We start from the raw sequence: 72,089 nt of genomic DNA, 5'->3' as shown, positions 1-72,089 counted from the left end.
AACTCCACCCAAAGCGAGAAGCATTCTTGAGCTGGCAAAATGTATGCTCCATTTTTCTAGGCAGTTTAACTTCAAATGTGTGCAAGGTGAACACAGAGGCAACACCAATTCCACTGCCATCCCCTTGGGGAGACGTAAGTGCAGCCCCACTGCCTTGGGGACCGCTCTTCAACACATTACGGTGCACTCTAAGGTGGGAGGGAGAACAAACTGGCATGTGACTCTGCTACAGAGACGCAAAGTTAATTATTGTGATGTCCCAGCCACCTACTTTGAAGATGTGGCTCTATAAAATAAGAGGTTGCCCTTCACAAAAATAAATAGACAGACAGACAGACAGGAAATAAGCCTAACAGCATTTCCTGAAAGAATCCTTCCTAACTCTGGGATTCTGCTCTTGCTCAAACTCAAGGCAGGAACCCGGTGCTCCCAAACTGAGCTCCACCCTGGAAACCCAGCTCTGTGAACAAAAGCCTCAAACTGCTCTCGTGGGCAAGAGTCCCACAGCCCCTGTTCAAACCCTTCAAGAAACACTGATTGAGGGGGAATTGCATCTCCACAGTCATGACTGATCTCTGTGGATTCATTTACACATCAGGACAGCAGACCCCTCAACCTGCCTCGCCCCATATTCATCTCAGAGCCATAAGAGATGGGGCCAGCCAGGCTGAGCGGTGCTTCTCAATTTACTGGACCTTAAGAAGGGCCCTAGATCCTGGACACCTGACTTCCAGGCCCTGTACACCTCTAGTCCCAGCTGCTCTGCTTGGCTCTGGCTAAACCAAAGAGTGCATTTGTCCACTTGAGACTCAGTTAGAGATCCGATTTCTCAAGTGCTGGGTATTTCAAAGAAAGAAAAGGAAATACAACTACTTTCACCTGGAAGAGGCCCAACTTTGAAAGGGGTCAGAACTGAGTTCAAATTCTGGCTCTACCACATCCTGGGAAAACTGACATATAGCAGAGACCCAACAAATACTCGTTCCCATCAGGGAGAGAAGGCTCTGCCTTCCCATTCCCTCCAGTGCCACCTCAGGTGATCGAAAACAGTGCATATGTATTATATATAAGGCATTCACAAATTACATATTATTAGATACATCTTTTTTATAAACACACATATATATTCATGGTCTCACTTATACGCCCGTTACAGGTTATATATTCTTAATGTAGTTTCAGTTAAGATAAAAGGAAGATGAATTTACTGTCTCAAACTCATGCCCACTTGAGCAACAGCAAAGAGGAGTTCCTGCAACCTCCCCCCATGAAGGTAACGTATGACAAGGCTTACGTTATGACAAGGCAACCTCCCCCCATGAAGGTAACGTATGACAAGATTCCTGTCTCTGTGTCCTCCTTGAGGACACAGAGACAGGAATCTTCTCCTCTAAGTAATGCCTGGGCAGCCCTTGCCCTCTGAGACTCTGCTTGTGTGTCTCTGAGCTGACCTGACTCACCTTTCGAGACTCATTTGGTATTTGGATATTGAATACTCTCAACCAGGGTACAGCTCAAACCTGTGGACTTGGGAGCCACTCCCTAAGTGCAAAATTGACATCATAGGTCCTCTTGGAGATTTAAAAAGATCAGGAGTAGCTGACAGACGGCTGGGTGGATGTATGAGTGGATGGATAGATGGATGAGAGGCTTAGCCAAGTTCCTGGCACATAGCAAATACTCAATAATGTTAGCTACTATTTTTGTTGTCGTTAAGGCAGTAAAGACTTAACATTTCCATTCAGTTCTTGAAGGACTTACCCTTGTAGTTTAATGCTATCTGCAGTATCTGGGACTCCCATCACCTATTGGATAAGATTTGAATCGTACTGCAGGCCTCCTATAGCCCTCAAACCACTGAACGTCATGACTCATGTGACAGAAGGCCCACTCCTTTGTGAAACAGCTCTTATTGCTCCAATGAACACCCAAAGCCCCAATTTTTCCTTCTGTTTGTTTTGAGTCTGCGCTCTGCAATAATGCTAGTCCCACTTCCCATTGACAACTGTTTGACTATTTTAAGCAATTAGCACACTGCTGAAAGTTGAGTGTGGTGCATGGAAGGTCTACTCACCACTGAGATGAAGAGGCATTGGCCAGTTGAACCCTTCCCCTTGTCCCACCACAAAACTGTGCTCATGCCATGGGTTTGAGCTACCATCAACACAGACAGCCCTCTCTCCATGTTCTCCCAAATTTCTGCTTTCTGGCTCTGAATCATTCCTCTCTTAGGGTCTCCAATTTCATTTTCCTGCTGTGACCTAAATCAGCACATGGTTTCCTTTTCACTGTCAGTATTTACAAGCCAGCAAGACAACAGAGTGTGAATGTGTACATGAAAACAAAGAGAGGACGACAAAGAAGGGTTGAGAGGCAGGGCTGGTCAGAGACAGTGCTCACCCTCTGATCTCAGCACCAAGCAAGGGGTTCAGATCCATCCTCGAGCAAACCAGAAAGTCACTACCAATCACGAAAGCCAAACATTGAGGACAGATGGCCCAAACCATGGATGTTAAAGATCTGAAAGACTGAGGAACCTGTGTTTTCAGCTCAGAGTGGTACAGCTCAGAGAGATATAAATCAGAAATGTACTTTTTCCCTCTTCACTTCCTTGGATGTATACGGTCTGTTGATTCTCTAACGAACTCTATTCCCTGAGTAAGCTTTTGGGTAGATTCCCAAACATCGTGGCCACTTTCAATTATTAAAAGTTCAGCTTACCTTGGAACTCCAAATTCATATCCACTTTGAAACCCTCCCCCTTCCTCCTCCCCAGACAGGCTTGTCGCTCAGGGAACTTGGAATAGGGCTGTTTCCATGTTCATTCCTCTGTTCCTAGTACTCTGGAGGGAGGGAAACCCAAACCCAAAGTATCTCCTCCCTGTAGACCTTCCATGCACCAGACTCGACTTTCAGCAGTGTGCTAATTGCTAATATAGCCAAATGGTTGTCGGTGGGAAGCAGGACTGGCAGTGTCCCAGGATACAGACTCAAACTAGCAGGAAAACGGTCATTTTCCCAATTGTAGAGAAGCAACAGCCACTTGAAGATTGCCTGGGAATTCTACCAGCTGCCCACTGCCATCGTCAAAAGGGCCATCTCCACACAGAGAAGCCACAGTTTCCAGGGGCAGTGGACAACTGCACCCGAATCCTGCCCATCCCTGAGGGCCCTGCAGCAGGAAGCTTTGTTCCCATTCAGCCACACTAATGATCCACGACCCACTGAGCCCATCCAAGAGAAGCCAGGGAACCACAGGGCCCCCTTTCTGAGCCCCCCAGGGCTCACAAGTGCCTGGGATGGACAGTTTTCTAAACTTTTTCCCCAAGTACATCCTGGCTTCAGAAATCTCTAGAAGAGAAGCAGCAGCCTCCACTCCCTATGTTCTTATGTACTACCACATTCCAGGGAATACATGGCACTACCTCCCAAAATGCCCTCACCACGCTCCTCTCTGGTAAAATGACACAGCCCCAGGCTGGGCCAGAATGGTCCCAACTCAGCCACCATCCAATGGTTATGACATGCCTATTTCTGCTTTGATAAAGCATTCCCAGTCTTCAAAAGTTATGCTCCTGAAGGTACTCCTTACTGGGCTTTCGGGAGAGCAGAAGGAAAAATTCACAAAGCCACTGTACCCTAAGCCAGCAACTCCTGACTGATCATTAGACCCCTAGCCCCAGGCTTCTGATTTGCACTGGTTGGAGAGTCAGTTCTACAGACCCCAGAAAGCTGGGGTGGCCTCAGAGTCCAGAAAAGTGTCCAGCTCCAATTACGGACAGCTCTCTGAAATGGATGGGATCCCCAACACCTATGTTTCCAGCTCTCAGGCAGTAGGAAAACCCTCCCTCACAATATCCTGTACAGGAGTGTGTCCAGCACTTGTCTTCAATTTGCATACAAATTACCTGGGGCTCATGTCAACATGCAGATGTTCATTCAGCAGGTCTAGGGTGCTGCCTGACATTTGGCATTTCTAACAAGCTCCCGGAGGGTGAGGCTGCTGCGGCAGGTCTGCGAACCATACTCTTGCACATGGATTTTTTCATTCTCTTCTCTCACTGTTTTGGAGACCCAGTAAATCTCTTAATTCTCGAACTCACTAATTCCTAACCTTTATTGAGTGACTCACATTGGACAAACACTGTGCTCCGTATATCACATGCATTATAGCATTTAATTCTCTCAACAACTTTTTGAAAGAGCTAGAAATCATTGTGTCTGTTTCAAGATGGGGAAACTGATTCTGAGGGGGCTGGGAAGCCAAACCTAGGCTTCCCGAGGAGCAGCTGACCGAGCTGGGCTTTGAGTCCAGGACATGAGCTCCGAAACACTGCGGTCAGAGGAAGGCAGCCCCCAAATGAAGATTATAGCGGAAAAACCGAGATGGGTGACTGGAGAGAGGGTGCAAGAAGACATCATCAAGTGGTGTTTACATCAGACTCAGATGTCCCTGAGCCGGTCATCCCTCTGGAAAACTGCAATATTGAGCTCCCGAAATAGTCCAAGACATGTTTAAGCAAATGTTTACATTGCAAACTCCATTACTTTCCTCTTTTTTCATTTATAGCCGCCAAGTTCAAGCAACCTCATCCATGTCAGGAGGGACCCCATGAATAATAGATATGTCATTTTTAACTGTCAACAACATACCTTGTAAATGGTGTATGCAGGCTTTTAAATAACCCAGCAAACCATTCTTCTGACATCATTTTTATACCAGACTTTATAACGAAACTCGAACCAATCTGAAGAAAAACACATGGGTTAAACTACAGAACCGTGCTCCCTCACCCGTTCTTGTCTGCATTCAATATTTCACCGGGTCCCACTTCCCCTCCTCCATCCTGATAACAACTGCCTGCTCTGGAGACAAGACAATTAAAATATTTCAGCATTCTTCTGCAGTTAAATAGGCTCATCTTTCCCTGTGACAGTTAGTTTATAGAGTCGGGAAGGGATTGCTGTCCTTCATTCCCGCTTGTAAGTGACATAAGAAGATTAAGAAAAACAAACTGTTTCTTTGCAACAAGACCCTGGCTGGCTGTAGGTTTTGACTGCCTGAGTTTGGACAAGGTGACGTGAATTTCCCATTCGCCTGGGATGAAAGGACATTTATCCTAAGAAAAAATCTTGTCACAGATATACTTGCCACCACACAAAGTAAATCTTTAGGACTGTTTGTCAGGTGATACAAGAATGTCGTATCACTGGAAAAACAAACAAATCTGCGAATACCCTGCAATCCATCAACAAGGAACTCAGCAAAGGCCAGGAACACCATGGTTGCTTAACCAAATAGAAATTTAATTAATAAGTAATGAAATAGAGAACAGGGGGACAGTGACCAGAGGGGAGAGGGGAGGGAATTTCCAGGGGAAAAGGGGAAGGATTTACAGGAACTAGTATAAAGGACAGATGGACTACAACTAAGGGGGGTGGAAATGAGATGGAGGTGGGGAGCACTGGGGTGGGGGGGTGGGCTGGGATGGGAGTAAAAGACAGAAAACTGTACTTGAACAATAATTAAATAAAAAAATAAGTAATTAACATGGAAAGGGAGTATTCTTGGTGGTCTTCCTTTGAAATGTTTTTATTTTGGAAACTTTCAAACAGATATGAAAGTAAAGAAGATGGTATAATGACCTCCATATACTCACCAGCTCCAGAAGATTCTTGACTCGGAAAAATTTTGTTTTGTTTGTACACCACTCACTTCCTCCCCACTTTTGGATTTTTGTGATGTAGATCCTGGACATCATATTACTCTAAGTGTTGATCTCAACTGTCTTCTACATATTTATTGTTCGAATGTACCCTCTCACCTCCACTGACACTACATCTTTACCCAGAGCCTAGTCACCTTGCGTGGCAGGTTCACTAGTAGCACCCAAGTATGTCCTAGTCCTCGTGCCCAGGGCCTGGGAACGTGACCTTACTTGGGAAAGATTCCTGGCAGATGTGATTAAGGTGAGGGTCTCAAGATCACCTGGGATTTAGGATGACCCTTAAATCCAATGCCAGGTGTCCTTATAAGAGAAAGGCAGAGAGAGATCATAGACACACAGGGGACAGTCCATGTGAAGACACATGCAGAGACTGGCATGGTGCTGCCCCAAGCCAAAGAACGCCTGATGCCACCAGAGGGAAGATGTGCCTGTGGACACCTTGATTCTGGGGGTCTGGCCTCCTTCTGGAGAACTACCCAAGGATACATTCCTGTTGTTTTAAGGTACCAAGCTTGTAGTCTTCTGGTTACATCAGCCACAGGAAATAAATACACCTGTCCTGGACAAACACCGTCTCGGTGTCTTCTACCAATTAGAGTCCCCACTGTTTACCCCCCTGAAGACGAATAACATGAATATCCCTGTGAGGCCCCCACGCTGGACCTCTTCCACAGCCCCCGGTGGCAGTCAGAATGTCACTCACACTTGCTCACATGGCTGGGTCCGTGCCTGCCTTGGCAGCCACGTTTCCCCACTCTTCCCACCCCTCCCACACGCAGCCTTCACACTCCAACTGCACCAGCCAGTTTTCTACACCAGCTCGTGCTTCGCCTGCCTCTGACCCTTTGCACGCACCGTTTCTTTCACCTGGAGCAGCGCTGTCCAATAGAAATACAACTAAAACACGTTTGAAAAATAACCAAGAAAAGTCCGTCTTAATAACATATGTTAGTTAACCCAACATATACAAAATATTATCATTTCAACATCTGATCAATATAAAAATGTTGGTAGGGAGTTACTACACATTCTTTTTATTTTTGTTTTTGGAACTAAGTCTTCAAAGTCTAATGTGTATTTTATACTTAAAACACATCTCAATTCCGACTTAGCCACATGCGGGGTGCTCAGCAGCCACACGTGGCTGGTACTACTCTATTGGACAGTACAAAACACCTTTAACCCTTTTTTCTTATTTTCATGAAATATTATCCATTCCTAAAAATCCAACTGAAATATTCTCTTCTATGAAAAACCTTGTTCTATTTTTATATCCCCCACCAATAGGACCAATTACTCCCTTCTCCACCAAGGTATGAACCTTGGATATTTTCCAGTTTATCCATTATTCACATTGTATTATATTTAATTATTGTATGTGTATCTCAGCAATATTTAATTGTTTCATGTGTATCTTTAATTGTTGTATGAACTCCCCAGCAGGGCTCACTAAGAGAGCCCCTGGTCCTCTAAGGGTCCCAATCCTCGCTCTCTTCCCTCCTACCCGGCTCTTTTACATATCACTGGTGAGACTTCAGTTTTACTGCAGAGAGCCCACTGGCTTCACCAGGGAAATAGAAAAGATGCTCTGGTCCAGGAAGAGGAAATGATGGACCCTCAGTGGTAGGAAGGGGAGGTATGGAGGATGAATGAATAGAGCCAGTCTTGCATTCCCAGGAAGAGTAGCTAATGTTAGGAAGTAGCATTAGTGAACCAGTCAAGACAACTTTCCAACTCTGCTAAGAAACCAAAGGGTGGGACCACCATATGGGTGCACCAGAGTTTGTTAGAATATAAGGACCCCTGCACAAATCAAAGAGACATCAGGGGAAGGAGAGGTCATATAGCCAACTTTCTGCTCTTTTATATTGGGCCAAATGACCTTGGATGGGCTTTGATCCCATGTGTTGATGAGCTGATGAATAGACCTTAAAGTGCAGTCAACTCTAAATGAACTCTACTGATCATCCAATCCTGAAGTACATCGGTAGGACCCTGTTGCAAATTGGAAACCAGGTCATGGGACTGAGGCAGTGATCTGTATACACTCTTCTTCCCCATTGAGGAGTTTATAAAAGTGGGATTTATGCTTCCTCATGGCTTGGTGCTTACTTTTTTCTCTCCTGAAACACCCTAACTCTGCACATTGGAATCCTGCCCACCCAACATCTGTCCCCTGAAACCTATTGTTTTTGTATTTCTCTTTCAAATCCCCTCTCCTCCAAGCCACCACAGTGCCTTACTTCTTCTCTCTTACAGGACACATGTTTTCCCTATTCTATCAAAATTATTTGTGCTTTCATTTATTTTACTGAAGAGAACTCTGATCTATCCATGTCTGTATCCAATCCAACATTTGACCCTGAACAGTTACTCCATAAACACTTGTGGAACACATAAACAGAAAACACAATGTATATCTCTTTAAGACACTCATTATTTTTTAAGACTTCTCCCCTATCAACAGGATAATTAACTTTAGGTCTAATCAGTCAGTAGAAGTGTTAAGGGCTCTAGAGGTGCCCTTTCTAAGTGAGCACAGCTGCTCCCAAAGTGTCATTCCAGCTCATTCCTAGACACAGAAAATAAGGATAGCTAACATGGATTGAGTGTTTATTGGGTTCCAGGCATTGTTCCAAGTCTTTTACATGCATTCACTCATGCAACTCTTGCAACCACCTTGAAGTAGATACAATTATTTATAATCTCCTGTGTACAGAGGAGCAAACCAAGGTACAGAAAAATTAAGTTTCCTAAAAATGGCATATAGCTAAGAAGCATTAAGACAAAAAGACTCAGCCAGATAGCCTGGCTCCAAAACCCAAAAGGTTACACTCGCTCCCCACAAAAAAAAAAGGAGCTGCAATATTTTGAAGACAGAGGACTTGCCATCCCTATTAGCTGCCACCCTTGGGCATTGCCTAATCCCTTTGAGTCGCAGATTTTTCTCATCTCTAAACTGAGACACCAGCAGTCCTATCCTACAGGTCACTGTGAGCGCCTAGAGCATAGCCGCACTCAAAAACGGTAGCTATTTGTATCCATCACAAATCTTTCTGTTGAGAAACTAAATTAAATCAGCAAAAGGAAAAAGAAGAACATTGTTCTACTATAGAACATTAGTTTCTACGGTAGAAAAGTCTAGGACAGAGGGGTCTTGAGACACATCTGACTTGGGGGCTCAGATGATTTCATTAGGACTGAACTGTGTCCTTCTCTCCAGTCCTCAGCTCCTCTATCCTCAGAGTCTGTTCATCCTCTAGCTAACTTGTTCCGTGCAGTGATTCCTAGAAATTCCAGGCTTCCACCCACAGCTTGGTGACTGCAGGGAGAAAGACCATCTCTTTTCCAGTAACTGTGGCAAAAGACACAAACCTAAGTCTCACTGGATTGTCTTGGACCACCAGCCTTTCCCCGAACCAACCACTGTGGTGAAGAGAATGGGCATGTGGACTGGCTGATCCCTGGAACCGGGAGCTGGCAGGGTCAGGGGATAAGGGCTCCAGTCAAGTGACAGTGGAGGTGGGGTGGCTTGCTAAAGGAAACACGAGGCGTTGTTACCATGAGAAGGAAGAATGGATTCTGAGCAGGCAAAAACAACATGTCCATTCACTGCAAACATTTTCAATGTTCTCATGTTCTAACCAGCTGGGGTGCCTGGCCTGCGGCCCCAGGACAATGGGCTCCACCAGCCTGCATCCACTGCCCGCCTGTCTCACGGGCTTCTCCAAGTCCTAAGAGTGCCAGGGCCCCACACCTCCTCCCAGCTACTGCAAAGCTCAAATTAGTCACTCTGGGGGCCCCTTCCGAGGCATATCAGAGACCAGCTGTGCAAGGACCTGTCACCTTCTTGTCAGTGGAAGTTTTCTGTCCAAAGGACTTTTGTCATCGCTCCTTTCTCAAGTAGCTGGATGTCACTTGAAGAGACAGCTGAAGTCACTGACAATGGCTGGTCTCAAATCAGCGCTCACTGGCCTTGTCAGTGAAAGCCTCACCCCGCAGCGAAAACTGTCACTGATCATGTTTAGATATGTACGCGGAGGTATTAGATTAGAAGAGAGAATGCACAAGATAGGAGTTTAAAAGAGGCCAAGTTGCAAGGGAAATCTTAATAGGATGAAGTGAAAGCTTACAGTTGGAGTTCGTGGGGGCATCTTTTTCCAAAACCCAATTTATACGTCCCATCAAAACCAGCAAGTGAACACACATACACACACTCTCCAACAGCCTATCTATGTACACAACCGACCTGACACACAGGGCATACAAACCAACATGCTTTATAAACACACCTGAACCTTGACAGGACATCAGTGGGTAGTTGCTTTATCCAGACTGTGAATGGCTAGTTTTCACCTTCTTATGGAAACACTGCTAAATGTCAGAGAAAAAAATTCACTCAAAAAACTCAATTATCTTTTTGGAGGAAAAAAAAAGGAGAAAGAATCCACCCATTTACCCAATAGCATGTTTTCCTTTCTCTGCATATGCTCTCTTGGGCGGGGGCGGGGAGCGCGGGTGAGAGGGTCTCTCAATCTCAGCATCACTGATGCTCTGGTCTGGATAATTCTTTGTTCAGGAGGGAGCAGGGGTGTCTTGTGCTCTGTAGGTTGTTTCACAGCACTCCTGCTCTCTTCCCACTGAGTGCCAGGAGCATTCCCCCACTCATTGCCAAATGTCCCCTTGGGACAACATTGCCCCTGGTTGAGAACCACTAATTTAAGCTAAAAAATGCTATCCTCGATGTTTCTATGGTAGTATAATTGGCTAATTATTAATTAATATGTATTGGCTGGGGAATAAGTGTTGTGCTTCAATTTTGGGTAGCTGTAATTTAGATTTCTATTGCCACATTTGTGCTTAAAACATTGCACCCATCGTTTTAGGTGGCTGACAGTCACCTCTGCAACTGTTCTGCCTAAATCCTGGGCAAGATCAGCATGGGCAGAAAAGGACTTAGGCTCTCAAAACAAACACATCAGGTTTGAATCCAAAGGTGCTACAAAGTGGCTGCATGATTTAAGGCTACTTTCTTATTTGTTCTATATTGTTTCCCACAATGAAGTTGCATTTTATAAAAGGTGATTATATTCCAAAAGGTACTAACCCATGATGGATGCTCAAAAAATACAGGTTTCCCTTAAGAATGTGCTTTGCTCTAATGGGGGGGGGGGGGGTTTACCCTATGTGGAAATACAAGTCCAGGCTTTCTCGGTGAGGGTGATTAATCAAGTGCAATGATACCAGTGTTCTGCTTGTACAGCCTTTTGTTTTTCATGGAGTTTTAAATTGCCTTTCTGTTCTCCAACTATTTGTCTTTATCAAATGCCCAAGTATTTCTAGCATCTCAAGAAAGAATCAACAATTTGCTCCCCAAAATATCTCTTTTCTGGAGCCTTCCATCTAACCTAAATAGATGGTGTTGAAGAAACAAACACAGCCCAGCTACATCCCAAGGCTTCCCTTCATTACTCTTCTAAGTTGGAGTCACTGTTTCCTGGGTTCTTTAGATTACTTCCTACTCTGCTGGTGTGTAAACTGTGTGAGACACGAAAACACTAATTCATATGCAAATGTGAAAATTGTGAAGATAAATCAAGCTATACGAAATATAAGCACAAAGTCCTGAAACTGTATTTTTAACAAATGGATCCAAAACTCATACATCCAAGGAGTGTGAACACAAAATCATCACCACAGGAGGCTACATGTGCTCTGTAAGGGGCTACCATGCCCCAAACCACATTCGTCCTCTCCTAGGAATATTCTATTAGAGTCTACATGGCATGCTTTAGAAACTTTCACAAAGGGAGGAAGATCTGATCCAAGGAACAATCGAAAGTTCTAAAGCCAAGAGAGAGAAGGAATGAAGGTGTCAACCCAGGACTTCTTCTGCAATGAGGAACTAGTGAGTTACCTCCCAACTTCCCACCACAGGCACTTCTAACCTGGGGAACACACGCCTTCAAGCTTTAGCCAAATTAGAGTTGAGATGGATCCTAGAAAAGGGATACATTTTCTTTAAAAAATTGTGGCTTCTTTTCTTTAATCACTTGCATGCTACTTCATAAAATATCATTTTAATAGGAACATTTTTTCCTGATTTTTAAATCATATTTGAGGTCAAGAAAGATGCAGAGCATATGATATCACAGAACCTTTTGTGTAACTCTCGGCAGGGGCCGTCACCCAGATTGAAAAGCACAGAGCTAGTAAGTCAAGGAAAAGCAAAAGACTTAGTGGCTGCACACAGAGTCCAGCAGATACCGGAGCACAGTAATTTGGAAAGGAGCTGGTCGTTCTCTAGCTGCACTCACTCCTTTGGGATGTCATGCATGCTGATGGCTTTAAATGTAATCTATATCCTGGCTACTCACAGTGTTATAGCTCCAGCTCAGGCCTCTCTCCTGTGACCTGCCCTACCCTGACTGTTCAATATCTCCCTGCCTAGAATCCTAATTAGACATCTCACATACAATGTGTGCAAAAGCAATCCCCAGCCTTCAACCCCCAAAGCTTGCTCCTCCCATAACCTTCCCCATCTCAGCTGATGGCAGTCCATCCTACCAACTGCTCAGACCAGAAACCTTGGTGTTCACCATTTTTTCTCTTTGTCTAAGACCTCAAATCCAGTCTAGCACTCAATCCAGTTTGCTATACCTTCAAAATATGTCTGGAATCTGATGACTTCTCCCCGCCTCCACTGCTGACCCCTGAACCAAGCTGCCATCCTCCTTCACCAGCACTGCATGGTTGCATAACTCCCACCTTTGCCCCTCCACAGAAACTTCTCATTACAGAAACCTGGTGGCCCTTTCAAAACCTGAGGTAGAGCATGTCCCTTCTCTATTCGAGACACTGTGCTTGCGCCCCACTCCTCCATCCCACTCAGGGTAAATTCCACACTTCTTGGAATGACCGTACATAGCCTGGGCTTTTTCTTAACTCCTCTGTCCTTCTTTCCTACTCTTTCCCCAGCATCACACCACTCTAGCCTATGCCTTCCTTGTTGTTCTCTGAACACACCAGGTACACACTCACCTTAGGGCCCTTTGAGGGCTGTTTTCTTTGCCTAGAATGTTCTTCTTCTAGATCTTGCATATCTATCCCCCTCACTTGCTTTAAGTAATCTCACCTTTGTATTAAGGGCACGCCTGACCAGGCCATTTAAAATTACAACCACCCTCCCATCTCTGAGCAACTTTACTGTGCTCTACTCTGCTTTTCTACTCTACTGTGCTCTACTCTACTTTTCTCTTCCCACAGCACGTATGACTAGTTCATGTATTTCTTTTGTTACTGATGACCATACGTGGTCTTTGCCTATGGTCATATCTCAGACACTTAGGACAGTGCCTGACATACAGTAGGTGTTCAATGAATATGTGTCAAGTAAATGCAATGAATAACTCTACTTTTGAGACTCTCTCCAGAGGTGCTCCCACATATTAAACATGAGATGGGTTTATTGAGGATTTGGGATTAGCATCAAGGCAATGAGACTGTCAAAAGTGATGCTGAAGTGACTACACACAAGGTCATGGTTGAGCAATTACATCATCAGCATTTGTACAGCCCATTGCAGTTTGCAAAGGACATCGATAGCCCAGGAGAACAGGGTAGAGATGAGCAAATGCAGTTCACTGGGATGACAAAAGCACACTCAGAGGGGAATGAAGGAACAGGGTGGGGTAGGGATGGGGGTTACGGTCAGAAAGGGCCATTTACAACCAATTAAAAAACACTAACAAGTGAAAATAGTAGAACTGATCAATAAAAGTGATTAATACATAGATCAAGGGAAGTTCTAAAAGTATTTTGAGCTCCCAGTAAAAGGGCATATAATTAGAATTGAGTATTTTCAGAACATAAAACACAAATAGATAACATCATATAGAAACACATTCACCTTGAACACTGATCAAAACATGCTGATTAAAACAAAAGTAAAAACTACTTTTACATGCCCTAGAGGAAAAACTTAGAAAATAACAATGTGCAGTGGTTCAGGGAAGGTAGTAGGACAAGCGCCCTCATTCTCAAGGTAGAACATAAACTGAACAATCTTTTCAAAAATAAATTCATAACATAAATCAAGACTGTTAAAACCTTCATACACTTTGGACAGGAATTCTACTTTTAAGAATCTGTGCCAAGAAAAGATCAGAAATATGGACAAAGATTTATGTATAAAGATTCAGTATAATGAAAAACTTAAATATATATATTTTTATGATTATATAAATTATAACATTTCTTTAGAGCAGAATGTTATACAACCACCAGTAATTGCATTTATATAAAATGTTAATGACATGAGAAATGCTCATGATATAAGGCCAAATGAACTGGAACAGCGACACCACCATCTATGACATATGGAATCAACTAGTATTATCAGAATTCACTTCACATCAATTCAAGAGTGGATTTTTTTCATTTAATCTCTCTTTGATTAGGGTTATCAAAAATAGTTTGTTAGATTTTTTTTCAGAAAAGCAAAAACATAGCCATCTTTCTTTCATGCAGAGAGAAAAGAATAATATATTAAAATTATATAATTTCAGAATGGTTATGTACATAGACCCTGAAGATTATTTTCTTATCCCTAATAGTTCATTATACACATAGTCCGTGTGGAAATAATTTCCAGTTTTAATGCATCTTTCACTGATCCGATCTCAGTTCCCTAATTTTGCAAATGAAGCATAGTCTTTCCAGATTAAAGGCCGGCAAACCTTTCCTGCGGAGGATTAGAGAGTAAATATTGTAGGCCTGCGGACAGACGGTCTCTGTTACAACTCTTCAATGCCATAGTCAGAGCACGGCAACACCGCACAGCCACGGCCATGTTCTAATAAAACTTTATTTATAAATGCAGGCAAAGACCAGATTAGGCCCATGGGCCACAGTTTGCTAATCCCTGGACCAGATGATTGATAGTCTTCCATTATCTGACAGGTCCAACCCCGGTGCAGAGGTTGAATGTGGGCATGCGACTGAGAGAAAAAAGATGCAATGTAGCACTAGGAAAACCCCATGGGCTTCTGAGTTGGAAAAACATGACTGGACACCTAACTCACTTCCTAGCTGTGACTCTTGTTACAGTGTACTTTCATCACTATGGGTATTGCTGCCCTCTTTTGCAAAGTGAGAGGGTAGCACTCGGTTCACAGGGTCATACTTTGACTTAAGTGAGATGCTAGAAGTCAAAGCCCAAAACTTGGATCTGGTAGGTGAGGAGCTCTCTGTGACTCGCAGACAGTCTTACTCCCAGAGCTCTAGAAGAATGGGCATCACGGTGGCCCAGGTACTGACTGATTTGGGGCATGTGGTGTAGACAGGAAGGAGTGTTGGGGCTGCAGCAGAGAACAGCCAGGATAACCTAGGTTATGCTGCAGTACAAACCACCCCAGAGTCTGGGTGGCTTCAAACAACCAGGTTTATCTCTTGTTCATGCTTTTTGTCCAGGGCTGGGCAGCGAGGAGCTCTGCCCTACACTGTCGTCCCTGCAGGGCACAGATGAATGGAGCGGCCACCATCTGGAGTTTCCCGGCGTAGTGACAGAGGAGAAGAGAGGCTGGCCGAGTCAGGCCCTGGCTCTCAAGGCTTCCGGTGAAGTGATGTGTATCACTTCCATTCCCATCTCATCGGCCAGAGCAAGCAGTAGAACAACTAACTCGGGGGGGGGGGGGGGATGGATATGCTAGCCACCTGGCTCCTGGAATGGGCGGTAGATCTGGAAATATTTGATTAACTACACCAATAATTTCCACAGCACAGAATAGCAATAATAGTTTACATTCACAAGCATTTGACATAACCTGATACAGTGCTAACTGCTTTACATAAAACTTGGGGAAACTGAGTCAGGTGGATAAAAAGAGAACCAGAAGTAAATGGAACAAGATACATGGCCCCAGGTTCCCTATAGTAAAATAAAACCGGGGGATTGCTTCAGATAAGACTTGCTTTTCCTACCTGCTTTCACTAACTCTCTCGCCCTGTCACCCTCCCTTTTGGTAGATGGGCCTTATTACTCTTAAGAATCTTTCATCTAAAATCATGTCAGGCTTGGTAAACCCCCAACATGGAGACTGTCAGGAACTGAATTCATGCATTGCAGCCCTAACCACCATGTAATTCTGTGAGAGATGAGGCCTTTAAGGAGGTGACTGAGGTCAAATGAGGTCCTAAGAGGGGGGCCCTGATCCCGTAGAACTGGTGCCCTTCTAAGAGTAAAAAGAGATGCCAGAGGTCACCCTACCCATGAGGACAGTAAAAGACGGTAGTCTGTAAGCCAGGAAGAGAGCGCTCTCCAGAAACAACCCTGCCAGAACTTTGATCTTGCACTTCCAGCCTCCAGAACTGTCGGAGGAAATTTTCTTTTGTGTAAGACACCCAGTCTACGGCATTTCATTACAGCAGCCCAAACTGATTAATACAAAGATCTGAAGCAGACAGGCCTTCGCTCTGGACCTGATATTCTAGGACAAACTCATCTTGTTCAATATTCCATTATGACATTCAAACACAGGTGGTGGAAACCTGAAGCTAAGGTCGGGTTGCTGAGAGGGAAAGAAAGCTTTGATCAGAAAGACCTACATTCAAAGCCCAAATCCGCTCGCCCTTTGCCCTAAACAAGTTGTATAAGCCCTCTGAGCCTCACTAAAGGGGGAATCATCTCTCTCATGGGACATTGCTCTCTTTCACATGCAAGAGCGTGGAGGATGGTGGCAGGTTCTGTTTTCTCTCCCTTCCCTCCCCCATCCTGGTCTTCAGTGTTGCAGCTCAAGGTTGAAAGAGAAAGAAGTTCTTTAGACGTAAGACCTCACATGAAAGGTGCCAAGGACAGGAGGGTCTTGGCACACTTCCCTCACCCTGCACACCCAAGAGCCCAGCTAGTGGTACCCAGCTGATGGCCCATGCTGAGCTGAATTTGGTGGCAGATGGAGGCAAGTAAGGGAGGTGAAGCACGTGGGGAATCCAAAGCTGGTCCACACTCAGGTGGGGGTAGGGGGTAGGTTGTTGGACTGGTTGGAGTTGGAATATATGCTATGAACTAAATTCAATTCAATTCTGTTTACCATTCCTCGGTTGTCCTGTGAAGAACATCCCAGGGTTAATTACAACACGGTTCTAGAGGCAAATGGCTTGGCACACAGTAGATACTCAACAAACATTCTTTTTTCTTTCTTTTACTGTCTTACTGTGCCCCTCAAAGTTTCAGAAATATCAAAAGTGAATATAATTCAGGTTTTGAGCCTAAAACCAGATTTTGATGCATTTGAACCTAAAGAAGGGGAGGAAGAAGAGGAGAGGCAGCCAATGTGTAGCTAGCAAGTACTACGTTACCAAGCATTTCCCACATTCTCTCATTTATACATTTCAACTATCCCATGAAGAAGGTGCCATTAGGCTTGACGTACTGATGAGAAACCAAGATGTCAGAACAGAGAAGCAATTTGGCCCAGGCCTCAGTCCTCGGTGACCAGGCCGACACAGCCAGGCCGGCCTTCCTCCAAACCCCATGCCTCCTCACCCAGCACTGACCGTCCTTGGGGCCCAGAGCCTGGTCTGCTGGGTGGCGTTCCACGTAACACACTGTCACAAAATTCAGTCAGAAAAACACAGAACCCCAGAATATCTCTGCCCTGCAGTCCCACTCATTGGGTTTAGACCCCGATGAGAGTCTTCACAGGAATAAAACAGGGACACATGGAGAAGGATGAGGTGGGAGCGGACTTGGAGACTGAGACTGGGATTCCGATACGGCCTCTGCTAGCAGTGTTCTGTGAGGCCCTGACCAAGTGCCTGCTCCTCTCTCAGCCCCAGTATCCCTTCCTGTCACATGGAAGGGTGGTTGAGTGAGGGACATGCCAGCAAGCCCCCAGACCAAACATTTTATCATTGGCTTTGTCTTCTAAACACACGGAGCTGAAATCTCTGGAGCCTGCATTTTCCAGACGACTGGCTCAATTCACAACTCTGCTTGCCCGTCCCCACAGCCAAAACAACAGCAGCCGATTTCTTAAGAAAGTTGAATGGAGACCAGGCCAAGTACAGTCGCCAGTAAAGAGAACCACTCTGTCCAAAGACAGATTCGCAAACGGAAAAATCACATTCCGCAAGTTCCTGGAGGGGGAGGAGAGAGGAGGAAGCCACTGCTTCCAATAAGGACTTCATTCCAGAAATCCCACATAATGGCCTCCCAGGCGCCCTGGTGTGATAAAGAGATGACTATTTCAGTGGAGTCAATCGAGTCTCGGGGGAGAGGTGGGTGGAGGACAAGGCGAGTGTCCTTTCCAAGAGAAGTTGGGTCCAACTCTTTAAACAGGAATACTGACTCTTCCGTTCACGCGGTGAGGAGGACTCGGCCTCTGCCAAAAACCTGTCGGTATTCAGTGTGGTTTCAATTGGAAAACGGCTGGGAAACAGGGGGAGCAGGTCTTTATTAGAGCCTGGAGCTCGCCCCACTGAGTCTGCAGATGCTCCCTCTGCCACCACCAGGGGGCAGCAGCCCCGCCTCGGCCACTCGGACATCACAATCGGAGGACACGGAGGCGATTTTTATCTCTGCAGTACATTTCCAGATTTTTAAAAAATCCCTCTTTTTCATTTTCAAATTTTTAAAAAAGTATAAGGACCTCCTCTGGCTTATATGTCTCCCCTTTCCAAGCTCCCCATCTCTACCCAGCTGTGCCGGTGGGCAGAGTTGAACACCGCTTCCACGTCATGTCCTTCTAGCCCAGCAGAGAGGGATGCTGTGTGGCCGTGTCTTCACGTGCCTGTCCCCTGCTAATTTATAAGCCCCGCCCACCTTCCTTACTCCCTCCCTCTCTCTGCTAAACACCAGACAAAATCGGACATATCAGGGAGACCGTGAGCTTCGAAGTCAGAGCTGGTTCATTTGCAAGTCAGGGCTGCGAGGTTTTGCACCAGTGCGACGGCCCAATCTGCCAGAGTAAGGACCCCTCGCAGGCTCCCTTTGCTGAGTGAAGGAGAGCGGGTACGTGAAGAGCCTCACAGGGGCCACCGTGTCTGCTCTCTCCCTCTTCCGGGCACAGAACTGCACACCGTCCCTGCCTCCAGGCACCACGCTTCTGCGAAAAGACAATCGGCACAGCTCTGCCTGTCATGCACTAGGGTGGGGCAAGCAGGGGAAGCCAGGAGAGCTCATCCTGAGGAAGGCATCGACCCCAATCCAGGTGGCTTTCGGGCCGAGTCCAAGGAGAGGTGACACGAAAACCTAGAACTGGGTTTTGAAGGATAATTCGAAACCTGGCAGAAGAAGACAGGGAAGGCAACCCCCAGATGAGGAAAGGAGACACTTGACAGAGCCCGAGGGAACGGGGCACACCTGCCCCCCCACAGTGTGGGGGAGGGGCTGTTCAGGACGCGGTCGGGGATAACGGTCCCTTCTATCTGGCACACAGCAGGCACTCAAAGTTATTGAATCTATTAGACAGTGAACTAAGTGATCTCGAAAAGCACTATTTGGCTTGCTTAAAACCTTCTGTATTCATCGCTCTAACCAAAATGAAAACAGTAGTGATACGTAAAGAGAAAATAGAGAAGGGGTATACAGAAAAGGGGGCTAGATGGAGAAAACTGATTACATATATATATGGGCATACATTAATTTTGTTGTATTCTTTTGTCTTCAGAGCAAAAAGATAACTCCAACTGCTCACCCTCCCTGTCAAAGGAGCAGCAGCCGTGTGCCCACACACCCGCTTCCCGACTACGAGGGGCATTTGCCTGGCTCCCTCCCTCCCAGGTCACAACTTCACCATCCCACAGGGCGCCTGGGTTCTGTCATCATTGTCGTATAACCAGCACACAGCAATTTCAGACAGACTCAGGCACAATGGCAGAGAGAACATAAAATTCCACCCCCAGAGGACCACTGCCCTGTGCTTGGAGTGCAGCCTGCAAGGCTTTCCCTGTGCACCCCAGCACACACACCCTGTGCACCGCACACACACATGGGCACTCAAACATGTGTAGTCACACAGGCACACGTACCGTCGTCCCTGAGAGAGTTGTCCTCAGGACAGTTGTAGCACTACAGGACCCCTGGGACGGAGATGGGGCACCACCTCACTTTGACAGCTGTGAAACGCCCAGAACAGAGGCCAGCAAAGTTTTTCTGTAAAAGGTTGGACATTAAATACTTTAGGCTTGGTGGGCTAGATGGTGGCTGTTGCAGCTACTCAGCTCTGCTATGGTAGCAAGAAAAGCAGCCACAGATGATATGTAAATCAAGGGGGTGTGGTTCTGCTCCAATAGAACTTTATTTAAAAATTAGGATGAGGGCCAGACCTGACCTGAGGGCTGTAATTTGCCCACCCCTGGTGCAGAACATACCATGAACTGAAAAACTCGGGGGGGAGGGGGGAGTGAGAGGTTCAAGTACACCCCCGCTGAAGGGCAAGCTGCATTTTCAGAGGTCTGCACTGTTCTGTTTGAACAGTGTTTCTGCTTTAATGTGCACATCCTCTGGTAAATTAATGACTATAGAGAATTAGACTGAGTGAAATGCCCCTTCTCCCCACACGAGCATTCTGAGATAGCCATTGTTGCCCTGTTTTCTAGCTCAGAGAGAGAGCCCAACATGGAAATGACCCAGACACATCAAAGAAATGGAGTGACGTGGGACAGGGTGGTGCTCCACTCACGTGAAATGCCCGGGACCACGTGCAATTGGCAAATGATTTATCAAAGACTACAAGGTAAACAGCGATGACGTCTTCAAGCGGAGAGCCCCCCGGCACGTGCACGGGAGGGGGGCTCCGAATGACGGACAGGGCAGGAGACAGGCCACACACAGAAAAACTTCTCCACCTGTGGAGAGGATCCTGGCGAAAGCCTTCCCAGTCTGCAAACAGCCTTTCAAACTACACTAATAAAATACACTTCTAATAACAACAGCCATTTCACACCACTTTTTCCCATAGGTTTTGAGACATAATTCCCAAGTCCGGCCACTGCCCAGGTCTGAGCATGCACATCCTATTCTCCACAGGCACCTCCAAGACAGAGACTCCGCTTCCCGCCACCGAAACACAGTGACCGGCAGCCCTTAGTGTCACACATCCTCTTGTTCCAGCAACCCTCCCTCCCAGCCGAGCAGGGCCTTTCAGGGATGAGCGCCTGCACTGAACTCAATGTTCTGCTCCGCGGCTCGTTCCAACTTTGCCCTTTCTGGCAGCTTCTATAGAGATCCCAGATGTCTTCTGGGAATTTTAGCCAACGTGGGGAGGATACACTCCAACTGAATATTCCTCTTCTGATTCCCCACCCCCCATACCCTGCCTCTGACTTTTACCCAGCTCACACCAGCCGCACACCCTCCACCACACCTGCGTGCTAGACAGGAGCCTACGGAGTGCTGGGGCCTGCAGGTAAAAACACTGATACACAGAGCCTGTCCTTTGGTAGCTCGTAGCCTGCTGGGTGAGACAGACAGAGAAATAAAACATTCCACAGCGATTAAATCGATGTTGTTATCAGGGCATGTAACGAGTGCTATAGATAAGCAAACCCGTGCACAAGCGAATGCAATAGCAAAAAGCCCGAAAGGATTCATTTCAAAGGGATAATAGTGGATGCCCCCCACCTGCATTCCAACAGTGGGCATGGGGATCCATTAGGTGAGGAAGGCTGCCAGGGAGAAGCTACAGCATATTTCACATTTCACTTTTTTACAAAGATGTATTTAGTGATACTATTTCTATTACCATGTAATTTAATTTTTAGAGGCTCTACGTGCCATAGGGTGAGGGCTAGGGTGAAACTGATGAGGCAGCTGGGACATGGCGGAAGCAGAGGAGGCGCAGGGGGCACCAGGGAGGAGGGAGGGCACGGGCGGGGCGCTCTGGGGACGGACTTCGGGGAGGAGCAACGTCTTCTTCGTGGGGCCTTGACGAGGGAGTGGGGCTCTCCCTGAGAGGGACAAGAAGTAGAGAGTGTCAGGGAGAGAGGGTCGCCTGGGGAAAAAGAAGGAAGTGTGATGAAGATTAATGAGTAATTGTGATTTTCCCAAACAGGATAAAGGACAGAAGGATAGGAAAGAGAAAAAGGCAAACGTACAGATCTGCGCACACACCCCTCGCAGCTGGGCAGCTCCTTCCACTCCAGGGGCAGCTTCCGCGGTGCGTCAGCGCCGTTCAGATCGGACTGCGTGACCCGCAGCCTCATGGTCCTGGTCCAGACGCCCTGGAGACACTCACCGTCTCTGCTTCTTCACTCCATCACTCTAAGTGACCTCTACGTCCATTACTCGGGGTGCCCCTCCGACCTCCGGTCTCTTCCTCCTCCAGTCCTTCCTTGAGTCCTACTTTCTGCAGATCTTTGGACAAGGCTGAGTCATGTGATACACGTTTTTCTATTAGGTATGGCAGACATTGTTCCACGTGTCTCACTTATATTAGCTCATTTATGTTTCGCAAAAACTTANTGCGTCAGTGCCGTTCAGATCGGACTGCGTGACCCGCAGCCTCATGGTCCTGGTCCAGACGCCCTGGAGACACTCACCGTCTCTGCTTCTTCACTCCATCACTCTAAGTGACCTCTACGTCCATTACTCGGGGTGCCCCTCCGACCTCCAGTCTCTTCCTCCTCCAGTCCTTCCTTGAGTCCTACTTTCTGCAGATCTTTGGACAAGGCTGAGTCATGTGATACACGTTTTTCTATTAAGTATGGCAGACATTGTTCCACGTGTCTCACTTATATTAGCTCATTTATGTTTCGCAAAAACTTAACATGTCTGTGTGGCTATTGTCCCCAGTTTAGACAAGGTGACTTCAGATCCGAGTGATTGAGTAACTTACGTAAACCACGAGGGAAACAAATGATTCTGTCGGGACTCAGACCCACAGGGCGGATGCCCACCTTTACGTTCACTGTTGCGCTGCCCACGGCGGGGTACCTGGGGTCGACTGCAGGGAAACTGAGCCCAACGGCAGCGTCACGTAAATTGTGGGGGATTACACCCGTGGTGGCTGAGCGTGAATGCTTACCTAACACCCTTCCCCAGTGTCAAATCAGGTACTGACGTGCCCGCAGTCTGTTTCTATCTGCAGGCAATTCATGGTCTAGAGGGGCTCTCCGCTCTTCAAATAGTGTGGGAAGTAGTTTTGCATTCACGGTAGGTGAATTGTCAGAGTTCCGTTCATCCAAAGCCACTACAGAGGGCACTTAGACAAGGAATGAAGAAATGAAAGTCAGCTGAAGCCCAAGAACCAAGCGCACAGCTCCTGTGAGCCACTGGGCACAGTTTTCCAGAGACAGGCTGAAGCTGTCAGCAACCACGGCTTGCCCACCTAGAAACTAGAAAAGCTGCTTTTCTTGGGCCAACTCGGAACGTTCCCTGTGCCTACAGGGGTATGAGATACTACTGAGAGAAGCTGGAGCTCTCCAAGCGACATCCCAATAGTGGACCATGGGGACATCATGACCGTCAGCAGGGAGACCAGGGGCCTGGAAAAGGACACTAGGGCACTGAAACCACAAGAGAGATGCGGGGCCTCTGGGCCATGACAAGGGAAACATCGCCATCTGGTGGTTGTATGAGAGATGAGCTATCTATTCCAGCCCATTGTCTCAGGCAGGGACAAAGTTAACTGAGGCAAGAAACAGTGTGGGGACCCTGGCTGGTGTAGCTCATCGGATTGAGCACGGGCCAGCGAACCAGAAGAACGCAGTTCGATTCCCAGTCAGGGTACATGCCTGGCCAACTCCCAGCAGGGGACGCACAAAAGGCAACCATCCATTGATGTTTCTCTTCCTCTCTCCTTCCCCTGTAAAGATAAATAAATAAAATCTTTAAAAAAAAAAAGAAAGAAAGAAACAGTGGAAAAGATTAACCACGCCAACGCCACGCCTTATGGGCCCATGGCCTTATGGGTGCATGGGAGGCAGAGGACCTGGCCCCACAGTCTGGCAGTCTGTCTGATCTGTGGCTGATCTGTGGCTAGAGAGAGAGAAATGAGTGAGGTGAGAGGTGTCAGGAGCAAAAGCTGTCCTACCAAATATGCTGCCCCCCCCCCCAACACACACACACACACAACAAAGCACTCCTCACTTGGCATATAAGGGGCCTGCTCTCCACCTCAGCTCCGAAGGCCCTTCCAGGCACCGAAAGGGGATGAGATAGAGATCACAAAATCGTGTAGTGGGCAGAGGAAATAACCTGATGACTCTGGTGACAGTGGCAGCAAATCTAAAGCATTCAGGACCTAGTCGGTACTCTGCAAACATTAATTCATAATTACTGTGCTTTTCTTAGACTATAAGACACACACACCCCCAAAATTTGGGAGGAATAATTGTTGTTTGGGGAGGAATAATTGTTGTTAATGATGTTGACTTCTGTTTGCAGTGAAATATTATGTTATTTATGCTATTAAATATTTTACCACATTTTTTGCTTCAAAAATTTTTTCCTATTTTCCTCTAAAACCTAGGTGTGTCTTATGGCCCAAAAAATACAGCAATTAATGTATCATAATAGCTAAGCAATAATTTAAAACTAACCCTCACAAAAACCCATAGAAAACAAGGTGCTATTTACTGTGTCCATTTTACAGATGAACAAACTGCATCCCTCGGCCACCCAAGTTGCGAGCACCAGAGCCAGAATTTGCTGTTTCGCACACGGTGTCCAGAGACCGTACATGGGGTGCATATTAAAGACAGAGTCTTCGGCCCCACCCCAGACATCCTGAGACAGGATCTCTGAGGAGGACATGAGAATTGATTTTTTAACAAGTTTCCCAGAGGATGAGACAACAAGCACTAGGCAATATGGGCTGACTTTGAAACCAGAACAAAAATGGAAAAAAACAGCATTTATGCTGCCTGTCATATACTGAACCCAATAAGCAAAGACAGGAATTAAATCTTTGTGGGCACTTTATTCAGATGGCCAGCGATCTGAGAAGATGGCGGGCTCCCACCCTAACAGACCGTCTTATATTTTTCTTTCAAGCCAGAGTTTTTATAACAGGAAATATACTAGGTAGGGTGAGGGGTTCTGAAGTTCAGAGAACATTAGATTTAAAAACCTGCGGCATCCTCACCCTGGGCAGTCAGCTGCTGGGTGAGGGGTGAGGGATGCAGTGTCTGTCTCTCCCTGGAACACAATGGCCCGGATGTCTCTGCTTGTTCCCCAGGCAGGAATCTTTAGTGGCGGCCTCTCCTGGGAGCCAGAATGGGCCTTCTCTGCAGTTCCTGAAACAATAGCTTTAACATGTGCATTACCTACTAGGCTTATAGAAATTTACCTTAAACTAAAGTTTTCCAACTCTTGGGTCCCCTATCAATTTGGTGTCATCCCTCCCCCCCCCCCATTCTTATGTTGAAGTTCTGAATCCCACTGTGATGAATCTTGAAGATGGCACTTTGGAAGAAAATTAGGCTTAGAGGAGGCCATCAGGCTGGGGCCCCCATGATGGGATTAGTGTCCTTCTACGAGGAGAAAGAGACACCAGAGTTTCCTCTCTGTGTCACGTGGGGACACAGCAAGAGGGAGGCTGGCCGTCCGCAGGCCAGAAGGAGGGCTGTCACCAGAACCAAGTTACCACCGTGCTGGCACCTTGATCTTAGACTTCCAGACTCCAGCACTGTGAGCAAATAAATTTTTGTCTTTTAAACCACCCAGTGTATGATACGGTGCCACGTCAGCCCAAAATGAGACACTAGGCTATACAGCCCTACACTGTCTCACGCAAGATGCTTAGTAGATGCCTATTAAATTAATAAGGGCCAGGACACTCCACTGCTGTCCCTCAGGAGAGAGGCACCAAGGGCACACGTGGGCCAGTGCCACGATTTAGTCTCTTCTCCAACCTCCAGGTGATGTTCACTGGAGTTTGTTTTCTTTCACATCGAAGAACAGGCCTCTTTCCTGCATCACTAAGGAGTCATGGGGGAGGCTTGTGAAAGCAGATGTGATAACACGGTGTGGCTGTGGGGAAGTGAGAAGGGTTAACAGCAGCCTCACTTAGTGCGGGGCGCTGTGATTTACGGAGCTCTCCAGCGTACATTGTTTCTTCAGATGGCTGGAAGTGCCCTGTGAGGTCTGGAGGCCAGGTAATTATGATCTCAGCTAAACAGATGATACAGCCGGGGCTGACGGGAGCACGGGGCCCTGCCCGTGATCACCTCACTAATTACGATACATGGAGAACTAAGGCTGGCAGCCCAGGAGGTGGAAGTAAGATGAACTAGCAGAAAAATTGGGGTCCACCAAGGAATGAAATTAGAGGAGTTAACACAGCTTGGAAGCGGGGATTATCGATCAGGGTACTGGCAGCAAGGATAGTCGCCCCGGGTCTTTCAAGCCATGGGGGCAAGGCCTTAGTGAGAAGAGGACTTGCAAGGTATGGGCAGGGAACATGGGGACAAGCATGGGATGGGGGTGGGGGGCTTCAGGCAGCGGTGGGTCAGGTGGAATCATTGCCAATCTGAAGACTAACAGAGCCAGGGGAGGAGGGGACACTGTCACAGACCAAGGAGAGGGCAGGAAGGAAAACAGGCAAGCAGAGCAAGGACACTGAAGGCAGAGAGTGCCTTTGGAGAGTCACTTCCGGCCCCAGCCCCCCCCATCCCCCGTACTTTCCCCCCGAGTAAGGAGCACTGTTTCCAAAGGCACAAGGCAACCAGAGGCCCTGGAGAGGACCACCTGAGGGGGCCTGTTTCTCAACCTCAGTCCCCTGTAGGTGGGCACGCACTGCCCAGTGACTAAGGACCAACAGGAGGCTGCTCTGCTGGACCACTGGCCTCCAGGCGCCCCTCAACCCAGCCCACCCTGTGTGAAGCAGGTAATCCAGTGGCTGAGAAGCTGAGACAATGTAGTATTTCTTTTCAGACTAATCAGACTCTTTTTCCAACATAGGGTAAAGTGCATTCCTATGACCGAGGCTATTTACTATTCTGCCAAGCCCTCCTTGATATATCCCTTCTAGTTATGCAGAGCTTTTAAAGAGAAGGACACAACCTTCTTTAAATACCTCTAAAGCAGAATCGATCCCTCTTGGCCCCAGCGGCCCTTGGGGCTAGGTCATCTCTTGCTGTGGGGACCCCTGTGCACTGAGACATCGAGCAGCACCCCTGATCCCCATCCCCCAATGCCAGCAGCATCCCACCCCAATGTGACACCCAAAAGTGCCTCCAGACAGTGCCAACTGTCCCTTGGGGGCAAAGTCACGTCCCCTCCCCTTGACACCTCTTCTTCTGAAGGATTACAGTTTGCTGAGCTAAATGTCCCCACTGGCAGTGGGAGAACCAGGGTTTCGTTAGGCAAGTGATGATCTGTCTATATTTAAATAGTTATATTTTGTTCATCATGGATTTTTTGCATTAATTTTGAAGGTTTTTTAATACTGCATTCAAAAATTGCCTTCCTTCCCCAGTGTTTAGGTTACCCCTGAAATTTTGCTCCTGAGGTGCATGCCTCACGCGTCTCCCCCCTAGTCCCAGCCCTGGGAAGGTGGCCTTGGAGCCATTAACATAAGAAAGGAAAGGGCTGTTCCCTTTCTTCCACTGTCACCCATTCCTAAGTCCCCTGGTACATAACTAGCTCATAGGTAGCAAAGGCTGCATGACACCTCAAAGTGTGAGTCGCCAGGATTTACATAATGTCCCACATAATAGGAAAGAGGCATGACTACAGTTGTATGGGGCGCTATGTAGAAAACATGACAGAGGGGAACTACTAACAGCCAAGGGACCAGTGACGAGGGCAAAGCAGCAGTCCAGAGATGACGGCGGTTTCGATTTCCGGTATTAGCCGTGGACAAGGAAAGAACGGGAAAGACTGCAAAGAAAGAACCAACAGGTGTTGGTGATCGTGGAATGCAGGCTGCTAAGGGCAACTCCCAGCCTCCCCACTGAGTGCAGGTCATGACTGGGGATGAGCTAGGGAAGCCTGGAGAAGGAGCAGGCTGGGAGGCGGTGTGCATCGGGCGTCAAAGGGTGAGTTGGGGTGGGGCTCGCAGTTAGGTGAGGCGCCTGACACAGCCATGGGGAGTTCTGAAGAGAAAACAGGGCTGCAGATGCAGCCGCAGGAGCCAGCAGCCCTAGGATGGATGGTCTCCTAAGCCCTGCAGTGCCTCTAGCTGCCTTGGGCAGAGGTGGGGAGTGGCTACAGGGCCTGGGACCACGCCCTAAGAGACCCTCAAATTTAAAAGGCAGGTGGAAAAGCAACCAGGCAAGATGAAATTAGTGGGCTGAAAGTAACATGCAAAAACACGATATTTGCATAATCTCAAAGAATCTCCTCTTGAGATAATTATTAACTACAAAGGGGGAAAGAGTAATTTTAAAGCGGAGAGACCTGGCAGATGCTACTTTAACCAAACAATTAAAACTAACCTCACAGCAATGAGATGCGCCCACCTCGTGAGCCTACTGCTGTGACGCACTGACAGGGACCCAGAATCTCTTCTGTAATTTCTTGCCCAAATGCATAACCTCAGGGTAATCATGAGCAAACATCAGAGAGACCCAAACTAAAGGACAGTCTACAAGATAACTGCTTGGTGCCTTTTAAAACATGCCAAGGTCTTGAGGGACATTATCTCCAGAACCTAAAGTTTTGGGCCCTGGAAGAGACAGGCTTGAGCCATGATCTCCCAGAGAACAGATCCGAGTTGCACTCTCATAAAGGGAAGACAGCATCTCTTCCAGAACAGGCAACAAACCCTGAGCAGTCGGCGAGAGAAACCTGTGGTTAATCCGTTTGCTTGTCCCAGTTTGAAAGACACACAAAAATGCTGTTCGATCTTTGCCAGAGATGAGTGTGTTGAACAGCCAGCTGAGACCTATAGGAGGTTGCTAGACCGTTTCTTTCCACCGTGTATGTGTGACAGGGGGGTGGGGGGCAGGGGCCATGGGGCAGGCGAGGCAGGAGCAGTGAGGAGAGCTGCATTTTAAAACTACCTGTTGTATTTTTCTTCTTTTCCAATTTGACATAAAGGAGTCCTTCTCTTGTACAGAGAGACAGTTGCAGAGAGACTGCAAGAGTCAGTCATTGCCAGGTCCCAACTGCCCATTCATTTCTTCAGTCCAGATTGTCAAAGGGTGGCCGACGAGTGGGATGACTAAAGGTACACGCTATTCATAAAAGGACACGCCCAAACGGCAAGCATCTTTCAAACCTTTGCTCCTGTCACAGACACTAGCAACTCTTCAGCCCAAACAAACCTCATGGCCAAAGCCAAACTCAAGGAACAGGAGAGCACATTCCACCCAGGGGAGGCCTTGACAGGAATGTGGATGTGTGAAGTGCCACCACAGATGGCCCAGTCAGCACATGCACGGCTCCTGAGCACTGGAAGTGTGGCCACTTCGGGCTGAGATGTGCTCCAAGTGTGGAATACACGGGCCGCTTTGAAGACCCAGCTCCTGAAATGTAAATATCTGAATAGCTTTTATATCATTTGAAATGATCATGTTTGGGATGTGTTAGGTTACATTAAATATATTGTTAAATTTTAAAAACACTAATGCAGAGTATGGAAAAATTGGGACCAGGCATGCAATAAACACATTGGGGTGGAACCGGGATGTCACTGCGAAAACCAGGGGACAGATGCTACTGACCAACAGTGGCTAACACGGAAACACACTTCACAGTCGGGGGACGAAGCCAGTTTTGTATGGACCAGCCCAAACACTGGCATTTGGGTTCGTGGTTTCTCCCACGGAGTGAGGTCAGGGTTGATCGTGAAGGTTCCCAGGTCTGCGTCATGAGAAATGCTCACAGCAAGAAAGGGATCTCAGGTAACTACATTTTCCAAGTGACACTCAGATGCAAAATAAGAGGTCCAACCTCGAAGGTCCTCTGGCATCCCTTCCAACTCTACTCGGCACGGTTCCCAGCGCGCCCACACGCAGAGGAAGACATCGGGCTGCCCCTCAATTGTAAGGGTCACGGCACGCTGACAGCTGCACTGGCCCGTGGTCGGTGCCCTCCACAGCTGCCATGGCACGGTGGGAAGTGCAGGTGGAACCAGGCAAGCTGGGGTCATGCTTCAGCTGGATTTATGACCAATGGTGAGCCCTTCACCTCTCTGGTCTCAGTTTTATCACCTCAGAAATGAGACGCATTGACTAGATGATGATTCGGTCCCTTGATTCCAAGAGCTTATGGTTTTATGACAACTTGGCTGCACTGAGGGCTGTGCATTGCTCAGGTGCCTGAGCTGGCCAAGGCAGCAAGCACAGACATCAGGAAGCAGTGGAAACAGTGTTGATGGGACAGGCGAAGACTGAGTTGACTGAGACAGGTGGCTATCCTGTGGGGTTCCACACACCTCCAAATGAGCCCATGTCAGCCCTCCAGAGGCCTAAGGCTTCTTCCTCCAGGTCCCATCTCTGGGCTAAGACATGGTCTCCAGGGCAAGATGAGTCCTGGAAGAGCTTTCAAATCTCAACCCCACACTCCCCCGAGTCTCGTGGTACCCCAAAGATCTGGGTTTCCACCATTCTCACCCCCCACAAATGAGACTGCAAGGGCCGCTTTCTCTAGCAGCTGGGAGATAGGGAAAAATACATGCAATAAAAGGAATTTTTATACAGAAATGAATTTTGAGGCGACGATGTAAAGTCCCTCTAGCAGGAGCCACAATTTTCTTAAATAATCGTTCCCATAATTGGCTACTTGTGGGAACAACTAATTGTGCATGTAATCATTTGCCTGTACAACTCAGCATCAACCAGTAATTAAAGACAGAGCCATCCTTGCTAAAATTGGCTCCAGAAATAACAGTAATATTTCCAAGTGTCCAATGTCTCCCAGCCAAGGAACTTTAAGCCCTGTTCAGCTAAGCTTGTTATTTTTAAAAACATCTTGAAAATGGGAGACCTGCATCCTTGCCCAAAGCCAACACAGTCAGAGAAGAATGCTTCTAGAATAATCCTCTGCTTGCGTTTATTTTACAGCCTAAGTTGTGCATTGAGCACCCGTGTTGTGCTGGGTCAGACCCTTCCTGGAACTAATGTCTCCTCGATCTTCCAAGCCTTTCTCTTTGCACACCCTCTCAGAGGAGGGTAGGAAAAAATCGCCTGACTCTGCAAAAGACCCACCTGGATTAACTTCCGCCAGGCCCGAGAAAAGCATCCTGCCGAAGGTACTCCCATCCATAGTGCCTCCCCACCCTGCCCATGCCAGAGCCACCGTGTTAGGGACTGTCTGTCGTCTCCTGTCTGGAAGCACACAGCAGCCTCTTGGCCAGTTCATCTGGTTTCACACTCAGGCCTCTTCAGTCCAACCTCCTGCTGCAAGAAAGCCAGCGGTGGCCTTAAATTCAAAATCATGCTCCTCCCTAGGTGGTGGGTTAAACTGTATCAAAATTCAACAACAGAAAAACATCTCCTCGTCCTAAATCCCTACATCTATGAAGGAGGTGTTATTTAGAAATAAGGGTCTCTACAGATATAGTTGAGGATCTCAAAAGAAGATCATCCTGAATTTAGGGTGAGCTCACGGTGCAAGGACGAGTGTCCTGACAAGAGAAAGGAGAGCAAGATACAACATGCAGACACAGAGGAGGTGGCCATACGGAGACAGAAGCAGAGATGGGAGTGATGAGGCCACAAGCCAAGAACACATGAAGCCACTGGAAGCTGGAAGAAGCAGGAAAGGTCCTCGCCAGAGCCTCCAGAGGGGGCTGGGACCTGTTGACACTTTGATTTCGGACTTCTGCTCTCTGGAACTGTGACAAAATGGATTTCTGTTGTTTTAAGTAATACGGTGATGGCAATGTTTTGTGGAAGCCCTAAAAAGTGAATATACCCTACTTAGAATCTTCCCACAGCTTCCACTCACACTTCGAAGAGACTGCAACCTTCTTTCCTGGCTCCTGGTCACAGCCCCAGCCTCCCTTTATGCCTCAGCCCAATCCCTGCTGCACCATTCATGACTGCACCCTTAGCCTTCTTCCTGTTTGTGGAACCCCCCCAGCTCCTGCCCTGGGGCTTCTGCACGTACTGTCCTCCCACCCTGGCCACCAGCGGCAGCGACGACGGCACGCCCCTTAGCTGCTCCACGTCTTCCTCGGGCCCCAGCCTGGGTCGCCTCTGCCCACCGTGTCTCGGGGTTGCCTGCTAAGCAAGTACCATGTGCATATCCCATTTCTCCGGAGAACCATTCCCCAACTGAGACGCCACCAAGATTTAATCGTTTGCAGAGACTGTAGAGATGAACACAGGCAGAGGGCCCCATCTCCTCCCTCCTTCCTCATTCAGCTTCCTCAGGAGTGGTGTGTAGGGTGGAGAATGCAGCCACATCTTCCCCCATCCAAAATATTTAAATTGGAAATATTTAAATTACATGCTCACAGTAAACATCCTCTAGGAGCAAGCACACATCTGCGTGGCCTGAACAGAGCCCTCGTTTGTTCGGATGGAAGTTGGTTCTGCGTCCACAGGAAAGGCGATAAAGGGGAGCGGTGGTAGTGGGGGCACCACAGTGGCGACCGCAGGAGGGCACGCTGGCCGTCACGGTACCACTGACTGGTCAGGGGAGGCCAGGCAGGTCCTCCTGACAAGGAGAACCCCACTCCAGAGAGCCGGAGTGCAAAGCTTGGAAATGCCTCTCTTCCAGGTCCCCACTCCTCTAAGCAGGAGACACCAACAAAGGACCCAGCAAGCTCCAGGCCCCAACTTTGGTGTTCGGGACTATGTCCCTGCCCCGGACAAAATGGGGACAGAGACCACTGCAGGCCAATATAGACACAGGCTTTCAGAGGATTCCCAGAGGACCTAGGATTTGGAGGATGGAGCCCTACTAACCCTACCAGCACTCCCCTATAGCCATGTTCCCCACACACCCTCTAAACTCCAAGAATCCCTCCAACACCAGACAAGCCTGATCTGCCTTCCAGGTGAGTAAGGCCTTTGGATGTTATCCTAGAGTGATGTGAAGTCCTTGAAGGGTTTTACACTGAGGGAAGCAGAACGCAATTGGATTTATATTATGAAATTCTCACCATGGTCCTTACAGCCCTCGATCTGCCTAACCTCTGGCCCCTACACAGAGCCTGTTCCTGCTGCCCCTGTTCTGAACCCATTTGAACCTTCCTTCCACCCCTCCAACGAGCCATACTTCCTTCCGCCACAGGACCTTTGCATGTGCCAGTCCCTCCGCCTCATCCAAATTAGTCTTTCCTTGTGATTTTCTTTCTTTATTTTTTTTCCCAGGTAGATGCCAAGAACCTGGTTTGGAGACTATTAAAGCCACAGAATCTCATATTTGAAATACTTAAATTACATTTTACAGCAAATTTCATCTAGTACTATACTGAGTTTACGTTATTAAAACTCTCAAGATGTGATAAAAGAACACAATGTTTTAAAACAAGGGCTGGCAGACTTCATCTGTAAAAAGGGTCGGACAGCACATATTTTTGGTCGCATTTGAGGTCAGACAGTCTCTCTAGTGATGATTTCACTCCACCTTTGTCATATTAAACAGTCACGGGCAACATAAAAATGGGCGTGGCTGCATTGCAATAAAACTTTATTTACAAAAGCAGGCAGTGAGCCAGAGGCTGCTGACCCCTGTTTTAGAAGAAACCCCTTTAAACACCTACGGGCAGTCAGCCCAAGTTCCGCCTTCTCTCCATCCAAGCCGGCTGCCCAGTCGGGCGACGGGGAAGCTAGTACAGCCAGCAGCTGCGGTCTGAACCGAGAGCTCTGGGAAGAAAGTTTCGAAAGCAAGACCTTGCAGGAAGAAGGCTTCTCCCCTCATTAAAAGGTAATGTTTTAAATGGTTTTCTCTTAAATAAATAGGTAATCTTTTGAACCAGCTAATCCTTAATAAATTAGAATCTTTACACCAAACCGGACCGAATGGGTGCCTGTGTTCCCACAGCCGCGCCCCCCACCCCCAGCCCCTCTAAAGATCCATTGATTGCCGCCAAGCCGCCATTGGTGGGATTAATTAATTTATGAACTTGTCATTACCATTCATTGATTAAAATGTCCGTTCTTAAAGATTTAATTATGCCCAGAGATAAAAGATCTGCTAATTATTGTCCTTTATCTAATTGAAGTTTTGTATTACACATGAAGTTCAAAGGTTTACGACAGTTGCCCTTTCAAACAGTTGGCAAAGATGAGAATTTAATTAGAGGCGAGAGCCCACCTCCCCTGACCTGTCCTAATGGGAGAGGGACATCAGGCTGGACCAGATGTCTGGGCAGGGTGGGGGCCTGGAGAACCTGTCAGGCTTCCACGTGGCTACACAGTTCTCAGCCATCGGCTCCAGTTGCAGGCGTTGCCCAAACAGTGTGGGTTGCTGGCACAGGCAGAGTTAGTTAGCCACTGTGTCAGGAGTTCTGTCAGCCAAAGTGACACTGTATTTAATTTTTCTTAAAAATACTGATGCATGAAGAAGTCTGCCAAGAAAAACTTTTCTGTCCTAATATAATGGGAAATCAAAGCTGTTCAGTAAACAAACCACTGAGGGGCAGGGAAGTGTGCTGAAAGATACAAACACTCTGAAAGCAGGCAGGTCTGAGTGGAATCCAGGAGGGTTAGTGAGGGCCCTCCTCTCCCTGGAATTCTGTCTCCATGGCAAAGCTTCTCCAGTAGGGGAGCTTGCAGCCTTTCTCTTGCTCTGTCCACAAAGGGGTGACTCAGATCTGTGGGGGTTCGCTGGCCCATGTTTGATGATTGAGTAAAGCCAATATACTTAAAGCATTAGATGGTGTTTATTGTAAGAATGCAACTTCATTATTTTATATAGCAGGTTCTGTAGCTTTAATAGCCTCTAGATCAGGTTCCTGGCATCTGTCTGGGGTGGAGGTCAGGGGAGGGGGAGGAAAGACTGATTTGGATGAAGGGGAGAAACTGGCACATGCCTCAGTTTCTGCGGCAGATGCCACAGAAAGGCAGTGCAGCTCATTCAAGTGGGGGAGAGAAGGCCTGAGTGGCTTGGAGAGCGGAGTGAGGGGAAACGCGTTGAGTGTAGGAGCCTGAGGTTAGGCTGATCAAGGCTGTAAAGGCCATGGTAAGAATCGCATAGTGTAAGTCCAATCATGCTCTCCTTTCAATCTAAAACCCTTCAGTAACTTGACTCTAGAAATTCGTGTTTCTCATTCTCATGCATTCTCTCTCTCCCCTCTCACCCTCTCTCTTTCTCTCTCTGTTCTTCAACCCCTAACTTTCCCTTCAATGGGTGCTCCCCAAATCTTAATTCATGAGGAGAACAAGGCAAGGTGTCAACAGGATGTTGACCATAAGTCAATAACCATGTTTTCCCATCAGCTTTACAACATTAAAAGTGATATTTTCACATTCACCTCGCTGACTCCTGTGTCTATCAATCTATGAGAGCAAGAAAATATGGCTATTTATGATCCTGCCAAAAATCCCATAGTTTTAACAGCTGTGTGACTTTGGATATTTTGCTTAACCTCTCTGAATTTCAGTTTCCACAACTGTTACAGTGAAGATACTAGAAACTTCCTTCATAAGCTTGTTGGAAGAAATGCAGTGATTTTAAGGAGCTTGAGACAGCAGCTGGCGCCCCAAATGTGCTCAAAATCCAATAGCTATTAACAGCAGGTCCATAAACGAGGCAGACAAAATGAACAATGCAAGGTGCCCAACCTCAAGAAGTGCAGACTTACTTCCACATTCAGAATGTTTTTAAAACGATAATTCCATCAAAGCCTGCCCTTCAGAGGACACAGGAAGCAAGTGACATTGACACGGAATTCATCTGCACAGGTCCCTCCGCCCCTCTCTGCCGAGACTGGAATTAAATAAGGCTCTGGGAAGGGAAGACCCCTGTGCACTCCATGGAGAACCCACCGGGCATTGGTCACAAAGATGAGTTTTTGTCTAGGGAAGTGCGGAGGGGGATGGGGAGAGGAAGAGAAGAGCTAAAGCCATCCAAAATGGGGAAAAACGGAAGCATATTCAGAAGCAGGGGAGAGAGATGAATGGGCTGAAGGGACATAGGGACATGACTGCAAGGTAATCAGGGTCAAGAAGGGAACACTGCAATAGGGGATGCGACACTCGCAGCTCCTTTGAACTGCCGCAGGACTGTCCAGTAGCAGGGGCCAAAGCCATGTTTGTTGTGATAACATGCAGACAGTACCATAATCGTGGCTGACTTTTGTTGGGCTCTTACTGTGCACTCCACATGCCTTATTCAACATTCCTGACAACTGTCTGAGACATGTTCTATTCTATTGTACCCATTTTACCTGTGAGGAAACTGAGGGTCAGGGAAGTTAAGCCTTTTCCCCAAAGATACAGAGCCAGTGGGTGGAGGAGCCAGGACTCTCGACTCAATCTAACTCCACATCCCCGTGTTCTAAAGCATATTCTGGATCATTTTCATGAAGAAATATCCTACAGAGGATAGCTAATAAGTAAATCAGTGGCCTTCTGACACAGGGAGATCCCAGTCCCTGCCAAATCGAGGCTGGGCCACCCAAGGGGTGAGGTGGTTATAAGTTTTCCAGAACCACAGCTGAGTTCTCCTCCTCCCCTGAGACTCATGACTTGAGAAGACATTGCATATGTCTTCTGCCGTGAGCCTTAGGACTTCACTATTAGAGGTGCAGCTCCGGGGATGGAGTTCCCCAAAACAAAATACCAGCAAGATCAGCATGTCAATCTTTAGACAATGAGATCGAATACATTCATACAGAGGAATACTATTCAGCCATTGAAAAATAACATTGCAGATACATGAAAAGGCATCTCCGATACTGAGCAAATTTATGATACAAAGGAGAATATTATATATACTGCATTTATGATACATATTCTATTTATATATTCACAACATGTGTATGAGAGAAGACAAAGAAAGAGGAAAGGAAGAGGAAAGAGAAGAAGAATCTGTATCAAGTACATAATGGTAATTTATCTCTATATAATGGAATAGTTGGGGATTGCTTATCTATTTCTTCTGTATTTTTGTTATCTAGATTTCCTGCTTTTCTATAATTACCATGCATTTATTTACTAGAAAGGAAAAAACCCTCAGGTTTAAAGCTAGGCAATTCCTTATTCCGAGAATACAGAACAAGCCACATGTGGAGTCTGTTTTACGCAGTTTAATCACTTAGCCGCCACACCTTGCACTCCTCCTGGTTTGGTTCATTCTTTGTACTTTAAAACTGGGCTGAGGAAGGCCTTGTCTCTATTGGTGACCTGTGCCCAGGGTAGGTGCCGCTCCAGTCCCCACTCTCCGAAGATGAAGGTGTCTGGGCTCAGACACGCCCTCCTCCAGCCCAATCCTTCTTCACAGCAGATCCTTTCCCCAGATCATCAAGAATCCTGGCACCTCTGAGCCTACTCGCTCCCTCCACAGCCCGAGAGCACCTTCAGCCTTTCCACTCCAACCTCCTGTGCAGTTGTCATCCTTGTTGCTAGCCCAAAGCTGTGCCTCCTCTCTGTTTTGGTTGTTTTTAATTTGTGTTTGCTTTGCTTTTGCATCTTAACTCTGAATATAATCTTACCCTACCTGCAAGGGGTGGAAAGGCTTCCCTTCTTTGCCTGCAATGGGATGTCTGTGAGGAAAATCGTAACTAAGTCATGGATGGGGAGAGGCCACGGTGGGGGTTAGGACAGCAGAGTGGAGCAGGCAGGAGAGAAGGCCCCTCCCGAGGCAACACAGGGCCCACCGTGCAGGCTGACTCCGGGTGCCTGCTCTGGCTGCCAGGGTTGTTGATCAGAGTAGGGACAGGGTTCATGCTGTCCCGGCTACGGTGACTCCCTGGGCTGTCCTGCAGTGACACCAGACCTCAGAAGCTCTCAGAATGTTCTGACCAATTCTGGAAGACTGTGGAAGCATAAGAGGAGGCCAGTCCATTGACATCTGCTCACCAGGCCCCCCTGCCCTCACCCCAACGTGGCACTGCATTGGCGCATCTCCGCACTGGCCAGGCCGAAGCCCTCCAGAGCAGGAACAGCCAACAGCTAAAGACAGCCTGGGAGAGGGTGGGGCCCTTTGCACCACCATGCAGGATGTCCTTCTAGAACCTTCTTGACCTCAAAGATCAGTGCCACGTGATCTTCTCACAACTTCCAGAAGCACGGCAGATGTGCCCGGGCTGTTTCATATCTCCAAACTGCCACACAAGTTGGGTCTATATTTTTAACCCACTGAGAAAACAACTCGATATTGGTTATGAATTTAAGAAACAACCTTACTAATGGCATCAGGCTATTGAGCAACGTTCACTGGCTGTCGAGTTACATTATGTAATGGAATGGGAAGCCCGATTTCCCTGTGTCACATGTGTAACGATTAAATTATCAGCAGGTGGAAAGTTGTTCTCAGCGGTAACAAGGTCCTATAAGGTGCTAATTAACTTGGCACCTTTCTAAAGGAAGAACTTCTGTCAAATTTTGATAGGAAATGTTGCCACTGGGGGATACATATCGGTCCTTGGTAGCACAGGGGCTTACTGGGGAGATTTTTCCTTGTTGTTAATTCCTGGGAAGAATGATGGCGTCTGAAACTTACTGATTCTCCCACCTGGGTCCCAAATCCATACTGCAACCAACCCTATTGGTTCTAAAATAGAAGAAGTCACCTTTTACCAACGAGACAGTGACTACTAACGTTGGTGTCTGCTAGTCTTCAGAAACTTCTGGCCCCTGAATCTTTGCTCGGGAAAGCTCGGGAATGCTGTGTGGTCACTCCACAGGCTCTCCTTCTTTCTTCTTCATATCGTTAGGTTATGCCAGATTCTTCTAATCTGCAGGTAGGGGTGAAGACCAAGACCACAAAGTGCTCAGGATTTACCAGTCCTTATTTTCTCAGTCCACATGGCTCAGTAGTGAACCTCCACTATTATATATTTCCCCCATTCAAAATCATTGACATGACATTTTTATATTATTTTAAATTTGGGGTGCAATAATTGCATTGTAGTTATACTTTTACAAGACACTTTTGTCATTTTACAATATACATATTGGAATGACAAGATTATCTTGGATTTGCCCTATAATAATCCAATGGTGAGCAGGAAGTAGAAGATATAAATGAAATAAAATTGCCCATAAATTGGTAATAGTTAAAGCTGGATTCTGGGCACATAGGACTTCATTACACAAGTATCTCTTACCTCTATTTAGTATGTTTGAAGTTCAAATAAAATCTTTAATACAAAAACAGAGGTTCAGAAATTGGGTTCTGATGCTTTCAATAAAGATTAAGGAAATTTATTTAGATTGATTTCTTTTATAGTTAAGATTTTTTCCAAGGTGTAGCTCAAAAAAGAACATTAGGCATATAAGACCCAATTTGGGCCAATCTTAACTCATTTGAACAAAATAATCTGAGGTTTCCTCCCAGGCCCTGATGGACAGAGAGGCCCTCAAATGGCCACACGATATCTCTTGCTTGTAGATGTCACGTGTGCAGGAAATGGGGCAGTAAAACAGCCAGGAAGTCTGTGTCCTGAGCTGAAGTGAATGACGAGGAAAGAAACTTCGGTTACAGGGAGGAGCACAATTTCAAACAACGCGAGCAATGGATGGACTCGGGGCAATAACTTGGCTTGGATCATCTTGCATCTCAGCTTGCAAAGGCAAGACAGAGAAAGACATGCCTCAACTTTCAAGTGAGGTATATGGGTTTTAACCTTCTAATCCTATAGACAGAAAAACTGAGGGTCAGCAGGTGAATCCTTTCCCAAACACACGAAGTCAGTAAGAAATAGAGCAGGTATTCAAAACCAAGTCGTGTTTGCTCCACAACCACCCTCTCTCTACACCGTCAGACTCCCAGAGCCACCAGTTTCAGGATAAAAGGAGTCTTTCCATGCATTTCTGAATATAAGGAGAGAATAATCATTCATGAAATCAGCTTAAAGTAAGTACAACTCTTACATACCTTAAATAGAAGTAGAAATGGGTGAGGTGAATTACTCTGCTTAAAACTGTTCCTACATTCAAGTATGACAAAGGGTTCGGCAGGACAAAACAGTCTCCTTTTGAACTAAGGTTTTCGGGCAGGGAGTCAGCAAGAATCCTTCTGCTGGATAACACAGGTTATCAGGTCCAGCATTTTGTGAAGTAAGTCCTCAGTGTTAATTGCTGACATCCCAAAGGAGGAGTAAGAACTGGAAGATGGCGCCACACACTTCATAGTCACTTGAGGCAAGATTGGTTCTTAATGGAAAATGAGAAGACTGGGATCTTAGAGCATTTGAGAAGAGATGTTTCTACAAGTCATTTACTGAGTAACAAGAGAAGAGTGAAACATCTATCTCTAGAAACCCAAGGAGTCCAGTAGTTCTGAATAAATAAGGAAAACTGGTCAATCAAAATAATATATGAAAACTATATATTATATCCTACTTTTGAGGAGTAGGAGAAGCACATTAAAGGCTCTGATAAGTCCCGTACCATAGAGACCTATTGGGTTTGGAGTATTTCAGCTAAAGCATGAAATATCCAAACATACTTCATCACAGAGCCATTTTTCATAACACTTATTAGGATCCCATGAAACTACAATTTGCGGAGACATCGCTCATAAAGGATAGGGGTATATTGGTGGAACTCCTAGGAAGCTATATACAAAATCTACACTGTAATCAAAAGAATGGGCATTAAAGCCTCCTAGCCCCAAGACACTATATCCAAGTAGACCTCCAACCCAAACTTAAGTTGTAATTCAAGTTAATTTCGTGAAGAGACAACAAATAGTAACTAGGCCAGTATCAGAAAAATGACCTTGGTCCTGTTGTAGTACTCAGAAGCAGCTATGTGAAGGGAACAGAACTTGAAATGGGCACGAAAGGATGAGTAAAGCTGGTGGGAGGTGGGGAGGGCACAGGACTGGCTTCCAGCGAGGAGGATGGCGGGCTCAGAGTGCTCTGGCTTTACTCTCACTGCATGAGCCGTGTAGCGAATTCAGTTATCAGCTGTATTAGATTTGGTGTGTGTTTTTTAATAACATGGCATAGCACAGGTGAGAACAATTCTGTTCCTCAGAGCAACTATACAGAAACACCTTATTGTTCTGTCATTTTCAATAAACAAAAGCAGGTGGTAAATGTGATTGACTTCTCCCAACTTTGGTGAGTGTGCCTTAGCAGACTAAATAGAACTTCTTACTAAAATAAAGGTATTATTTCTGTCACTCTTTCTGTGTCTACCACAATCATAAATTCATCCTATAAGCCTGTTAAGTGAGTCTTATGAGCTAGTACTTCCCCAATGCATTATGCCTTGTGGATTTTACTCAGAAGGCCACACGCTTCTGGGTACGGGTTCCAAATTAATTTTGGCTACTCTGGAGCAGTATTTTTCCCCATAAAGAGCCTCGGCCGATGACAATGCCCCTTGTAACTATTTTGTGTAGATATTTTCCTCAGAAATTTTCTCCCTGAGCCTTGTTTATGTATTTTTTCTGCCTGACAGATCTTACCCACCTCAGTCACTGGCCTCATTTCACCTGATAAATTCCCATCCATCCATTTTGAATCAGACCAGGCATTATATACTCTAGAAAGCCTCTTACTTGCAGACAATAGAAATCTAACTTAAACTAGATTCAGGGGGGAAAGTGGGAGGAGTAATTCGTCGAGTCATGGAACAAGAAGTACAGGACTAAAATCTAGCTAGCTTCAGGTGTGGTTAGATCCAGGAGCTTGAATGATCTTATTAGGGCTTTGTCTTTCCCTCCTTCTCCTGAGTCTGTCTTCCTCAGTTCTTTGGTTTCATTCCTAGGCGGATGCCCCCAGCAGTTCATCACTGTAACCGGATAGCAACACTCTAAGGGTGTATTTACTAGCTTTCGTATAAATCTTTGAAGCTAAATTCTAATTACCTTAACTTGATTGAGGAGGTGTATCTTCAGCTGCTTTAATATATGTTCTATTCATAGGCAGACTCTCAATGTGTTAGGAAAGATGACCAGTGGTCACCCAAATTTATACCCCATCGGATTAGCAACCTGAACCAAATGAGTCTCTGCCAATAGTTGCATCATAAAATTTCTAGGGGAGACACTTATTTGTCTGGGCCACACATCAGCATCAGGGTTTGCTGAGTCGGCCCTGCTCAGACATGTGAGATTTGTTCTTAACAAGAAAGAGGTCTGTTGCCTGCAGGGAGAGAAGGGTACTAGAGAGACAACAACAAAAGTTGTCCTTGACGAGAGTTGTCCTGAGCCTCCTAGGCTGGACGGAGAGCATCTTTCCCCAGCTCTCACTGAATCCTGGGCAAACTCTTATTGATACAATTAACATAATACATTGGTGCCTGTGTATATCCAGCCCTAAATGACTGCATATTTGTAGTGGGGTGGGGGAATGAGGGACAAAGCCACCACATGAAGCTCCAAGCAGAAGTTATCAGTGAAAAGTCTTCCAGGAGGAAGTTATCAGGAACGTCAGTAAATCAGGATGACTGCCCTTGTGTAGAGGGGATGTGGGCCTGGCCAAGAGATGCCGAGAGGGTGCTGTTGCCGAAGGCCTGAGTGTGAGAACGAAGGGGCCTTCTGCCGGCACACACATTCTCCCCGTGGCAACCTGCGGGCAGAAACCTTGGCAGCCTGGCAGCCACCTGCCTCACCTTTTCCAAATCACATTTTAAATATGCTTTCCTAGTCTCCCTGAAACTGCACTTAGGCATCAGACCACATACGATGTATTCTTCCCTCTCTCTCCACTCAGCCTGCTTGGTGACCGCTTGTCACTCCCTGTCATGGACACACAAGTTATAAGGGGTAGGTGAAACCTTAAGTTTCCTTGAGTATAATTGGTCCACTTTACAGGTAAGGAAATTGACTCAGAAGATTCAGTTTGGCCGTAGTGACACAGCGGCTTTCCTTTAAAGGCTATTCTTGGTGGTCTCCGTAAGTCACCATGACTGCTGATTGCTGTAACAGACTTAACCATCCCTATAATAAAAAATTACGCACATGAAAAAGTGGGACTGTGCAGAAACGTGGCAAAGGAGCATACCTGCAACTGTTGTATCCTGAGTCTATAAAAGCCCTTGATTCCATGAGTTCTGGGTTTTGCTAACCTGTTCATTTGTATTGTATTTGGCAAAATAATATTTAAGTAGGACGTAAGTGTCATGAGAGAAGAAATTTTTGCCTATTTTTCCCACATGTATGCCCCTAGGACCTAGAACAGTACTTGCCACATGGTATGTTCTCAAAACATACCTGTTGAATAAAACAGAGCATTACTTTAAGTACTTTATGTGAATTAAAGAATTTAGGCCTCACAACTGACTTCTGAGATAAATTCCAGTATCCAAACTTTATTGATGACCAAACTGAGGTGCAGAAAATTCACATAATTGGCCTGAGATCACATGGCTACTAACTCCTGGCGGCAGGATTAAAACCCACGCCATCGGGATCTCCAGTGCACACTCATGACTAAACAGGAATCATCAGTGACAGATGGACCAATCGGCCATGGCTGTATAACAAAGCACCCCAAACCTTAAGGGCTTAGAACGCCCATTTTATTTTGGCCAGAAATTCAGGGAAGTCTTGGCCAGTCAGTTTACCTCTGATCCATGTGGCCCTAGGTGGGGCAGTTGGGGCTGGAGGGATCTATTTCCAAGATAGCTCCTTTGTTCCCTTGTCTGGTGCCTTAGCAGGAGTGACTGGAAAGCTGGGCACAGCTGGCCCTCTCTCTTCACATAGTTTTGGGCCTGTCCACAGGCAGGTTAAGGATCCCAGGGGAAATATTTTAAGAAACAGGAAATGCTGCCTTAGCTTGGGTCTGGAAACTGGCTCAATGAGACACATCATATTCTAGTATTCTAAGCAGTCAAAAAGATGGAGCCCATCTCTGTGTGTTAAAGAAACTAGAGCCATTTTTAGCCCACCAGAATGGAAGGCTGACCTAGTGTGGAGACAGTGTATACTNTTTGAGCCTGTCCACAGGCAGGTTAAGGATCCCAGGGGAAATATTTTAAGAAACAGGAAATGCTGCCTTAGCTTGGGTCTGGAAACTGGCTCAATGAGACACATCATATTCTAGTATTCTAAGCAGTCAAAAAGATGGAGCCCATCTCTGTGTGTTAAAGAAACTAGAGCCATTTTTAGCCCACCAGAATGGAAGGCTGACCTAGTGCGGAGACAGTATATACTTACTTTCCACAGTTTTATTGATACCTCACAGTTCAGAATCATAGTTCTGGAAGAATTCTTCAACAATGAAGCATTGCTGGTATCCACGTGTTAGAACACTGTTTTGTCATTGTGACAAGGCTTCACCGTTACAGACCGTAAAGAAGCATTTCCTGATCTTAACACAAATCTTTGCAACCAAACTTTAATTACTTTGATGGGGGGGGGGGGTGTCTCTTCAGTCATTTTAATGTACATTTTATGCTTCCAGATGCTCTGTCCTAGTTTCAGAAGGAAATGCTTCTCATTATCATAAAATTTACATGCTCATACATTTCACTGAAAGACTTAATCTTTCTAGGTGATAATAAACAATCCGGTAATTTGGAGGAAAAACATCATAGAAATAATTGTGGAAAGGTACTACAGAAATCTCCAAGACAAAAGAGGCAGGATGATTAAGAACAAAATTCAATTCTGTTCCTAATCCATCCCACATGTTAAAAAGTTTTTGCAACCTCTAGGAACCTAAGTTTAACCATATGTAAAATAAAATACTCTTGTGAATAGAGTCAACTGTGGCTCAAAGCTTCTTATATTGCTTCTAAGTCCTCATACTACCAATAACTGGTTCTGTAAAATAAACAGTGTTTCATCACTCGGATTTGGTAATGATGATGAGGAGTCAATGTTTCAAAAACAGTTCACCAGAGAGTCCATGTGGCCCCGTATTTCTCAGACTCCCCTGCAGTGAGGATCGGGCCATTTAATTAGTTCTGACCATAGAATGGGAGCAGAAGCAACAGCGACACCTCCAGGCCACGCCAGACAAGAACCCAGGCCTGCCTAATCCTAAAGCCCCAGTGTTTAACTTCCTTCCAATATGGCTTCCTGTATTTCTTAACCTATGTGATCAGGTGTTTGTTTCAAATGATCTACGAGGACTTATCAAGGTCTAAAATATTTTGTTCCCTATTATAGCTTTTGTGCACAAAATTTTGAATTCCGAAATTGGTGTTCAGTGTTCCACAGGTCTACATTGACAACAGAAGTAAGAGTAATTGGGTCTATATTGATTAAGAAGAAATCACACCTACTTTCTCCCTGTCCCACCCATGTTCATTGAGTTTGGGATTTTTCTTTACTGTTTGTTTGATTGTTTGTTTGATTATTATCATGCAGTCTCTGGTTCCATCAATTGCAAGTCAATGGGCTTAAGTGGAAGGAATCAGATGCAAACAATTCAGATTGTTTCATCTTTGACCAAAGTTCCCTGTTCTTTACAGATGCAGTTTCTACAGATTCAAACCTAAAATTGATCTGAAGAAAGTGGAAGCGCCCAGGCCTTGCTCTCTACTAAAATACCCAGGTCTGTTTCTAGTGTGTGTTGTTGGTTAACAGTCTACCTGTTTGAATGTTAGCCTGTTTAGCAAGCATACGCGCCGCTCCCTTGAAAAATTCAGAGTTTTGACCATGCTCCGTTAAACAGAGAGAACTGCAGTGAGGTTGGAGCTCAAACACATCAGGACACGAATGAGAAGAGGAGGAAGGAGGTGGGATTAGTTAAAGTCACACACATGGAGTAGTCAACTCCCCTTGCTGTACATTCCGAGTGTCCTGAGGCAAGGGTTTAGCTGCAGTGAAGACAACCACAAGGAAAAACAACAGTGGTAACAGACACAAGGACTCTTCCTCTTAAAAAAATTGAATAAACAGAGAAAACCCAGGGCAGCCAGGGTGAGTGTAACGTGGACAGCACTCTCTGTGTTGCCCCTGGGAGTTCCAAGTCAGAGTGTCCAGATTTATGCCTATTGTACCAAAGGAAATAACCTGACAGTCAACCACCCCTCCTTACCCAGCCTTCCTATTGCCTCCTTCTCCCTTAGGAATGAATCAGAACCACCTTGCCAGAAAAGGGCCAAGATAAACAATAATAAATGTGATAACAGAGATAGTACAACAAAAGAGCCCTAAACATGTTCAAAAACATCGAGAAAGTATTTATATCCATAAAATAAGAATAGGAAGGTACATAAAGAGAATATCCCAAGAATACAAAAAGACAAAGTAGAGGGACTCCCTCAGAACACAGAACAAAGTGACAAGGAAACATAATAAGGAAGCACGTACTCATTTCTATGTTTATAAATAAAGAGGCAAATATCTGGAAGGAGCATACCCAGCAGTGGACTATTTGTCCCTAAAGAGGGGGATTAAATTGACTAAGGATAATTCATCTTTTATGTTACACGTTTCTGCATTATTTTTATAAGCATTTATTAATTTATAATTAAAATATAATATTTTCTTTAATCTCACTCATACCAAACAACTTTTAAGCGACTGTTGCTGCACAGACCTCACAACCAGGTATATGATATGCTGACCCTCTGAGAAGGTACTCCTATTTCTGTCTATAAGCTGGTCTTTTTGAGGACTTCACTTAACTGAATTAATACTTTAGAGCAGACTTTCTATAAATGAAGTTTTCCCCAGGCACTTACTAAACCAGAATTTCTACAGACGAGGCCCTCAGGACTGCATTGGAACAAGTCTCTCGGTGATTCTGAGTACACCAAAGCTACAAGACGAGACCCTCCATGTCAGAGTCCCGTTTTGTTTGGGACAATTGATGGTGCTGTGCCACCAAGGCACTGCCCTCCTCGGGAAGCCAGAAGCCCCTCACCCAACCATGTCTGAAACTGCCATGCAGCTCTGCTGATTTCCAGATCAAACTATTGGTTGCTGGATGGAGTCTCCAAATCTAGATCTGTAGACCTTGAAATCTAAAGAAACTGGGGGACTGAAGGGTGCTCAAACATAAACCAGACTTAAATTTTCCGAATTAAAGAGTATAGTGAAAGCATAATTACAACATTCTGACCCTTCTGCCTTAGGATGGCCCAGCACTTGGGGCTGGATGGCCAAACCAGGCAGCACCCTTTTCAAGGTCAGTACCATCACCTGACCTTCCAGTAGAAACAAAAGAGTTCCCCAAACCCAACCTAGCCTGGAAGTCAGGCTCTTCAGATGCTGAGTGTTTGTTTACTCCTGAATAAATTCAATACAGCACAGTAACCATTATAATAAATGTAGATGTCACTAATTACAACACTAGATTTTAAGTGCAATGCTAGTGTCTCAAGTGGCCTTTAAAACTAAGTAAAATCACAGCCAATTCAAATTTAATTAAAACTATCAGTTTAATTTAGTTTGCTTTTACAATAAAAACTACACTAACCCATTAACAGCATTCCGAATCTCCCATTACGCAGAGCAACCAGCAGCTTGCGGGCCTCCACTTCAGTGAATGCTGGGATGCATTCATTTACCTTGTTATCTAGTGAAGTTTCAGTTGTTCTAAATCCAATAAATGACCAGGTTTTGTCTTTGAAAATGAGGCTCTTGGACTCATTCAGGTGATTCACCCTGTGATTAGAATGGGCTTTTGGACAGCTTCTTGGGTTTTTGCAAATTCATCCCAAGGCACCTTTGTTCATCATGGTATCTGTTCCTAAGTTGAACTCACAGTTGCCAAGACAGAGTCTTTGTAAACTGAATAAAAGAAACTTGGGAAACTGGGCAGTCATGATCTAACTCTCAACCTGCTGCCACCAAGCTGAGTGGCCTTAGACAAACCTCTTCCCTTTTCTATTTTTTATTTTTTAAAGATTTTATTTATTTATCTTTAGAGGGGAAGGAAAGGAGAGGAGAGAACTATCAATGTATGGTTGCCTCTTGTGGGTCCCCCACTGGGAACTAGCCTGCAACCCAGGCATGTGCCCTGACTGGGAATCGAACCGTGATCCTTTGGTTCACAGGCCCGAACTCAATCCACTGAGCTACGCCAGCCAGGGCCCTCTTCCCTTGTTTAATTTTTTGTTTTGTTTCGTTGGCCTCAAGAAATTTATTTGTATTGCTTAAATATTCCTCTTATTTTCTTTTTTATTTATATTTAATTGATCATGATATTACAGTTGTCCCAATATCCCCCCTTTTCCACCCCTCCACCCAACACGCCTCCATGCCCTGAGGCAATCCCCCCACCATTGTTCATGTCCATGGGTCATGCTATAAGTTCTTTGGCCACTCCAATTCCTATATTGTACTTTACAGCCCCATGGCTATTCTGTAACTACCTATTTGTACTTGTTAATCCCCTTACCTCTTTACCCATCCCCCCACATCCCCCTCCAATCTGGCAACCATCAAAATGCTCTCTGTATCCATGATTCTATCTCTATTCTTGTTCACTTAGTTTGGTTTTTTGATTCAATTGTTGATAAATTTGTATTTTTGCCACTTTATTATTCATATTTTTATCTTAAATGAGTCCCTTTAATATTTCATATAATAACGGTTTGATAATGATGAACTCTTTTAGTTTTTTCTTCTCTGGGAAGCTCTTTATCTGCCCTTTGATTCTAAATGACAGCTTTTCTGGGTGGAACAATTCTGGTTGTAGATCACTGATTTTCATGACTTTGAATATTCCTTGCTAATTTCTTCTAGCCTCCAAATTTCTTTTGAGAAATTAGCTGATAGTCTTATGGGAACTCCCCTGTAGGTAACTGCTTTTCTCTTGCTGCTTTTAAGATTCTCTCTTTACATTTAACCTTTGGCATTTTAATTACGATATGTTTTGGAGTGGGCCTGTTTGCATCCACCTTGTTTGGTTGGGACTCTCTGTGCTTCCTGGACTTGCATGTCTATTTCCTTCACCGAGTTAGGGAAGGTTTCTTGCATTATTATTTCAAATAGCTTTCCAATTTCTTGCTCTTTCTCTTCTTCTTCTGGCACCCCTATGATGTGAATGTTCAAATGCTTTAAGTTGTCCCAGAGGCTGCTTAAACTATTCTCCTTCTTTTAAATTCTTTTTTCTTCTTGTTGTTCTAATTGGTTGTTTTTGCTTCCTTATGTTCCAAATCATTGATTTGATTCTCAGCTTCATCCACCCTACTGTTGTTTCCCTGTAAATTGTTCTTTATTTGAATTAGTGTATCCTTCATTTTTGACTGGATTTTTTATGCTGTTGAAGTTCTCACTAAGTTCCTTGAGCATCCTTATAACCAGTGTTTTGAACTCTGCATCTGAGAGATTGCTTATCTCCATTTTGTTTAGTTTTTTCTTCTGGAATTTTGTTCTGTTTGTTAATCTGGGCCATGTTTCCTTGTCTCCTCATTTTTGCAGCCTCCCTGTGTTTGTTTCTATATATTACATAGAGCTCCTTTGACTCCCTATCTTGGTAGTGTGGCCTAATGTAATAGGTGCCCTGCAGGATCCAGTGGCAGAGCATCCCTTATCACCTCAGCTGGGTACTTCAGGTGTGCCCTTCCTGTGGACTGAATACACCTTCTTCTTGTAGTTGAGCCTTGGTTGCTGTTGGCAGGCCAATGGGAGGGATTTACCCAGGCCAGTCAGCTGCAAGGACCAGTTGTGTGCACTGACCACCAACCTCCACCATCAGTGGAGGATCAGCTGTGTAGGAGCAAGGTTGTGGTGCACTGACGTGGTCTATAGCTGTCTACTGGGTGTGTAGGCTCTGGGGTTCCCCAGGTGGTGCAAGCCAAGGTCAGCCCCCACCTGTGTTCTGCCAGAGGCCACCTTGCCTAAGCTATAAAGCAATCTGAGATGGATGCTACTTGTGCTGGGCTTGGAGATTCCCAAGTGAAGCCAAGCTGTGAATCTAGTCTGGCTGCTGCTAGTGCTGGGCCTGGGGCTCACTGAGGCCAGCTGTTGCTTGTTTGAGCAGATTTAGAAAGTTGTGAAGCATGACACAAGACTAGCCATTCATATGGAAAAGTAAATGATAACAGATTGAATGGGCCCAGAAATTGAGTAGGATAGAGTCTCAGGGAATCTTCAGGGCAAGAAAAATAGTATTAGCCAGGTTGATGGAGTCTTATAAATGGCACTTGCCTGCTGGCTTTCTGTTTCTGTGAGGGAGGGGGGTTCAGAAAAGAGACAATGGACTCTGCCCACCTTTCTGGGAGAAAGCGGTCCCCCGGCTCTCATCTTGATGCAAGACACTTCAGTTCGTCCCTGTATGCCACTGGTGCCTTTCAAGCTGATACCCTAGTACTGGAGCTCAGAGGGAGTGAGCCTAAGTCTGTGTGTGGGTTCTTTAAAAGGAACTGCTTAGGACTCCACAAGTTTCTTCTACCAACTCAACCCTTGCTGGTTTTTACAGCTAGAAGTTTTGGGGACTTATCTTCCTGGCAATGGAGCCCTGGGCTACGGGGCTTCTTGTGAGACTGGGACTCCTTGCTCCTGAGATATCCCTCCCAAATTTGTATCCACTGCATGTGGATATGGGGCCAGCCCATTCTGCATCTCTGCCCCTCCTACCAGTCTGGATGGATGTGATTTCTTTAATTTTGTGGGTTGTCAGACTTTCATTCAACTTGATTTCTGATGGTTCTGAGCAATGGCTGTTCTATAGTTTTGGAATTCTGACGTGGTCATGCAAGGAGGTGAGCTATGTTCACCTAGACCACGATCTTGACAGGAAGTCCAAACGTCTTTCCCTCGGTTTCCTCTTGTGTAGCACTGAGGAAGGTGAAGCAGATCAGTGCCTCCAAAAACTCTGCATTCATGATCTTTGTCGTACTAAGTATTATCTGTCAGCACCTGCAATTCACACATATTGACTACAATAGGTTTCTGTGGCACCATCTGCTTGAAACCCATCCTCAACAGTAGTATTTATAAATGAATGCAGTTTGATGCACCAGTTAAATACATTTTTCTAATAGGATTAAACTACATATACGATGAAAATTATTGAATACTCAGCTAAGATCATCTCGGACACCCCAGGGGGTTGTGCATCACATTTGGAGACTATTACCCTCCCTGACCTCTGAGATCTTTCCCTGCTCCAGGCGTTTGCAAGTCTAGAGAAAGAATCTCATCCCATGATTCAGGGGAGCAACTGCAAAATGAACTGCTTTCAGGGCTTGTCTGCTGAGGGAAAAGCACAGATCAGAAGTGAAATTCAGGGGGGCTATATATTTTATTTTATTTTAGGAGCGAAAGGCGTTAGTGCTCTAGCAAATTCATGACAAACTGTACAATTCAGCCAAATGTTGAAGAAATATAGACTTTGTAGGAAGGAGGACCTGAAGTAAAAAGGAAAAATAGACCTGTAAAAGGTTTGTAATATTTTAACCATACATGAGAGAGCAACCTGAAACACAAAAGGAACCCAATCACATCTGTTTTGGCCTGAGTGGAGGTTTCACTGGGTAAACTCCATGCTGGGTCATCCTAGTTCAAGGATGGCTCTTATAGAGATAAAAGTATAATGAGAAAAACCACCTACACATGAAATAAGGAATCACAGGAGAAGATTCCACACATGATGTGGTTGTGTGCACCTCATGGCGAGATCTGGGAAGGCATTAGGAGGGGATTATGCTGCCCAGAATGAGGTCATTGAGGGAACATTTTGAGATTTATGTAGAAGGGTTGACGTAAGGGTGACTTTTATAGGGAATTCCGAGAACCAGGCCGTAACTTCTCTTGGTAACATTAAGTCAGTGTTGTGGTAATCCGGTAGCTATAGTTCCATTTTAAGTCACCAATGTGTCTGTGTGAACAGAAAGGCATGCTCATGGCCCTGGTGGCCTGCGTGAGCTGGCATAGAACAGAGCAGCTGCCTGCTTTTCCTTAACATCCATCGGGAGGCAGCAGGGCCAGGACAGAAAGTGACAGTAACCCGTTTAACCTGAGAGACTGAATAGGCCAGGCCACACATGACAATAGACCTCTGACCATGGCTTCTGTAGCACTCAGCCCAAAACAGGCAGGGCTTGGTCAACAATGCCCAGCTTCCCCAATTTTTGCCTCTTCCAACTCACAACCAACTCAAGAACGCCAAATATGCTCCCCAAACCAGCCCAGAGGGTGCCCCACTTCTAGTTAGGTCACCTCCAGCTCACTGTGCCAACAGCCTCCAAAACGGGATCCACCAGAAACCCTCCCTTTTTCACTGTCAAATTCTTCCTCTTCCCTGCCTGCCTCTGAGTCTCTGCCAAATGCTAGTTTGGCCTTCTGTTTGTTCTCACTAGGCAGTCATTGTTTTGTTTTTACTCCCATCTGAAATGGCCTAAAGTTTTGCCGGGTGCCCACATCCACCTCAAACTGGTTTAACCAGGAGACAGACTACATGCCTTTGGGCTGCACCCATCTGATCCACACATAATTCACACATTGCCCTTTCGCTCATTGACACAACACAACACACACATACACACTTGTGCACACACACTACTGGCATTGGCTTAAATCATTTATGTATGCAACTCAATTATTTATGGCCTCACTTGAAGTGTGCTTAAGGCTTCCATAAACATTTACCCTGGTGTGTATTAAGCCTGCACTGGGGCAATTACTTTAATTTATGTAACATCCGGGGCAGAAACCAAGTGGAGGCAGGCCTTCGCCAAAAGATTTGAGCACATTGCTGCCATTGTTTGCTGCTGCCCAGAAAATGAACGTGTTCATGTTGGACCCAACACATAAACAATTTTCTGAGACCCAAGGATCAGCAAACTATGACTCTGTGTCTGGCCCACTGCCTGTTTTGTAAATAAAGTTTTATTGGCACATAACTACATCCACTGACTTATTTATTATTTATGACTGCTTTTACCCTGCAACGGCAGAGTTCAATAGCTGCAACGAAAATGGTATGGTCCACACCCAGATCCATCCTTTTCTGCACTGTTCTGTGCCTGGAAGCCCTGACAGACTGCATCTCCCAGCTGCCCTTGCGCATGAGCATCCAGCTGGGGTTGATCAATGGGAAGTACCTACAGGAAATCAGAGGGTAGGGAGAGAGAGAGGCCAGAGTATTTCTTCCCTGCTTCACCGCATCTGTGATGGTATCTGTGTCTCTCCACAGTCACGGCTCCTTCCAGATGGTTCCTCCTTCACAACCATCTCACTGGGTTCTCATAATGCTATGGACCCCCTAGGGGTTGAAACAGCTTCCTATTATGGTTAGTCTCTTAGAGATAATTCACTCACCATCCCTTGTTTATTTTAGTAACCCTGCCTATATTTCAGTCCCTTTGCCCTCTATTGAATCATCTAGGAACAATCCTGCTCAAATCTTGGTCAAATAAGTTCCTCCATATGAACCGCTTAAAACTCCACTTGAACCATCTGCTTCTTGCTGGGACCTTGACCAAATACAGCCCTTGTCTGTCTTTCAATAATTCAGTAAATCAACTGGCCTAACCCACTCACTCAGGACATAAGGTCGGTAAGGACAAAACACATTCACCTAACACATGCACAAACACACAGCATTTTATCAGAGGACAAGCATTTAAAAGCTGACATTTCTATTCATAAAAATGTCTTTTAATCAGCCTTATTCAGTTCCATTCTGATAGTGTACTTCAAGCATAAGAAGCTTTTTCCATGAGCAATCAGAGTTTATGTAAGGCCGTCCATCCATATGAGCAGATGAACATCATTATAAGCTCGCTCTTGAGACTGCAATGTTCCCAAACATTATGGCTATACAGTCAACAGCTATAATGAGTCAGGAGCTCACTGCTCACCAATAAGTTGCACTGGCCTTTTTATTCTCTTCTGAGTCAATTTCTTTATTGTTTCACTCCTTTGGTAGAGATTGTTTTAATATGTCCCATTTCTGAGCAAATTCTCTCAGCTCATCTTCAAAATTCTGAAATTCCACTTGGGTTCCCACTGGGCTGTGTTTGTTTATAAGGTCACAAAAGGTTTCTTTAAGCTAAATCAAGCTGGGTAGCATTGCTGTGCCTAAAGTTTCCTATAAGCAATATCTGTAACAGAGTGCAGTTTCAATCATTGGTAAGAGACTGAGCTCCTTGTCCAGCTCACCCCAAGGACATTTCTTGCCTGTTTTTTTTTCACTTTTTTATGTTGAATGACATAATGGATTTGAAAGTTCTTTGTGAACCATAAAGACCTTTCTAATGTAGGGGATTACGACCATGATCTCAGACTTTGGGAACATCCTGTCTTCTCGGGTTTATTTTATTCCCCATTTTTCAGGGGTCATCAGATTCTAAAAGAGACCAGAACTGTTCTCCATGACTGCTTTTACATTGGGGTAGAATAAAACCTCATTCATTTATCTGTAAAATAGTCACTATACACTATCTGTGTGCCAAGCAGTGAGCCAGGGTGCTAGGAATAAAATGGTATAAAAACACAGTTCCTGTCCTTCAGGAGTTTAACATTTATTTGGATTTTACTCTATGCCAAGCATGGTGCTAAATATTATGTTCATGTTATCTCAATTAGTCTTTATAAGTTTATTACATTATTTACTTTACTAAATTAATTACATTTTCTACATTTTACAAATAACACAGAATTTTTAAAAATGATGTCAGTGCTGAGCATTTATTGAGTGCTTACTATGTGTCAGGTAGTAATGCTTAACAAGCATCTCAGTTAATCCTCAGAATATCCCTAAGAGCATTATATGATCCCTATTTCCCAACTGAAAATTGCATTTATTGGCCACTTAATATTGGAAAGTATGATGCTAAGCACTTTACATGCATTATTTTGTTTAATTCTTTCAAAAACATTATGAAGGAGATGCTACTATTATCCAAGTGCTTAAAGAACACACCCAACCAAGTTCACCTGGCTGAATATGGCAAAGCTGATATTCTAACTCAGCTCTTAACAAAACCCGTGACCTTAACCATGACACTAAATCGGCTCTCAAACATACATTTTTCTCCCAGAATAACTAACCCTCCAATGAAAAACAAACAAAAAGATGTCAAGGTACATATCACAGCCAACACTGAAGAAGAATAATTGAGAAATGAATATGAAAGCAGGTGTTTCTTTATCCCCAGTATGGCCTTTTTTATTATTTGGTCGCTTCCAACTTTCAAACACAGCTTCAGCTTATCTTAATTTACCAAAGGATTTTCACTGTTTCTAAATATGGTCTCCAGTAGATCACTAGCAAAGAAACACAAAGAGTTTAAAACCTTCAATTCTCCTTAATTCGCTACTAGGACCAATACCTGAGTATTCCTAGAGAGGGGCTTAAGAAACATGAAATTTCTACCCATTATGATGATTCCTAAAAACTACTCCACAGAACAGGTATGTGCAATGTGTATGCCACACACAGGCACATGCACACACACACACACAAAGCTTTTTTGGTGACTTTCAGCAAAATCCCTGCATTAAGCAAGAACTCAATGCATGGCTGTAGAATAAAATGGAATGAAAAAGAATGAACCAGAATAATACAGAACAGTAATTCATAAGTTCAGATGGAATGAAACAGCACAGACTAGAATGTCTAGTAATTAAATATAATAGCATAGAATGGCATAGAATGGAATGGAGGAGAATGGAATAAAGCAGATGCCTGACATCTGATGTGGTTCAGTGTATTATCATTTCTTTATCCTTGTGGAATTCAAGAGAAAGGGCCTGTCTAGTAACTGGTCCCTGGCAGCCATAACACTTCATGCTGGGCTTTGTAGACCAAAATAGGGCCACTAAACAGAGGACAAGTTGCCTCCATCCTGAAAATCCTCAATTCAGAGCACCCAACACCAAGAATGTTTTATTTCCAGGTATGGGAGTTGCTGAAAAATCCTAAACTCATGTGGTTCGCTTTTAAGCTCTCCCTCCCTTGGAGCTGGATAGCTCCCACGCTCAAGGCTCGTGCAAATGCTGGGCCTGAGACACATCCAGGACAAAGAGACTTTGAAGTAAAATCACATATAAAGAGTTTTAGCTTTGGGTAGTCTGTCTACAGCCTTCAGAAACACTATGTTGAAGGGCCTGGATATTGCTAAGAGGTTGTGCAAATTTGTCTAACTCTTAGTTGTCTAATACCTTCAGAGAAGGCACAGGGACTTCCAAAAAGCCTGTGCTTCCAATAGTTTACTGGGTTGGCTTGGAGCCAGGCCCATCATTCTCCCAAGAGGGATGTTATCCTGGATCACCAGGACATCCTTTGGGCCCATGTCCTTAAGTGGTAGGATATAAACCTGGAAATCAAGAAGAAAAACTGAATCCAAGAAGGTTTCTGCTAATCTATTTAGAGATAGTGGTGGAAATGAGGAAGTCTCTGGTGAATTATGAGCGTCAAAGTGTCTCCAAGATGAGACCACAGACATTTCACCAGCTTCCCTTATACAAATATGTTCATATTGGCTCTGTTCTTCTGGAGAAGCCTGACTAATATACCATTCATTGTTCTGCCCTTTCCCCTATTAATGTATAACATATTAGTGCTTCCCTCATTAATTCATATATCAAGACCTATCTCTGTGATATAGGTATAGATATAGATATAAAAAGAGAGAGATGGGCAGGGAGGAGGGAAATTTGTAAGAAATTGGTTCATGCAGTTATTAAGGCCAACCAACCAAACCATATCAACTAGAGCTGAATCAGTTCTTATTTTTAAGCAGTTTTTGTCTAAGAAAAAAATATAAAAAGTAGCACGGACTAGTTGTTTTAGCCAACCCTGACTGCTAATCCATTGACATAGATTTTGAATGGCCATGGGTAGCCAAGATGGAGCCCCAGCCAGCAAAGACACAGGGGGAAGCTGATCCACAAAAGAGAGTGTGGCTTCCTCGCAGAGAGTCCTTTTGGACACTCATGGTGAACCTCCCACCTCCACTGCTCTCAACTGATGCTCAGAGAAAGGAACACACAGCAGGAAGAGAATTCAACACCAAATTGCAAGTGAACTTTCAACTACGATCCCCCTAACGGCTGCCTTGGGTAAGGATCCCGGCAAGCGCCTTCAGCTGTTTATTCACGTGCAGACAGGAGAGGAGGTGAGGAAACAATTCGGAGATGAAGAACTCCAAACTATGAGAAGAATGCCAACTGTCAATAATCAAAATAATTCTTCTCCCCATAATCAACATCATGTTGGCACAGCTGCTGCCGAAGAAACAATAAACACCAAGCAAAAATAAAAATCTTTCTTTCTTTTTTTTTTAATGCTACCTTACAAGGAAAAGCTGTACTGGAGCAAGTCTTTGTGAAATAGTTCATAAAGAATGCAATCAAGATTTTCTTGAAATTACAGCTGGCATCTTGCATCTAGCAAACTTCTTTTTTCCCGCATTATTATTGACTTGTACCTTGGGAAGATAATTTAACACTGAATTGCTAGAGCCATTTGCTTGACAATTGATTGTGTGCTGCCCAATGGTACACCTCAAGTTGGGGTATTGGGATTATATTTAACATGACGTCTATCGTGATTAGGATCATATGGTACTGACACTTGGCCAGTACCACAGGGCAATTAGGCATTCTAGGGTCTCAACCTTGCTACGTGTTTTGGCATCGACTATTTTGTGGAAGGGAGATGGTCTCAGGTTTCTTGAATGAAATATCAGAGAATCCAGACCCGTTAGGGTATACAGTGTTGGCTCTGGAGTCACACAGCTTGGGTGTGAATTACACTCTGCCATTTACTATCATATGACCTTGAGAATGTCACTCAACCCCTCAAGGCCCCAATGTACTCACCTGTAGAATGGAAATAAGAACACTCCTTTCAATGTCTGTGGTGGGAATTAACTAAAATACTAATCTGTGGGACTAGCTCTGCACAATGAATGGCCCGCAGTAAGTGCAGGATCAGTGGTAGCTGTTATGCATGGTTTGGAGTGAGCTCGGAGCAATAATAAAGATTAATTAGTATTATTACCATTTACTAGTGATAATTCATACACGTTAGTACATCTAGAAAATGATAAAATCATATTACCTACCCAGAACTAAGCTCAAGGCCTCAAATGTATCCGGAAGGAATGAGATGAGAAAGGCAGACTCGGGGTAGCCAAGTTCATGGACCGATGCTTAAACAGCACCTCCGCCTCTCATTCACAGCCTATTTGTTCTTATAGTGCATGTTATTCTAGCAGGTTTAATTATCTGGCTTCCAGTTCCAGAACAAATTAGAGGCAGATAAGTGGATGGGAGCAGAGAACTGCGGTAAGCAGACATACTATTCTCTGTAAGGTGCCCCATCCCTGCCCCCCAGCCCTCCACTTCTCATGGACTCACTCACACCACCATCCCCTTCAACCTTCCTCATATAATATGATTTCAGTTCCCCTTGCTACTAGAGCTCTCTCCTTCATACCTACTCCATATTTCTTATATCTTCCTTAAATCAAAATTAAATGCAATGTTGCATGTGTGGCTCAGCCAAAAATTATTGGAGGCCAGGTTTTATGAAGAGGTCACAAACTCAAACACTTCCAAAGACAGCGAGGTATAGTATATGAGTAAAGAAATGAAGTATAAGACAGTAAGAAACGGTGTCTCTCATGGCGAGTAAATGAAGAGAAAATGTCCAAAGGCATTCTTGCATCCATGACAAGAATATCCAATAGTCTGACCCAGACAATTTGTGTAAGCCAATTGGAATGTGGCATTTGGGCCCAATAAGGCTGAAGGAAAGAGTGGATACTTCAAGCTTGGGGAAGAGGTGTCTTCATCCCTCCTTTTGGACACAAACAAGGAAGCACAGGCCACCATCTTGCTCCTGGTCACTATCTTACAACCAAGAGCCCCAAGTGGGGGAAGTCAGGGTGGAAGAACAGAAATAACCTGCTCCCCTAATGGCGGCCTGAACGGCCAAGCCAACCAATCTTAGAGGGAACCCTAACTCTTGACTTGAATAAGAAAATAAATGTTCTCACTGTTGAAGACAGTTTGAGTTGGGGCTTCTCACCTTGCCCTCAACAACATCCTAGAAAATACAGAATTCAAGTTTTAGTTTTTAAGTGCTGTGGTAACCGAGACTTGGCTGAGAGCAACACAGGACCCTTCAGCACTTGAAATGTGAGATGCACTCTGCATGTAAAAGGCAGAATTAGAAAAGCTTAGTGTCAAAATATATAAAGTATCTCACTGATATACTTTTTATATTGATTACATCTTGAAAAAATATTATGTTGAGGTATGCTGGGTTAAATAAAGTACATTCATTAAGTTAATTCCATCTGTTCCTTGTCATTTTTGGATGTGGCCCCCAGAAAACTGGAAATTCCATACGTTCTCCTGTTGTGTTCCTACTGAACAGCACTGATCTAGTTACTGCACTTCGTCTAATCAGCCTATGGATATTAGGTCCTGGGAAACCAGTTACTCATCCTTCACTCACTGTCAATAAACATCTCTGAACTTTTCTCATCCTTTCCTATGCTAAATCATTCTCTTTTTTTTAGATTTATTTATCTTTTAGAGGGGAAGGGAAGGAAAGAGGGAGAGAAATATCACTGTGTGGTTGCCTCTTATGCATCCCCTGCTGGGAGCTAGCCTGCAACCCAGACATGTGCCTGACTGGGAATCAAACTGCGATCCTTTGGCTCACAGGCCCGAGCTCAATCCACTGAGCTACACCAGCCATACCTCATTCTTATCCACTCCATTTTCTACACAATTGTTTTCTCAGCCTAAGTAAAGAACATACGTTGACCCTAATTATAGTTTAGCCTAAGTCCACTGCAATTGCCAAGCGGTTCATAAGAGGGTGTGAGGGAAATCTGTGGGGTAGTCTGGCTTGTCCCATGATGGGGAGGGGCATTTAGTGGGCAGGAACCCACACATCTATTACTGGATAAGATAACTTCCCCCTATGCCATTCCTATATACGAAAAGATATGTTTATACACAACTAGCCAGAATTGAATTCCATTTTAGTTACAAACACAGGTAGATTTTTTGCATGAGGTTAATGCAAGTGAATTTTCCAGGAAAGCCACTACTGTGTAAATCAAGGGAGAAGTGTGCTTTGTTCTGTTCAGAACTTGAGAAGTGTGCTCACTTCAGCAGCACATATACTAAAATTGGAACAATACAGAGAAGATTAGCATGGCCCCTGTGCAAGGATGACATGCAAATTTGTGAAGCGTTCCATATTTTTCTGACACCTACAAGAACTCGAGGAACAACAACAAAGGCAGCCCAGAGCAAGTAGAAGGAAGGAAATAACCAAGATCCTAGCAGAACTAAATGACATAGAGACTAAAAGCACAATTCTAAGGATCAGTGAATCCAAGAGTTGGTTTTTTGAAAAGATAAACAAAATAGACAAGCCTTTAAGTAGGCTCATTAGGAAAAGAAGAGAGAGGACCTGAATAAACACAATCAGAAATGAAAGAGGAGAGATTACAGCTGATACCACAGAAATAGAAGGGACTGTAAGAAATTACTATGCAGAACTGTATGCCAAGAAATTTGAAAACCTAGGTGAAATGGACAAATTTCTAGAAAAATATAATCTTCCAAAACTCAATGAAAAAGAAGCAGAAAACCTGAACAGGCCAATAACAGCAGATGAAATTGAAGAAGTAATCAAAAAACTCCCATCACACAAAAGCCCCGGACCAGATGGTTTCACAGGAGAATTCTACAAAGCTTTTAAGGAAGAGCTAACCCCTATTCTTCACAGACTATTCCAAAAAATCCAAAAGGAGGGAAAACTCCCCAACTCTTTTTATGAAGCCAGCATCATCCTAATTCTAAAGCCAGATAGAGACACAACAAAGAAAGAAAACTTCAGGCCAATATCGCTGATGAACATAGATGCTAAAATCCTCAATAAAATATTGGCAAATCGCATCCAACAATACATCAAAAAGATCATACACCACGACCAAGTGGGATTCATCCCAGGGATGCAAGGATGGTTCAATATTCGCAAATCAGTAAATGTAATACACCACATAAACAAAAGCAAAGACAAAAACCACATGGTCATATCAATAGATGCGGAAAAAGCTTTTGATAAGGTACAACACCCATTTATGATAAAGGTACTCAGCAAAGTGGGAATAGAGGGAGCATTCCTCAATATAATAAAGGCCATATATGAAAGACCTACAGCCAACATCATACTCAATGGGCAAAAACTAAAAGCTTTTCCACTAAGATCAGGAACAAGACAAGGTTGCCCACTTTCACCACTTCTATTCAATATAGTATTAGAAGTTCTAGCTGCAGCGATCAGACAAGAAAAGGAAATAAAAGGCATCCAAATCGGAAAGGAGGAAACAAAACTGGCATTGTTTGCAGATGACATGATAGTGTACATGGAAAACCCTATAGCCTCTACCAAAAAACTGCTGGAACTAATAAATGAATTTGGCATAACAGCGGGATACAAAGTTAATATCCAGAAATCAAAGGCATTTTTGTATACCAACAATGAAGCAGCAGAAGCAGAAATCAGGAAAAAAATCCCATTCGATATAGCAAAAAGAAAAATAAAATATCTGGGAATAAACCTAACCAAGGAGGTAAAAGACCTGTATGCAGAAAACTACACAACACTGAAGAAAGAAATCAAGGAAGACACAAATAAATGGAAACATATACCGTGTTCATGGATTGGAAGAATTAACATCATCAAAATGTCCATACTACCCAAAGCAATTTACAGATTCAATGCAATACCTATTAAAGTACCAATGGCGTATTTCACAGACATAGAACAAACACTTCAAAAATTTATATGGAACCATAAAAGACCCCGAATAGCAGCTGCAATTTTGAGAAAGAAGAACAAAGTAGGAGGGATCACAATACCTGATATCAAACTGTATTACAAGGCCACTGTAATCAAAACAGCCTGGTACTGGCATAAAAACAGGCACATAGACCAATGGAATAGAACAGAGAGCCCAGAAATAAACCCAACTCTCTACAGTCAATTAATATTCGACAAAGGGGGCAATAACATAAAATGGAGTAAAGACAGCCTTTTCAACAAATGGTGTTGGGAGAACTGGACAGCTACATGCAAAAAAATGAAACTTGAGCACCAACTTACACCATACACCAAAATAAATTCAAGGTGGATAAAAGACTTAAATATAAGCCGTGAAACCATTAAAGCCCTAGAGGAGAGCATTGGCAAGAAAATCTCAGATATTCCACGCAGCAATATTTTTACTGATACGTCCCCTAGAGCAAGGGACATAAAGGAAAGAATAAACAAATGGGATCTCATCAAAATTAAAAGCTTCTGCATGGCTAAGGAAAACAGTATCAAGATAAAAAGAGAAGCAACAGCTTGGGAAAACATATTTGCCAATGATACCTCAGATAAGGGTTTAATCTCCAAAATATACAAAGAACTCATTCGGCTCCACTCAAAGAAGACAAGCAACCCAATCAAAAAATGGGCAGAGGACTTGAACAGACATTTCTCCAAGGAGGACATACAGAGGATCCAGAGACACATGAAAAGATGCTCGATATCACTAGCTATCAGAGAGATGCAAATTAAAACCACAATGAGATACCACTTAACACCAGTCAGATTGGCTATCATAAACAAAGAAACAAACAACAAGTGCTGGAGAGGTTGTGGGGAAAAGGGGACTCTAGTTCACTGTTGGTGGGATTGCAGACTGGTACAACCACTATGGAAAACAGTATGGAATTTTCTAAGAAAACTAAAAATGAACGTACCTTTTGACCCAGCAATTCCACTATTAGGAGTATATCCTAAGAACCCTGAAACACCAATCCAAAAGAACCTATGCACCCCGATGTTCATAGCAGCACAATTTACGATAGCCAAGAGTTGGAAGCAACCTAGATGCCCATCGGCCAATGACTGGATCAAAAAGCTATGGTACATTTACACAATGGAATTCTATGCTGCAGAAAGGAAGAAGGAACTCCTACCCTTTGCAACATCATGGATGGAACTGGAAAGCATTATGCTGAGCGAAATAAGCTAGGCGGTGAAAGACAAATACCATATGATATCTCCTTTAACAGGAATCTAAACAACAAAACAAACAAGCAAGCAAAATATGACCAATGACACTCAAATATGGAACAGGCTGACAGGGTCCAGAGGGGAGAGGGGAGAGAATCATAGGGGAAAAGGGGATGGACTTACATGAACAAGTATAAAGGACACATGGACAATAAGTAAGGGTGGGGGGCGGAAATGGGAGGGAGGTGGGAAGCACTGGGTGAGGAGCAGGGCTGGAAATATAAGACAGAAAACTGTACTTGAACAAGAATTAAATAAAATTTTTAAAAAAGAACTTGAGAAGTTATCACCAGTCTAGAAAATCACAGCATGTATCACAATGCCACTGCTGGCATCTGGGTCGCAGGCATAGTTCAGCTGCCTTGGTCTACGTGTGAGCCATTACAGTAAGGCAATTCTACACACATGTATGAATATACTTATTTCATCTCCCACCCTTATTTCAAAATATCCAATATAAAAAGTGTCAACACTTTTCAGCTGAAGATAGGCTTACTTCTCTTAAATCCAAACTATTTCATTATACCAGAGGCAAGCAACTGAGTAAGGTCAGTTCTGATATAACACAATATATGTGTTCCAGAAAAGTCACCGCACTACACGAAAATCACACACTAAAAATCACTGGACCTAGGGGAAAGAGGAATGAGGGGCACAACACTCAAAAACTTGGGTAGTGACATTATTAAAAAAAGAGAACCTAGTAAAAATCGGTACTCAAGTTTACACGAGTTAAATACGCAAAACAAATGCACGAGCCCTGCAATAAAAGGGGTGTGCTACCGAGAGAGGCCTGAGGTTTGCTTGTATAAGTGTGGGCAACGGAAGGGCTGCGGCTTGTGACTTCCTGTGAAGCGGAGGCAGGAGTGTGGTCTGAATGGAAGGAAAGCTTTAACAGCAGATGAGGGGAAGCTTCTAACCAGAGGGGTCTGGTTGGTATCTGAGCCTTGTGCACATGCACGTTTCGTGTGTTCTATAGGTGGAACTCCCCAGGGTCAGTTTTCTGTGTCCACCTTGTGCTCCTCGTGGATGAAATCACACATACACAAACATGAATGTTCAAGTTGCTCCCTAATACATCAGTCACGTGGCAACAATTCACATTTTTCAAAGACAAGTATCATTGAGAGCAGAACCGACTGTACTTGATTGTGTCTCCCAGTGTAGTTTTATTCTAAAATTACTTTTATTTCTTTACATTCCATATAAGGCATTACACTGATGTTTTGAAGTTTCATATATAGGTAGCTTATGTTATCTATTATCTTCACAGTAATGAATGTGAGATTACAAAATATTTCACATAAAGAGGGTGTTGGGCCTAAGAGGGTTGAGAACCTCTGTTCCAACCTACTGGGTAGTTAGTTGTTGAAGAATTGTTTTTCTAGGTATTTGCTATTCCTCTCTAATGGGTATTATCCACAGATCTGTGCCATTCAAATTATTGCACCAGATTACTGAAACCATTTTTTCTAGCACAGGACCAAAGAAAGACTTCAGGACATGCCACTAAAAATTACTCTCCGACATTTCCATTACCAGCATCCTGGGCATTCATTCAGTCCCCAAACCAGCCAACTTTTCCTATCTGTCCATCTTGCGCAGAGCCTGGCAAAAGAAACCTGCCCAGAGCCATCCTGGCGCTTACCCGGCCTGCACCGCCAGCCACATTCACACCATCCCATAGTCTAAACTCCTCACCAAGGAGAGAAGCACGTGTCACTGGACTCCGCTGAAAATGCCAGTGCCCGCCGATATTCCTCTGAGAAAACCAGGCCCTGAATGGAAACCAGTGGTCTGTGGTCTGATGGGCACTGGAAATAGCAACATATGAATATAGTGCCTATGTTGGATTTTGGTTTTTGTTTTTTATAAAGAGTCATTTTCAAAGGGGAAAAAAGTGATTCTTGGCCTGCAGCCATAGTTCTCAAATCCAATCACCTGAACAGCATTTTAAAACACGTCATCCCAGGCCCTACTCCAGATCCACTGAGGTAAAATTTCTGGGGTTATATTCTAAAAATTAGTATTAAAAGTTTTTTGCAGGAGTTTCTAGTGTTGAGCAGCCCTGCTTAGAAGCAAGTATCTCAACCATCTATTTCTTCAAGTAAATAAATCATGAATGCCCACATGTGTCCAGTACTATGCTAGAGGCTAGGGTTTCCACACCATGGTTTTCCAACTTGTAAGAGATCCACAGTATAATTCAAAGTAATGATTGTCACACAAGGGGCAAATTGTATAATAAAACAGTTATTTCAGCCTGTTGTTCATTATCATCACCTAAAATCAATCATTTTTAGATATTGTTTTCCTCATCTCCCCAACACACTGTGAAATTTTACATATTCTGTATCTGTTTATGTATTGTTTGTACACCTTTTACACATTAAAAGAATAATTGCTTGTTCCCTGAGAATGAACCTTTGCCCCCTTCCAGACACTATCACTCACACTGAGAGTGCATGTGATGGAGGTGTAGGGCAGGGGTGGTGGAGTTCGGGGAGGGGGTGACTCACTGCCCAGGACAGCTGGGGAGGGTGGAGCAGGAAGTGAGTGGCATTTGAACCAGGTTTTGTGGGATGAGTAAGATTTGCTATCCGGGAAAAGGGAGGGAAGCGGTTCTAGAAGGAACAGCTTCCAGGCATATTTACTAAATGTTTGCGCAGCGTGTGTGCCCTGACATCTACACACCCACAGAAGGAGTGGGGGATATACAAATAAAAATTCCAGCACAATTTTATATACAAGTGGAGTCTTACGAGGTATCAAATCCCAGAACCCCTTTAGAGGTGGTGGGGGTGCACAGGGAGCAGAAGACACTGGGAAGAACGTTGAGTTATTAAAGGTAGGTATTTGGTTCCTTTAATTTCAGTCTGTGTCTCAGATAGAAAGACTCCTGAGTAATAAATAATAGAGCACACTTTGGGCATAGTTCATTCACCACACTCCCAGACACATTTCGAATACCATTCAAAGCAAGTCGTGAAAGCTCTGATTAATATACAACGCAGAGCTCTCTCTCTATACTCTCAAGGGTAAACATACTGCTGAAAAGCCAGTTCTTTTAACAGCTGAGCATCTAACACCACCTGTGAATGATAATAAACGGCAGGCTGAGTGGTAGACTGCCCTCTGTCTGGGCCTGCAGGTTTTACACCTGCAGAAATATATACCCATTCTTTGGCCAAGAGAACAGAATTACCGTCTGGTGAGACTAGATTTTCTATGAGGCTCCAGCTATTCCCCAATTCTAACCTGGTCAGAAATAGCAACCCCAACTCTTATGGGTAGTTTTCCTCTCCTTCCCCCACCTCCATATTCCCCATTCAAACTTTACTAAGAATGTGTGCCTATTTGCTACTAAAATCATATGGCAGTTATTTTTCCTAAGGTTCCTTTTTCCAGAGACATTTAAGATTTTTCAACAACCTCATGCCCCATGGAGCCTGTCATCCACTAAGGGACAGGACTTAAGCACAAATCTATGTGATTTATTTCAAATGTATCATAAAAAGGAAGAATTAAATAGCATTAGACAAATGCAACAAACATAACATAGAACCTATGACTTTGTGTGCAAATCAGGATGCTTCATCCTATGCAGGACAGAACAACAAATATGAATGTATTTTATGGGTGAGTAAACAGAAGAAAAAGCCAATCCTCATGAAAAAATAACCATGTTTGCCCTCTCTAAGTATTATAATTAGAAGTCCATCCATTTGAATGAGTACTATCCAGCAACAGATTTATTTCTTAACGGTCATCATGGGCCAAAGAGAATTACACAAGGACATTAGAGCGTTGTTTGTAGAAGAAAAAATACTAATCCAAGTGCCCTTCAAGAGGAGATTAGTTGCATGCAGAGAGTACTTTTATGCAGTGTTGAAAAAAGTGGAGTAAGGCTATAAATACTGATATAAAAACACAACAAAAATATTGCTGGGTGAAAAAAGTGAATTGCAGAATGACACATAGACTGTGTGTCCATTTGTATGACACTTCAGGAGAGGCATACAGGTTCCCATAAACCAGCGTGTGCACAGAGGACCTCCAGGAGAACGCACGCAACAGGGCCACAGGGGCGCCTCTGGAGGAGGGACTGCGCGTGTGAAGGTCGGGGGTGGTGAAGAGATATATTATTCACTACATTTACTTCACTATTATTGAACATTTGTTCCATCCGATTACAGAAAAACTATCTTCAACAGCAAATACAGAGAAAAGTTGTGTTAACCAACAATAGAAACTATTGGTTTTGTGAGCTGCCCTCCATCCCAAGTGTGCTTGCTTAGCAGGATTCTCTAAATGTTCAGGAACAAGGTAGGTGGAATTGCACGGGTGGTGAGTAAGGTTCAAATTCCACTGGAGGAACCTGGGAAGTGAAGGAGGCTGAGGTTCACCAGGGCAGCTTGCAAAGATGCGTGGGCTGTGGGTCCCGGAGACTGGAGGGTGCCCCTCTGGTGGGAAACGTGATTTTGGGTGGCGTATGGACACTCCATTGAACAAACCCAATTCACATAAAAAATTATTCCCTTTTCAAATGTTTTTATTCCTGAGATATAACAAAAGAGGAAGTCTCGGTCTGGTACAAGTATGCCTCTGTGACCTCTAGACATTACCCTGGAGTTAAATTTTGATGACAGTGTTTAGATTTGATCATATTTCTTTTCACCCATGCCCTTCTTCTAGCACATGACCTGGTTTCCCACACATGATCATGACACAAGGCTTCCTTCTAAAATTAAGGAATTGAATTTTCATTTTTAAATGCCCCATTTTAAGTGAAAATATGAAGTAGCACAAGAGGTACAGAAGGAGGTTAAAAACGGTGCATGTGGGACATAAATGACTGTAGTCCAGGAAACGGTGACTTCAAAGGGGAAAGGAGTCTCAGCCGAGAGTAGAGAAGTTGCAGTTGTGTGGTTGTGACCAGTGTTGATTTTTCTATTTTCATCTCACCTAACAAGCACCGAATAAAAATGAGGGGCACTTTTTTAGGGAACTGCGGTTTCATTCTCGTTGTCGATGGTATTTAACCAGAATATCATTAGTTCCCTCGAGCCGATTCGTTGGATGACTAAGAGCACAGGACTGAAAATGCAGGCACAGACTCCAAAAGCCTAATGACAAGCACGACGCTTGCCCCCGTGCGCAACACTGGCCCCTTTGTTAGCATCCCAGGAGAGAAGGGGCACCTCCACTGAAATCACAGTTGCCTACTCTCTCCCCTCCAATCCTGCCACTTTTTCATTAGCTAATCCCAATTAGAACACTTTTTTAGACTAAAACCATAAATCTCTGCCACTCTCAATAGCATAAATTACAGAGTAAATAACTGTATTCTGTGTCTGTCCACAAAAATAAAACCCTTTTTTTCCCAGTCCATGAGACTCAAAGCCACCAAATCAACAGTCATGCCTTCTGATTTGGGGTTCTCCCCCTGTCGCTCCTCTGCGAAAGCAACACTTCTTTAAAGAGAAAATGATTGTGCCCTTCTCTAAAATCAATCATAATCGAACCATGCTTTTCTTCCATTTGTGAGCACTGAGAAAATCTTGCTTGTTATGTGAAAATCTAACTCAGCCGTTTACTGGCTGAATGGCCTGGGACACCCATGCTGGGCCGTATCATCCACCCAGGAAAGAGACCTCGGTGGTATTGTTTTAAAATAAACGAGGGGACTTCCGAGGGAGTCTTTAGCACAGCGCCTGGAACATGGCATGTGCTCATTGTTCTTATCATATAAACAAGAGTGGTGTTTTTTTGTTGTTGTTGTTCCTTTTGTGGCAATTCCTTAACCCAATGTTTCATATGTTAAATAATTAAAAGAAACATACCTTACCCCATGGCCAATTTTCAGACTCATTTATTACTCATTTCTCTATGGTTTAATTTAATTAAATTGAGCAGCATATCAAATATTGATTTTAATAAAATCTTGATTCAGATTTGAGCAACTATCAAATAAGATTTTTCATGACATTTCTGCATTTCAAATGGAACCAACCTGAAAGCCAATATGCTTTTAAAATAACTGATTTTTTTTATACATGTAAACCTCAGGCCATTTTCAGAAATAAAGAGAAAATGGCTTCCCAACCTTTTTCTTCATAAAGATAAGTGGCTGACTGGTGTTTTACAAAGCTTAATCCAGTTAGTCGTCTCAGCTCCAATCCGTCATGAAAGGGGAAAAACAATAGAACCAATTCCTTCAAACAAGCATTTATTTAGCACCTACTATGTACAAGGCATTGTCCCCCCCTGACCAACACAAGAAGAGGTAAAGAGGAGCCAATCCTATAGGCAATTTTCATGTGTGGAACAATTCAGCCACATGAAAACTAATTTTATTAGTAATAGCCATGAAAGTACATGTATTCTAACACTTGAAATTACCCTCTTGTGTAATTTGTGTGTGTACAGGCTCAGTCTTATGAGAATATAATGTAAATGTGGTAGTAGACATTATCAATAGTATTATATTCACAATTAACTGTAAGTACAGGACATTTAATAAGTTAAATATTGGGTTTCATGGTTAAGTGCTAATCATTTCTAGCCATAGCTATCGCAGCAGCACCACCTAGAGGACCCTAAAAGGTAACACAGGGCCATTTCCCCCCAACTCGCCATTCTTCCTATTTAGATGAATAAAGCCAGTATAAACAGAAAAAAAAAAAAAAGATGGCTCCTAAGTTTCAACATCTTATGCCGTTTAAAGCGTTCCAACTCTATCCACATCATTAAGCGTCTTCTTAAATCTTGAAATTTTTTAATATCTAAATGAAACTGACCATTCTCAAACGCACACGGCAGTCGGGCAGAGGACGCCAAGTTCCTCCTGAAGGGGCACGTGCGCTGGTGCAGCCAAGCCCTGGGCTACCACGGCCTGGGTCTGGGCTGTCCCCTGACCCCCCGACAGGCCACCTCCTTATTCTCTTTCGATCCTAAGCACATGAGTGCCCACACTGACCTGCAAAGTCATATTCCTGAGCTACTGTCCAACATTTACCTAGAGGAATTGAGAAGATATCACCTTTCTGTAATTAAAATTGTTTACACCACATCCACTTACAAATTCCCTTCCATTCATTAAAGCTGAGTCAATGTTCTGGGGGTCGGGTTGAAAGCAAGAACAAAACACTTCCTGTTTTTTACACTTCTTATTTTCTCTTCTATTATTTTTTTGTAATTTTTCTCAACCAGGAACTGCTTTGGAGGCATAGTGAAAGGATTAAAACTTAGATAATAAGTCAGCTCCTTGTGGTACCTGCTTTCAGAATTTCAGCAGACTTTGCTGACTCCGCTGCCTGCAATCTTGCAGGCCAACGGCAAAAACGCACATTGGGTACGGCTGGGGCCAGTCACACCCATGAGAAGCATTGGTCTTCATTTCCACTGGAGGGCGCTGTCTGCTCCATTGAGATGGGACTGGCATTTTGCCAGGCAAGGGGTATTAACTATAGAAATCTGAGTTCACCTGCACTTTGAAGTCATGGTTCCTTCCTGAGCACACTATTAAAGGGGAACCGGGGGGAGTGAAGAAACAGTAGCGCATTCATGGTGATTCTCTAATTTTAGATAATACACTTGGGCCCAATATTATACCAAAGGAATACTAGGTTTTACCTAGAGAAAACTTTTTCCCATTTGTATGCTAAAGCCATAGTTAAATTCATACCAAACAACAATAATTTAGTTCTTGGAAATGCCTTCATTTTCTGTACATGCTTTCCCTCCATTTTATCTCCACATTCATTCCCCTAATGAGTATCAGATTCTCCTTTATGACTCGGCTTAGATATCACTAACTCCAAAAACCTTTCCAGGACCCCCAACACAGGTCAAGGTGACCTCCTAAGTGCCCCAGTTGCAACCTATACTTCTCCCATAAGGAAACCTGAGGCACGGTTTTGTAATTGCTTATTAACAGCACCCCCCGCTAGGCCACGAGAGCAATGAAAGTGGGGGTGTCTTTGTCTTGTTCACAGCCCCGCATCCCCATGGCTCTGGCTCTAATGCTCCGTCAGCATTATTGAAGGAAGGATTGCCCTCTACAGTATGACTCGCCTTGGGAAGGACTCAGCAATTCCATAGTCTCCATTTCTCTGCCTTCCAAATATGTGCCTCAATACTTCCACTTTGCTTCCTCACTTACCTTGTTCTCTTAATTCCTAAACTGATCAGAAGAAAGCCCCAAGATTCCACAAAGAAAGCTGCTTTTTGCTAGTCAAGATTTATGGCAATCCCACTTGGCAATCTCTTCACCATCTCCAGACTCGTTTTAGGATCCACAGACAACCCATCTCAATTCCTGAGTCAGCTGCAAGAGAAGTAGTCAACCAAAATATTTACAGAAGGGATCTTTCTGGGATGCCTGGTGTGCTATTATGAAGCAGCAGTCAGCTGGCAAGGAGATGGGAGACCCCCACCTCTTTACAGGCAGGTAACAAAGTCCTCTTCTCTCATGGATGCAGTTGGTGTAATAGCAGAGAAGGAAGACAAGGGAATTCAACTTTGTTTCTGGCTGGGCTAGTGGTTGTGTCCATGGAAGGATTGTAATACTTTAGAACTGGAAGAACATAGGGCAAACCACGTAACTTGAAGACTATTCAGTAGGCACTCAAATACAGAGCCAGAGCCATCCTGAGAAGTTCCAGACTGGTATGAAATGAGAGTTATCACTCTGGGTCCTTATTTGTTCTGTCATTTGACTTCTTTGCCTCAAAGAAGTATTTTCTATATCTGCAAAAGAGGACTGAGCCTGCCAAGCTCAAGGGGCCAGAGCCAATGAGTCAGAGCACATCAAAGTGCTTTCAATCTATACTAACAGTGAGAGACTACTAAGTGTTAGTGGAAGGGACACAAACCGTCCCTTTTCCAATATCCATGTCTTTACTTTTTAAAGGTCTGGAAAGAATATTTCACTGCTTACGTCCTGACGGGGGTTTAATTAGAAAATAAAACTCATAGCAAAATTATCCTAACATACTAAGTGACAACCACTAGGATCCTGAGACCAAGTAGAAATCATTAAGGTGCAATAAAGGGGAATCATACACAGTTGCAGTGTTTTGCTTATTTTCATACTTAGAATTGTGTAAATGTGAAGAATCTACATTCAAAGTACAAGTAAATATATTTCAGCCAATTCCTTTACATAAAGTCTTTATTCATTCATTAAAAAATGTGTTTTACCTGGCTGGTGTAGCTCAGTGGATTGAGCACGGGCCTGTGAACCAGATGATCGCGGTTCGATTCCCAGTCAGGGCACATGCCTGGGTTGCAGGACAATTCCCGGCAGGGGCCAGTTCCCAGCAGGGGATGCACGAGAAGCAACCATACATTGATGTCTCTCTTCCTCTCTCCTTCCCTTCCCCTCTAAAGATAAATAAATAAAATATATTTTTTTAAAAAGTGTTTTACATTACTGGAAACTGGC

General features: G+C 44.5%; 1 non-coding gene across 1 annotated transcript; it reads left to right on the top strand.

Moving 5' to 3' along the window:
• Nucleotides 1-59,666: 59,666 nt before the first annotated feature.
• Nucleotides 59,667-59,773, top strand: LOC118981283 (U6 spliceosomal RNA). The gene has a single exon (XR_005065319.1). It is a non-coding gene; the product is annotated as a U6 spliceosomal RNA (small nuclear RNA).
• The last annotated feature ends 12,316 nt before the right edge of the window (nt 59,774-72,089 follow it).

This window comes from Sturnira hondurensis, unplaced genomic scaffold, assembly GCF_014824575.4.
Source record: "Sturnira hondurensis isolate 20B ecotype Veracruz unplaced genomic scaffold, ASM1482457v3 Scaffold0023817, whole genome shotgun sequence".
In the NCBI taxonomy this organism is placed as follows: Eukaryota; Metazoa; Chordata; class Mammalia; order Chiroptera; family Phyllostomidae; genus Sturnira; species Sturnira hondurensis.
Note: the sequence above shows the minus strand (reverse complement) of the source record. Positions and strands in the feature narration are given on the sequence as shown.